Source organism: Mustela putorius, unplaced genomic scaffold (genome assembly GCF_011764305.1).
Source record: "Mustela putorius furo isolate JIRA1106 unplaced genomic scaffold, ASM1176430v1.1 tig00001657_pilon_pilon_pilon, whole genome shotgun sequence".
NCBI classification, from domain to species: Eukaryota; Metazoa; Chordata; class Mammalia; order Carnivora; family Mustelidae; genus Mustela; species Mustela putorius.
In genome coordinates, this window is record NW_025421833.1 from 44,565 (window position 1) to 116,653 (window position 72,089).

The 72,089-nt window shown below is 45.7% G+C and overlaps 1 protein-coding gene across 4 annotated transcripts; it reads right to left on the reverse strand.

Annotated features, from left to right (window-relative positions):
• Positions 1 to 5,639: 5,639 nt before the first annotated feature.
• LOC123394180 (zinc finger protein 37A-like) lies at positions 5,640 to 51,019 on the reverse strand. 4 transcript variants are annotated; one of them, XR_006608944.1, is made up of 7 exons: positions 50,811 to 51,019; positions 46,125 to 46,265; positions 34,157 to 34,216; positions 33,038 to 33,178; positions 7,133 to 7,245; positions 6,885 to 7,011; positions 6,446 to 6,640 (listed from the first exon to the last, which is right to left on the reverse strand). XR_006608944.1 is itself a non-coding variant. In XM_045087939.1 (3 exons), the coding sequence occupies exons 1-3, from the start codon at positions 7,060 to 7,062 to the stop codon at positions 5,684 to 5,686; spliced, it is 315 nt and encodes a 104-aa protein (XP_044943874.1). In that variant the 5' UTR covers positions 7,063 to 7,126; the 3' UTR covers positions 5,640 to 5,683. The 4 variants fall into 4 exon arrangements, 1 of the variants encoding a protein (XP_044943874.1); XR_006608945.1 differs by lacking the exon at positions 46,125 to 46,265; XR_006608946.1 differs by lacking the exons at positions 34,157 to 34,216; positions 46,125 to 46,265; positions 50,811 to 51,019 and adding an exon at positions 34,011 to 34,145.
• Between the last annotated feature and the right edge of the window lie 21,070 nt (positions 51,020 to 72,089).

Here is a 72,089-nt window from a genome sequence, read left to right on the forward strand (position 1 = left end):
GAGTCAGTTGTCTTCTTAAGCTTAAGAAGGTTAGAGTTCTTTTCTTTGACAAGCATAATATTCCTGCCTTGATTTCCTGTGCACTGTAGTACAGTGTGTTCTCAAGACTAATTCTTGGAACAGTCTGGAAGGTTCATGTGGTCCATTAATTTATGGCAAAGGAGCCAAGACTATAAGTGGGGAAAGGATAGTTTTGGAAATAAAAGGTGTTGGGAAACTGGCCAGCCACGTGGAAAAGAATGAAACTAGACCACTGTCTTTCCCCATGTACAAAAAAATTAATTCAAAATAGATTAAAGACTTGAATGTGAGACCTGAAACCATAAACCTCCTAGGAGAAAACATAAGTGATAAGCTGCTTGACATAGGTCTTGGTGATGATTTTTTTTTTTAAATCTGACACCTAAAGCTAAACAACAAAAGCAGACATCAGACATTGGGGAGGATATGTGCTTTGGTGAGTGCTGATACACAGACCTGTACCCCTGGGGATAAAAATACATGTTTATAAGAAAATAAAAATTTTTAAAAGGCACACATCAGTAGGTGGGACTACATCATATTAAAAAGCTTCTTCACAGCAAAGGAAACCATCCAGAAAATGAAAAAAATATATATACCAAATGGGAGAAAATATTTGCAACTCATGTATCTGATAAGGAATTAATGTCCAACATATATAAAGAATGCATACAACTCAATAGCAACATAAAACAATTCGATTTAAAAATAGGTGGAAGATCCCAATAGATGATTTTGCAGAGAACACATACATGAAAAGCTGCTCAACATCATTAATCGCCACGGAAATGCAAATCAAAACCACAATGAGATATCATCTTACACCTGTCAGAATGACTATTATTAAGAAGACAGGAAATAACAAGTTCAAGAGTGGAGGAAAGGGAACCTTTATGCACTGTTGGTGGCAATGTAAATTAGTGCCATGGAGAACAGTTATGGAGGGTCCTCAAAAAATCAAAAATAGAACTACTACCATATGATCCAACAATTCCACTCCTGAGTATCTTCCCAAAGAAAGTGAAAACACTAATTCAAAATAAAATTACATTTCTATATTTATTGCATTGTTATCTATAGTAGCCAAACTATGAAAAGAGCCCAAGTGTCCATGTAGTGATGAATGGATATAGAAGATGTGGTGTATGTATACAATGGATTATTACTCAGCCACTAAAAAGAATGAGATCTTGCCATTTGTGACAACATGGCTGAAACGTGAGGTATTATACAATTTGCATATATACAAATGCAAATTGATTTGCATTTCCGTGGCGATTAATGATGTTGAGCAGCTTTTCATGTATGTGTTCTCTGCAAAATCATCTATTGGCAGAGAAAGACAAGTACTGTATGATCTCTCTTACACGTGGAATATTAAGAGAAAAAAAAAAAGACAAGCTCATAGAGGACAGATTGGTGGCTGCCAGAATCAGGAAGGGGGTGGGGATGTGATAAATATGGGTGAAGGGGATCAAAAGATAAAAAGAAAAAAAAATACAGTTGATGTGAAACAAGCAGAGCAATTTTGAATCACAATCAAAATATTGAATAGATATGTAGAGAAAAGACAATGTGTGTCCTTGAGAGATTTGTTCTGGAAATTTGTACTTACTCTATAATTCTCAAAATATTTTCTTGAAATTTTGGGGAAGATTTTTTTAAGAAAAGTTATTGTCAACTCTCTTAAATAAAACTAGAACAAAGTTTTGGGGGTTTTGTTTGTGTTTTTTTTTTTTGTTGTTGTTGTTTGTTTTTGTTTTTTGGGTTTTTTTTTTTTTTTGAAACTGCATAAACATGGATTTGGGAATTTGGAGCCACCCTGGAAAAATTCTTCAAATTGCTGTTGTAGTCACACATTCTTTTAGATATGCACCTACTTCTCTAGCTATGGTCTGAAACAATTTTTGACTCTTCTCAGACTATTTTCCACTTTCAAAGGAAGATTTGCCATCCTTGTAGATAGTCAAAAGAATGAGCTGTGTTCTCTAAAACCAGTTCCAGGAGGGGACTTTTTCAAAATGGTTAGAATAATAGTAACAACTCTGGTACAACAGGCATCACCTTTGAAAGAGTGCAGTTCTCTGGATATGTTAGTGCTTAGGTATTTGTTGAAAAATATAATAGTTTGGGATGCCTGGGTGGCTCAGTTGATTAAGCCACTGCCTTTGGCTCAGGTTGTGATCCCAGGGTCCTGGGATCGAGTCCCACATCAGGCTCCTTGCTCGGCAGGGAGCCTGCTTCTCTCTTTGCCTCTGCCTGCCACTCTGCCTGCTTGTGTGTTCTCTCTCTCTCTTTCAGATAAATAAATAAAAAAAGAAAAATATATAATAGTTTATAGTTACATGTGTCATAGCGAGCTAGTGGATACCTTGCTTTAGAAATTTTCACTTCCTTGAACCCAAATACAGTTACATGGCCACAGTAGCTTATGAAGTGCTTGCCTTTGATTTCTGGAGGAATATGTGATCTTGACATTTTCAGGAATCATGATAGCATAACCTAGCACATTAGTGCCACAACTACATCTTTTAGTAGTGAAAACACATTAGTAAAGCAAGACTTCACAAAATAGGAAAAAAAATATTACATTTTGAAAACTAGGTGGTTACTTGAAGCATTTTTTTATCACAATACAAATTTTTTTAAAATTAAATTTATTTATTTTCAGCATAAGAGTATTCATTATTTTCTCACCACACTCAGTGCTCCATGCAATCCGTGCCCTCTATCATACCCACCACCTGGTACCCCAACCTCCCACCCCCCCGCCACTTCAAACCCCTCAGATTGTTTTTCAGAGTCCATAGTCTCTCATGATTCACCTCCCCTTCCAATTTCCCCCAACTCCCTTCACCTCTCTAACTCCTCATGTCCTCCATGCTATTTGTTATGCTCCAAAAATAAGTGAAACCATATGATAATTGACTCACTCTGCTTGACTTCTTTCACTCAGCATAATCTCTTCCAGTCTGGTCCATGTTGCTACAAAAGATGGGTATTCATCCTTTCTGATGGAGGCATAATATACTCCATAGTGTATATGGGTCACATTTTCCTTATCCATTCGTCCGTTGAAAGGCATCTTGGTTCATTCCATAGTTTGGCAACCGGGGCCATTGCTGCTATAAACATTGGGGTACAGATGGCCCTTCTTTTCACTCCATCTGTATCTTTGGGGTAAATACCCAGGAGTGCAATTGCAGGGTCAAGGGAAGTTCTATTTTTAAGTTCTTGAGGAATCTCCACACTGTTCTCCAAAGAGGCTGCATCAACCTGCATTCCCACCAAGAGTGTAAGAGGGTTCCCCTTTCTCCACATCCCCTCCAACACATGTTGTTTCCTGTCTTGCTAATTTTTGCCATTCTATCTGGTGTAAGGTGATATCTCAATGTGGTTTTAATTTGAATCTCCCTGAGGGCTAGTGATGATGAACATTTTTTCATGTGTCTGATAACCATTTGTATGTCTTCTTTGGAGAAGTATCTGTTCATATCTTCTGCCCATTTTTTGATATGATTGCCTGTTTTGTGTGTGTTGAGTTTGAGGAGTTCATTATAGATCCTGGATATCAACCTTTTGTCTGTACTGTCATTTGCAAATATCTTCTCCCAAATGGAAGAGTATCTTCTTAACTGGGTGTAATACTCTCAATGCGACACTTTGAGGATTTTGTAGAAATTGCTCTTGCTGACTCTGAGCTACAGATTTTACTAAGGAAAAGTCTGAGGCTATTTGGACTTTCTCTTATATTGGCCGGTTGTCAAAATAACTGTTTTTGAAATCTAGTCGCTTTATCAGAATATATCCTAATGTTGCTAAGGACTGGCTCTTTTACACAGATTCAATCACAAATCTCTCCCCCCACAAAAAGTATTCTTGAAATATTTCAAACATTTGTTCTATTTCTTTTCCTTTCTGTTTTTGGGAAGGAATTCTACATATGGTATGTATGTGAACTCTCTTTTTAATGTAATCTTCTAATTTTATTTCATTTTCTTCTTGCTTACATCTATCCTTTCTTTCTGAACAAATTTTTTTTTAAAGATTTTATTTATTCATTTGAGAGAGAGAGAGAGGCACAGCGAGAAACGAACACAAGCAGGGTGAATTGGAGAGGGAGAAGCAGGCCTCCTGCCAAGCAGGGAGCCCAATGAGGGGCTCAAACCCAGGACCCTGGTATCATGACCTGAGCTTAAGGCAGACACTTAATGACTGAACCACCCGGGCGGGCCCTGAACAGATTTTTGCCAGTATGTTCATCCTTGGGGTTCTTCCAATTTGCTTTATTTACTGTAATTATATTTTCTGTTCTCTTTTCTCAGTTTGACACCCTGCCATGTGTTTGCTATTCCCTTATTAATATCTTTCTTAAATACCTGTACCACAGAGATAATTAATTCAATTAGTTCACCCTTTGGAAACTCATGATTTAATACTTGGTCAAATAATTTACCTATTTTATGACTACTTTGATCAGATGACAATTCTATCACCAACTAGCTTTCTTCACAATACTTTTTCACCCTTTTTTTTTTCTTATAATCATTTTGCATGCATTTGTGCTGGTTCCTTTTCCATTACTTGGGCTAAAAGGATGTGAGCTTTTCAAGGAAGACCACACTGCAAAAGGTTTACTTGGGAGATGGAACAGAGTCATCCCTTAGGCTAGAGGGGTAATTCATTATGAACAAGTGTTCTGCACATGTGCTGGTCTCAGTTTACAGATCAACCAGGATGTGCCTTCCTTCCTCGTTGGAACAGCCTCCACAACAGCTTGCTCTCTTGGTCATCACAGAGTCAATCACTGACTGCAGCTCCAAACTGAGGAAAACCAAGTGTTGGGCTCATTTCACAGAAACAGGCCCAGAGGCCGAACTGGGCCCATGGAGGCTCCGACTTCCCCAGCATCTGCCTAGACCAACTGTCTGATGCAATCCAGGAAAGAAAGGTAGTTAAAACTCTACAGAACAGTTTCATCTGAGAGAGAGGAACAAGACAAAAGATAACATCCTTTTCCCTTCCACCTTTCTGACCAGCTGCTCTGGCACACAGTGGTTCACACTGAGACTCGGAACATATCCTGCTAGTCTGAGCAATCAGATGTGCTAATTACAAAGCTACAGTCAACGAGGTAATCACCCCACCCTGAGCATTACCCTCCTCCTAACCAGCCTTACCGACCCCCTTGCTTCCCTCACTTTTGTAGAAGGTCTGCAAATGCTGATCAACCGTTGCCAAGTAAGTTTTTTGCATCAAATTCTATGTCAGAGGAGTACCTGCTAAGATGGCATGTAAGATTATTTCTGCACATTTAGTGTCTATGAGGTGGTTTTCCCTCATGTACAGTCTCTCTTGCACCATCATGGAAACAGAGGGCTACTGAAAAGTGTGGTTTGTGCTTCTACACTTCAGTATGTCTCCTTTGCAGAATGAAACTGTCTCCAAGGGAGCTCAGCTATCTAGTTCATGGCACCGTTGTTCATGGAAGTTTTAGGTGTGGATGTGCTCTGTTCATGAAAAGCACACTGCCAGACCCCGTGCGCATCAGAAATGCTTTTGTTTTCTACCCACCTGCTAACATACACACATTCCTTGATCCATCATCAGCTCTGATGCAGGTACACTTGTACTGATTTGGGATTTCAGATATCCACTAATGTCATAGAATGAAGCTTGTCTTGCTCACTTCCCTTAGTGCTTCTGGATGGTTTGCAGACAAAGGCAGAAAATGCTGACTTTATACATTCTTCTTCAAGAAGTTCATTTTGTCTTTGAAAACCATCTTAACTCAGCTACAGGACACCATATTCTCTGTTTCGACCTTATCTCCAGACTGTTCCTTCTCTCTTCTTCACTGAGTCCTCTCATTTTCATGACTTCTAAACATTAGTGTCCTAGGGGACAGCTTTCAGACCTCTCAATTTTTGTTTATTCTTACTTCTGAGAGGTGGTTACCTGATCCCTTAGCTTCAAATACTAATTTTAAAACTTTAAATACTACCATAATTTGACAATTTCCAAGTAAGTATCTCCAGCCTGGGGTCTTCCCTACATCACCTCTGCTCATACAACCAAATGCTTATTCTTATTCCCATGTAAACCTGTGCATTTTATAATCATTTCATTCAAGTTGATATCATCCAAATGCCTTCCTGAATAGCTTCCTTTTCTCAAGTATTACATTTCATTATTTCAATTAATAACTTCCTTGCAATTTTGTTGACATACTATGTATATAGTATGTGTATGTGTGTACATATTATGTATATTATGACATATTATGTGTATAGTATGTATATGTGTGTTTATTTCTTTTCTTTCCCTATCAGAATGTAAGCTCCATGAGGTCAGGAGCAAATTCAGTTTGATCATGTGTTTCAGCACTTAAAACTTGAGTGAGGCACAGCAGGTATTCAGTATTTGTTAAATGTGAAAACGAACATATAAGCAAGTACCTGAGAATAAAAACAATTCATACCATGTCACCTAGTGTCCATCTGTTTAATACATACTAACTCACCTGGGTAGCTCTGACTTGGGGACTCTTCCTCTAGCATCCATGGCTGCTCTCCTTGCTCCAACTTCAGGATCACTTCTGGTTTAGGGATGCAACATCCTGTAATTGGGAAATAACATGGGAATTTGGTGAAGTTCATGGGCTTCAGGGCCCTTGAAGAAGACAGAAGACGACGCTTCAGGGGCCAATTACAACACTTCATTCTTTACAGTGATTCAACAATCCTTCTGCTTAATACTTGATATCTCAAACCTAAATATCATTAAACTCAACAAAGCTTCTACAGGTGTCAAGCCAAGAATGAAAGTGCATACTAGGAGTCTGCATGGGAAACAATCCTTACCCACTGAGACAAGGTGGCTATAGTTCTCCAGCATCACCTCCCTGTAGAGGGTCCTCTGAGCAGGGTCCAGATGCTGCCACTCCTCCTGGGTAAAGCCCACAGTCACATTCGCAAATGATAAGGATCCCTGAAACAGCACATTTGTGTTCAAATTTAAGTAATCACAATGGGAAGACATGGAAAAGCTGTCGAAGAACTGTTACGGAGTTCACTATTCACAATTAGAAAATGTGTTCTGGCGTGCCTACCTTTGTACTTGGTTGGAGGAGAAAGCATGGCAGACATTCCTCACCAGTGTGATAAGTTACCGGCGTCCCATCATGTGCCTACATGCCATAAAGAACTCTGCTACCTTGAGAATCTGAAAACCCATAAAACCATGTCACTATTCTCAAGGAGCATATAATCTGACAGACACAAGCATGAAGCATCCAATTACCATGTAGCACGAAATCCTACTACAGTAAAACAGGTGCAAAGTAGAGTGAGATTACAGAGGGGAGAAAAGTTCTATTCCTGCTATTAGGGTGGGTTTCACTGATAACAGAGTATCATTCATGAACCTGGGCCAAGAGCATAACCATGCACACTTCTAAAATATGAGTTAAGTGTTTGACTTTGGCTCCAGTCATGATTTCAGGGTCCTGGGATCGAGCCCCATGTCAGGCTCCCTGCTCAGTGGGGAGTCTGCTTCTCCCTCTCCCCCTGTGTATGTGTGTTCTCTCTCTCTGTCAAAGGAATAGAAATCTTTTTAAAATGTAGTTAAAGGAATCAGTGAACACACAGGAAAGGACTGCTGGGACTATGTTCACATAAAGAGCTACAGTCGTCTTAAGGGAAAATGCTATTTAATAATTCTGAACATAACTCCTGTAGGACGGGGTTCCCAAAATGTTTGGTTACTGTTCCATCTAGGAAACCCTTTTCTTTCTTTCTTTCTTTCTTTCATTCTTTCTTTCTTTTAAGGAAACACTTTTTTATAAACAGTAAACTTACAATGTCAATTTATATATTAAATTGCATTATTGTTATTGTTCCTAAGTCACTTTTATTTTTTCAAATGAATATATTTGGCATGTAACATTGTATAACTCTGATAGGCTTATATACTGTAATGATGCCAATGTAGCTACATTTATCATATTATATAATTACAGCACATTAGTGTGTATATCCATTTCACTGTATACTAGATTTCTTCATTCTTCTTTTTATGGATTACAATAAATCTAGGGAGATACCCAAGTATTTTCTTCCCATAAATGGATTGACTGTCTTATACAGTTCATAGATTTTATACCACCCATTTATAAAATGACCACTGTCGCTCTAGGCCCGCAAGAACGACTCGGAGACTCACGTAGCGGTGAACCTTCTTCTTTAATCACTTTTTCTTCCTCCCCCTTTACCCTCGGCGCATGCGTTTTTATGCAGGCAGTGTTAACCAATCAGAATGCAGTGCTCATGCACCTTCCGCGTGAGTGGACCTAAATGAACAGCCAATCATATTCAGTCCCTTACAGCTCTTAGAGTAGGCCTCCTGTACTGGCTCCCTGACATCCCCCCTTTTTTATTTATTTATAATGGCTGAGATCGTGTCTGTCTTAGGTTGCCAATCCTCAGCACACATGCTTACCCGTCATCGGGTACTCTCCCTGGTCGAAGAGCCTCTGTCTTAGGTTGCTATGGTGTGGGATCAGTCTTACCCGTCTTTGACTACCGATCTACCATACTTAGCCATATCTGGGGGGAGGTACCAGCTTCAAGAGCCATCATGGCTTGAACCATGAGGTGTTATTGTCATTGATTGCGACGGACACGGCCACACACCCAACGTAACATTAGTACGTTAGCTGTGATTAAGAGAACAGCCATGGCACCAAGTCCGGCCCACTGTTTGAGGAACGAAACAGATTGCTGTAACATTTTTTTTCCACTCACTAACAGGTGCAATAGTTACTTTGGTAGACTATATGGATATAATTTGAGCTCATAATTGCCTAGTTAAATTTTGAAATTGACGGTTCCAGGTACCATTAATCATATTTCCTAACTGTCTAGAGAGGTTAGCTGCTAAGGATAAGTTGTTATGAGCTATAGGGGTGATACAAAGTCTGGCCATATTATGTATGCATCCTATCGACACAATTGACTCTAGGATATCAAGTTGTTCCTGTACAAGATCAACCCTTTGATTTACAATAAGGATCCCAGCATGCAAATGTCCGTTAATTTGTTCTTGTGTAGCCAATGTTTCAGCGACCATTCCTGTGACGTTGTTGAGCGTGGCGGCTGTCTGTACCGAGGTTGTCAACGCTACCACGGCAGCAGTAGCAGCGGCGGCGGATGCTGCGATAGCTTCAATAATGGCTGCTGTTATTCCAAAGTCTCGTTTATGTTGAAGCAGCCCCGGCAGGTTGTCGGGGTTCACAAGAGAGACTAGATGACGTCATCCACAGGATCCATGGGCTCCATGGCCACCAATCTCGTGAGCCTCTCTGGCACCCAGATGGGTGATGGCGCATCCTGTGGGAAAACACAAAGAGATCCTCGGTGCCATCGAAGCACCGGGTCTGGGCCTTTCCATAGGCCTGTAAGTATATCTTTCCATTTTACCATTGCTTGCGTATGCTTTTGTTGCCCCCAGTGTCTCTCTGCTGCAGAGAGACCATCTTGATCTAGCGTTAAAAAATTTAAAATAAAATTTACAAGGTTTGTGAGGTCATTAGGTGTTGAGTAGCTCTCCCCTATTCCCCCCTTTTTTATTTTTTGTAGGGTAGTTTTCCATGTTAGGTGTGCTCGTTCTACAATTCCTTGACCTAGGGGATTATATGGTATGCCAGTGCTGTGTTGGATATTATAGCATGCTAGACAATTTTTAAAGGTATTTGAGGTATAGGCCAGGGCATTATCTGTTTTCAGACTTTTAGGTATTCCCCAGCACGCAAAGCTCCGTAGGCAGTGGCTCATTACATTTTTTACATTTTCACCCCTTAAAGGGGTAGCCATGATGATTCCGGAGCAAGTATCGATGGTAAGGTGTAAGTATTGTTGTTGACCAAACGAGGGCACATGAGTTACATCCATTTGCCAAAGATGGTTGGGCATAAGGCCTTTAGGGTTTACACCCAAGGAAGGCGTCGGAAGATGAACACAACAGTTGCCACAGCTTTTTACAATGTCACGGGCCTCTGCTCTTGATATATTGAATCTTGTTTTTAGCGTTAATGTTAATGAATTCACGTGCCATTTCCTGTGATAATCTTTTGCTTCTTCTATTGCTCCACAGAATTCAAACCTTGCATTATTATCAGCTATTCTATTTCCAGATGCTACTGGTCCAGGTAGCTCAGAATGAGCCCTTACATGCCCAATATAAAAGGGGGCTGGCCTTGCCAGCACCATTTCTTGGAGGTTTTTTAGTAGGGAGGCGATAGGTGATTGGCTTGCTGAAAAAATTGCTGTCTCTATCTGCCTAACGGCTAGTACTGCATACTTACTATCTGAATATATATTGATTTTTTGATTGTGAAACTTTGTGTAAACCAGCATAATGATTAATAGTTCTGTTCGCTGTGCCGATTCACCTGGTACTACCGCTGTTATGATTTTTCCCTGAACCACATAAGCGCCTGTTCCTTTCTTACTGGCATCAGTGAATATAGTGATGGCACTGGCCAAGGGCTCTGATTTGCAAATTTTTGGCCAGATAAGATGTGTATCTTTACAGAACTCAATCAATGGATGCGATGGATAATGATTGTCAAACGGTATGGGATAGGATGTCGCCAGGATGGACCACTCATCTATAGTGTTCACACGGGTGGATAGCTGGCTCTTGTCATAGGGGACTATGCATGAGTCGGGTAGCTTCCCGAGAACTCGTATGCCAGTCTTGATAACTTTGCCTGCCGTTATTGCCACAGCAACGGGATAAGGGGTGATGATTCGGGCAAGACTATTATGTAAATACACCCACTGAAGAGGCCCACCTTGCCATAGTACTCCTGTGGGCGAACCTGGGGATGGTACAACAACTGCATAGATTGGTTTGTCTAGATCGCACCTATCTGCTGTAGTCGAAGCCAATCTTTCCTCAACCAATTGTAGTGCCTTTATAGCCTCGGGCGTGAACGCCTGTGGAGAGTCTAATTTGGAGTCTCCTGGCAAAATATCAAATAATGGTTTTAATTCTGCATTTGTCAGTTTCAGATAGGGACGAATCCAATTGATATCCCCCAGGAGTTTTTGGAAATCATTTAAGGTCTTTAAATGATCTCTGCGAATTTGAACCTTTTGAGGCTTTACTGTGGAGTCAGTGAGTTGTAGGCCCAGATAGTCCTTTAAATTTGCTGTTTGTATTTTCTCAGGAGCAACAATTAGCCCCCACATCGCTAACTGTTGCTGCAGAAAGGTGAATGCTGAGGTGAGAACCGATGTATTGCTATGACAGATTAGAATATCATCCATATAATGGTAGCAGCAAACATCTGAGAACTTATTCCGTACTGGCAAAAGAGCCTTGCCCACATAGAGCTGACACATAGTGGGACTATTAGCCATACCCTGAGGGAGCACTGTCCATTCATACCGTTGGTCAGGCTCAGAATGATTAACAGCTGGCAAGGTAAAAGCAAATCTCTTCATGTCGTCCAGATGGATCGGGATAGAGAAAAAGCAATCTTTAATATCCATAACAATAGAAGGCCAATCTCTGGGCAGGGCAGTAACAACGGGAGGCCTAGCTGAACAGGCCCCATTATTTGCATCTGATCATTTATCTGTCTCAGATCATGTAATAATCTCCATTTGCCTGACTTTTTCTTTACCACAAATATAGGGGTGTTCCAAGGGGGTCTTGATTCACGTAAATACCCTGCCTCAACTTGCTCTGTAACTAATTGTCTAGCAGCCCTCAGTTTTTCTGTAGTTAACGGCCACTGAGGCACCCACCGTGGAGTACTTTCCTTCCAATCTATTTTTATTGCCTCAGTGGCCACTGGGAAAAACCCTGACCTCCCATGGGTGTTGGGTTAGGGGTCCCTTGTCCCTTGGGCCCGAGACCTCGGCCTGGAACATATCCCATGGCTTTCATCATGTTTCTTGCATTTTCACTATAATGATTCTCAGTAGTTAATACTATATTCATTTGCTCTAACACATCTCGTCCCCAAAGGGTTACAGGGAGAGAACAAACATATGGCTGAAAGACTCCTTTATGACCCTCATCATCTTCCCAATCTAAAGATGCTGCGCTGACATCTGGGCTGTGAGCAATTCCTAGTCCTCTTAATGTTTTATTGGCCTTGACAAGGGGCCATTGTTTTGGCCAATCAGCTAAATTTATAATACTTTTGTCTGCCCCTGTATCTAACAGCCCCCAGAAGGGTTTTCCTCTTATTTTTAAGACTGTCATGGGCCTGTTGCTCATATCCATAGTCAGACACATCAAATCATTTCCTGTTGATCCAAGCCCTCCATCTCGCAACCTTCCTGTAGACTTATATCTGTCATGGTGGCTGGGCAGAATTAGGAGTTGAGCAATCCTATCCCCAGGGTTGATAATGGTGATGCCTCTTGGAGAGGAAACTAAAATTTTTACTTCCCCTGAAAAATCTGGGTCAATAACCCCTGGGTGGATAACGAGACCTCTAAGAGTGGTGGAACTTCTACCCAGAAGTAATCCCACAGTGCCCTCTGGCGGGCCCCCATGGAAATCCGAGGGCACCGCCTGCACACCCATTTCAGGGATTAAGACCATTCGGGTGGTGGCACGCAGGTTAAGTCCTGCTGAGCCTGTGGTGGCTCTTCTGGGTCCGTAGGGGGAAACATCTGTCTCGCCTTCTGCGGCAGCGCCATGACCGCCCTGTACATTTGATTCGGGCCCCGGGGGGAAAGGCACTGCTTCCCGTTTTTTGAACTCCCCAATTATTTGGTGGCAGCCGATTTCCATCCATATCAGTGACTGAGCGGCAATCGCTAGCCCAGTGATTCCCCTTTCTACATCTGGGGCATAGCTGTGGTTTCAGTCCTCCATAACCTTTATTTGGATGCGCCTCTTCTGCCTTCACAAATTGGACTGGTTGACTCTGTCTTCCTCCTCGTGCCTGGCTGTTCCGCTGTGGGCAGTCCTTTTTCATATGACCTTCTTGCCCACATAAGAAACACCCTTTGGTCCTAGCCCCATTTGCACCTTGCAACGCTTGTGCAAAAGCAGCAGCCATGACCTGGCCCTGAACTAGAGGTCCTGTGATATCCCTGCAGACCTTGATATACGCTGACAAGTCTTTCACTTTCCAGGGTCTAATGGCTTCTCGGCACCATTTATTGGCATTTTCAAAAGTCAATTGTTTAACTAGGGGCATAGCCTGGTCTACGTCCCCAAACATCCTACCAGCTGTTTGTATCAACCTGTCCACAAAATCTGCATAGGGCTCATTCAGCCCTTGTAGCCCTTTGGATAACTGTCCTTGCAAATCTCCAGCACCCCTTAACGTCTTCCATGCCCTCAAAGCTGCGGTTGCTATCTGGTTATATACCCCTGGCGGATAATTACTTTGTGCCTGTGACCCAAAATATTGTCCCGCACCTGTTAACATGTCAAGGTTCCACTGTGGGTTACCTGCTGATGCATTTCTTCGCGCCGTGTCCTGGCAATCGTCCTGATTCTGAATCTTCCATTCTAAATATTGCCCACCAGATAAAACTGCTCTAGCCAAGTTACTCCAGTCTTCAGGAGTGAGGTAAAGGCTACCTAGCGTTTCAACCAAAGAAACCGTAAAAGAAGCCTGAGGCCCATAGGACATAACTGCTTCCTCAGCTGCTTTACGAGTTTAAAGTCTAGGGGCTGATGATATCTTTGCTGATGTTGATCTTCCATGATGGGGAAAAACCCTTTTTCTGGACCTAATATTTCTCTCCAATTCTGTGCGGTGCAGCTCGCACAATAGCAGGCCTTGGTGCAGCAAGGTTTATATGGAGGAGGCCCCTCGTAAGGTGGCGCTGTTGGGCTGGGCGCGTGGGCATAAGATTTAAGTTATCTACCACTTCCTTTGTTTGTAACTGCACCATGGCTCCTTCTTTCACTTTTAATTTCAGCTGCGCCATAACTTCCCCCTGCATTTTGAGCTGTGCCATAGCCTTTTTTAGTTCCTCCTCCTTTTTTGCAAGCTCTCTTTTCATTTCTTCTACTCTCTGATCATTGGAGGGACCCCCTCCCGTCACTTTTCTCTTATCACCCGGACGGGCGTTTTCCTCCTCTGAGCTTTCTTCTGAGCTTTCACTTTCAGAACTGGAATCTCTCCAGGATCCTTTGCAAGACTCCTCTTTTACCTGTTCTAAGATCTCTCCTCCCTGTAGAACCGCCTTGCGTATGGGTTCGTGGGATGATTGTAAGCAGACCTTCACTAAGGACCAAACAGTGAGAGTTCCCGGCATAGTGCGCGGGTCGCGCCTGAGGTCCTCCCCTAGATATTCCCATTGGGGAATATTAAGCAATCCCTCCTCTAAGAACCACAGAGCGGTTTGACCCACTTCTTTTAGAAATAAGCGAGCCTTCTTATTTTTCAAAGGGGTCCCATTTGCTTTAAGAATGTCAGTTAGCGGCCCCAACATTTTATATGCAGCCATCTCGTTTCCCATCCCGGAAAGCTTTACTCTCATCCTTATCCTAGGAACTTTCCCTGTCGCTCACTAGACAGAAATAGGTGCACTCCTTACCTGATCGTCGCCGACTCCATGTGTCTCTCACGATGAGAATCCCGGGTTTTGGCACCACTTGTCGCTCTCGGCCCGCAAGAACGACTCGGAGACTCACGTAGCGGCGAATGTTCTTCTTTAATCGCTTTTTCTTCCTCCCCCTTTACCCTCGGCGCATGCGTTTTTATGCAGGCAGTGTTAACCAATCAGAATGCAGTGCTCATGCACCTCCCGCGTGAGTGGACATAAATGAACAGCCAATCATATTCAGTCCCTTACAGCTCTTAGAGTAGGCCTCCTGTACTGGCTCCCGACAGACCACTGTGGAAAATATAGCAAGAAAGAGAGACATATCATTCCCAGGTTATCAAAACATACAGCTAATCAATGTTCATGTCATACACTAAAAATTGGTTAATAGGAAAAACAAGACTATTTTCCAGAAATGTATAAGGTATTATTGAGAAAACAAACAAACAAACAAAACAAAGAACACCTAAATAAATGAATGCACTATATTCATGTATTCATAGCTTGGACAATTTAATATTACAAAAATATCTCATTTCTCCACAAATTGGCCCCAGACAGGCACTGCCCCCAAATCCATCATGGGAGGAAAGAACACATTCAATGGCATCCATACACATCATTTAGTGCAATTCAGGTGTAAGAAGAAACAAACGTTTCCAAAATTTTACGAAACAGATGGACCCTAGAAACCTAACACGCATTTTGAAAGCAAGCACACAAGGAAAGAGGTACACTACATGATCCCAGGCTTTGAGGACACTCGAGTAGGGACATTCATAGACCCAGAAAGTGAAAGGGACGGTGCAGGGAGGAAAGGGGGAGGACCGGTCATGTCACGGGTACAGAGGTTCCATGAGATAGGATGGCAACGTTTTCCCCGTAGATGGCAGTGCAGTCTACAAAGCATCACGGATGTCAGCAGTGTCACTGAACGGACGCGTACTAACAAGTACAACCGTCCCCAGTACTTGGATACCGTCACCGAAAAACCCACTCCTCCAAGGCACGATAGAGGACTGATAGGGTCACACAGCAGAGGTGCACAGAAGACAGCTGAACAGGCCCCATGACCAGCAGAAGAAGTGGCAAGCTGGCTTGGCTTCACAGTGGGCAGGAGGGCTCAGGGGACTAAGTCCTAAAACCTAGGGTGTCTTGAGTGTTTCCCAGACAGACGCTGATGAGTTCCCACTGATGACATCCCCTCTGTTGGAAAGCCAAGGCCCCATTTCCCCTTTCCATACTGCTCCCCTCCTCTGTGTTTCTGTGTACACCACTGTGTACTGTGTCCACCACTGTGTCCACCACTGTTGACCCACTGGCAAGTTAGGCCTTGCTTGGTCACCATTCATGTCCATTCCCTCTGGCCCTGCATCCACATCCAGCAGACTTAACTCCCCAAGTCATTCCTGAGTAGTGCAGCCAACGTCCTGACAGCTCCTCTCTGTTCTCCTAGACCGGGTGGAGGGCCAGTCCAATGACCTTCCTAGGGGATGGACAAAGGAAGGTCCCCCAGCTCTCCCTGAGGTAAGCTCACCTCTCTTTCTCAGAGACAGAAATGGTGCTTCCTTGATTTCTTCCATCAGTGGAGTTTGATGAGCATCGGGCACTTTACCTCCCAGGAGAAGGGGGCAGCAGCCTCCCCTCGTAGAAGAATGCTGGGTCTGACCTCTTACGCACAGTGGACCCAAAAAGGGTGATGACACAGGACAGCCTCAGTTACAAACTCCATGGGATCCAGGACAGCCTCAGTTACAAACTCCATGGGATCAAACACCTTCTTCAGCAGAAAAGGTTTCTCTTTGAAAGAGAACGTTCTGTCTGTTGATCAGAATGGACTTCGGAGATTGAATGATGCTCCAGCATCATTCAAACGGTCCTCCTGAACTCGGGTGGGGGGACATGGACTCAAACACGGGCCCTCATCCAATTAACTGCCTGAAGTCCTCCCCATACCAAAGAGCTGGCCCAACAGTGGACAGGATGCTAGGATCCTCACTGTGTTTCCTTTTCCCCAATCGCAGGTAGACGCTGGGAGCAAGGACCGCTGTTCGTATTTAAGAGCATCAGGCTCTGGGAGGAAATCTAGAGTACAAAGAAGCCTGCCCCCTGATTCTGGGTTCCAACAAGGAACATGGGTTGGGGGATACTGACTGAGACTGTCCGGTGAGGCATGGTCACCATGTCGAACAGGGTCTGGAAGAACTCGTACATATGGAAGGGGTGATCTGTGTGCACGTGGGATGAAGGCCCTGTGTGCGTGGGTGTGTGTGTGGGTGTGTGTCCCCATGCATTATGCTTGTGAACATGATTGTGTGCCTTTCCCAGGAGATCTTTCTCACACTTCCATCACAATTACAGTGTCCCCCCTCCAAAACACTCTCATCACCCTGGCACACTTTACATACCCCTTCCCCTACTCACCACAGCTGTACCTGGAGTATGTTTCCCTCTGATTTCCTGAGACGGGCATGGTGCGGAGATGAAGGGTCCAAACCCTTGACCTCCTACTTGGAAAGCCAAGATTGTAGCTCAGGTTCCAATCTGAAAGTTGCTCTGGCCTACGCACCCGTGTTAGTCCCTCAGCCAGGGGGTCATGATGTACCATGGGTGCTAGCTAGCAAAGGGCCATCAGCATCTGTGCACACAGCCAAATACCTAGATTCTATGATGGTCCCCCATAGGACCCAACATGACGCAGTGGCTTCCATGGACACAGAAGCCAGGGCAAGGTTAGAAGCCCACGTCAAAGATTACAGCCTGGTCCCTGGAGTCAAATGCACAGAGAAAAGCCACATCCTTGTGCTCAAGCCCACATGGATGGAAAGCGTGTGGACCCGTGGAGGAAAGAACAGGGCAACATCGGTCATAGCGGGTCTCAGTGTGTACACACGACCGAGCAATGGCAGAAAAGCATTACGGAGGGAACTGACTATACTTGATAAGATTTCCCTAAGCCTCAGGAAGGTTCAGATTCTCTAAGCACACACTCAAACACCACTGGCCAGTAAGAAATCAAGGTCAAGCTTGGGTGGAAGCTTTGGACCCACCATCCCCATAGCAAATCTCCTGCAAAGGAGGCCTACAGCCTATCAGCACACACTCCAAGACTCCTCTGTGTAAGCAACTCCCACTGGTCAGAACACCTGGGAGGGTTCGGACAGCCACTGTCTTCAGGGGAAACACGCACACACACACACTCGGGACAGCTCAAGAACAGTGGAAGGAATCTATCACACTCATCGACGGTGCCGGCTGTTTATGGAAGCTCCGATGTCCATGCTCTCCAGTGTTGCACATGGGATTTTCTGAAGACAAAGAAAGGATGAGTGAAGCAAAATACTAGGCTCCTTTCCTGAGGGTTGAATGCAGCCTGGCAAGCGAGGCTGCTTTTTATGCCATGCAAAATCTTACAGAGACGTGATGCATATAGTCGCAGCAGGTGGGGATCCCGGGCCCAGAGCTGATGTCCAAAGCAGCAGCGTGGGACACCTTAGTGGCACGTCAGTCAGGAGAGGTTATGGGACTCGGTCCTCACACAGAAGCCAGCTTAGGCTTTACATGTATTGGACTGGCTATTTGGCTTTGATCGGGCTCGCTTTAGCTAGAAAGACAAGAACCCTCTTCGCGTTTCCTCCCTGCTCCTCTCCCACCCCTTCCCATCTGCACCAAGGACAAGGCCCGGCAGCAGTGCAGCCCGTACCTCCTACACGCCCACATGAACACACTCGCTCACACTCATCCATCCAAACTCCCCGCCTACTTCCTGAACAGCCTCACCAGTGTCCTCACGGTGCCTCTGTATCTTCCTAGCTCCCCGTGATGACCTGATGGAAGAGCTACTACCCACTTTGAGGGCCGAGGAGGAAACTCCGACTCTCCTTCAGGTAAACTCATTGTTCCTCAACTTTTTATTTATTTAAAAGACAGAAAGAGAAGGGGAAAGAGAGACAGACAGACAGAGAGAGCACGAGAGAGCAATCAGGGGGAGTAGCAGAGGGAAAGGAAGAAGCAGGCTCCCCTTTCGAGCAGGGTGCCCAATGTGGGCCTCCATCCCAGGACCCTAGGATCAGGTCCTGAGCTGAAGGCAGAAGCTTCAATGTCTGAGTCGCTCGGTCACCTCGCTAAAGTCATTTTGTGCTTCTGAGGGACAGCCAGTGTTTGATTTCTCTTTCCATGAACATCTGAGCATGGACATGCCAGAGGATAGAGACAATGTCCTTGGTGCTGTGAGCCTGCCGTGAGTTTATACCATTAACGGACAGCGGATTGAGATGGGGGAGTTTTGACATAACAAGCGGGAGCCTTTTTGGGAAGTCATTTCCTCCTCCTCTGGATCATAGACGCAATGACCGCATCCCATCTAGCTTGCTTACAACACACACCAAGGGCACAGAGATGTGTGCACACGGTGTGCATAGGGTGCTGGGATCCTCACTGGGTTTCCATTTCTCCAATTGCAGGAGGCAGTCACCGGATATGGCCCATATGCCTATTCCCCCATCACTCCCTTTAGGGAGACAGATGTAGCTGAAGAACAAGGTAGGGCTTTCTCTCCTTCTTTGGTCTGGAGAGCTTCCCCCCTTCTAAGTTCCTCCCGAAACGGAAGCTGGGGCGGACTGAACAAACGGAGTGTCCTGCAGAAAACCAGGACCCTGTGCTACAGTCCCTGAAAACCAGTAGGTCATTCGGGCGGTGTGCTTGGTGCGACTGAGGGTTGGAGCTTGTTTCCGCGTGGATCGATTCGACGGGACCGGGCATGTCGGTGTGTGGACTGCGTGCGTTTCACCAGAAGACATCTCCCACTGAATGGACTTGAGGGCACGGGTCAACGTTCCAAAGCCAAACCTCCTTCATTCCTGGTGCACACACCCCGTTAGGACACCACATTCCTCACTGACCCCAGCTCCACCTGGAAGGCTGCTCAGGATTCCCTTTCCTCAGACACGGATCGGGAGAAAGAAAGGGGCCCACATCTGTCCTAGCTCGGGGCATTTCTCAGACAGGGTGAAAACACAAAGGAATCAGAAGCTACATTAGTCAATCCAAACATCACCACCAGCCTTACAAAAATGCTCCCATCTTGAACGCACAGAGGGAAGGCTCACTTGCAAATGGCAATAGCCAGGAAAGCTTCATCATTAGCTTGGGGCCCGATCCGACTTCCTGACAATCTGCTACATGGCCAGGTTAGAGAGTGCCCTTCTCTCTCCAGGCCTCCACTCTCTCGTGAACTTGCCGGGTCCTGACTGGGGGAACTGGGTCCTGGGAAACTGGGTCCTGCGGACTCCAAGGACACACCCACAGGCCACAGGAAAGGAAGACTGGGAAGAATCAGCACCTTGTGGATGGGGACTCTGTTGGAATGGTCAGCTGTCAGTACGTAGAAATCCTGGGTCTTTGGTTTTCCTGACCCTGCATGACTCAGGGACAAAGAGAAACCTCTAGGGTACTTGTGCTTGCATTGAATGCAACCCTGCCACACAGCATTCTTCTGCAGAAATACAATCTCCTAGTAGAGGTGAGAGATAGGTGGGAGCGGCCACGAATCAGTCTTGACAATGACCACGACACAGTCGCTGGCTGGAGGAGCTTGCCTGTCTGTGCAACGGACCGTGTGTCTTAGTGTTTACCCTCTTTCGGCTTGAGGAGGTCACCCTGATTCCATTCCCTGTAGCTCGAGTTCAGAGTCAGTATATCTCCCTCCGTTCCTGCTCCTTGCCCTGATCTCTCTCGATGCAGCAGCAGCTTACTCAGTCCATACCCACGCAACCCAATGTCCTCATACACTCCCGGGCACACCCACCCCAAGCGAAACTCCCTGAGCTCTTCCTACCGAGCCCCACCATTGGACTGACCATTCTGTGGATCTCTCCCTAGCTTGGCTGGATGGACAGGCGGGTGAACGTTCAACAGGAATGACAGAGGAAGACGCCCCATTTTACACCAGAGTGGTACGCTGGCCTTTCTTTGGGGGAGACACAAAATTCTCCTGGCTTTTTAAATCAAGGTTACATAAAAAAAAAATCTCAGCATGCACAATTGACAGGGTAGAGAGAAGTTTGAGAGACAATCTGTTACCAAATGCTACCTAACCCCGAAGGCATTGCAGAGGGGCGGGGACAACCACAGCAGGATCACCTACCATCTGGAGGAGAGGGAGCTTTAGTACGGGTAGCAGCTATTCCTCCTTGGCACCTATTTTGTGCAGTGGGACCCGGAACGAGGGACCTCTAGGAAGACTGGGCACATCTGTGGAGAACTCATTTTGCTCTGGTCATACTTTGGGGCTCACAGGCCTCTAGCACACTTCCCCATCTGGCTTCCTCTGGTGCCCCAGGGAACAAAAGAGCCATGCAAACAGGACAAAGCCTGATTTGATGTTCATACTGTTTTCTATTCTGAAATCACAGGTGTCCCTGCTGGAAGGGGATGGCAGTAAGTATTCTGTACTCTAGAGTCACTCACTTGTTTGCAACAACCTGGAAAACGGCCAAGGTCAGGGCTTCTTCGCAGGCACGATGAGAACCACCCTGATTCCAGGTCCGGCGGGACTGAGAAGAAGGGTCAGAGTAACAGAAAGGGATTTTCTGGGGAAAGACCCATGGCTTCATGGCCCTGTCCCCGGAAACTACTGCGCTGCTCTTAGGTGGTGCAGGTTTGGAGGCAGGCAGTAGGCGTGCCTTGGAGATGGACTATTTCACAGCTACTCCAGGCCCTGTAGCTCCAACAGGAGCCAGAGCTTCTATTCACATCCCTGCTCCTCTCCAGGACCTTTCGTCCTCCATCCAGGAAGGGCCCACTGCAGCTCAGTCCATACTGATGAGCTCCCCACCTCCACACACTTGTCCACACGTGCACGCCAAGCAAAGCTCCCCGAGCGATTCCCAAAGAGCCCCATAGGGCTTCCGACATTCTCTGTGTGTATCCACTCAGATCCCCTGGCTAGCCTGTACGATGACCTTGACGTAGACAGCACAGAGGCAGAGGTCCCATTGTTCACCAAGGTGGTAAGTTAGCCTTTCTTCAGGTGAGGTACAGCATCCCTTGATGGCCTGATACTCGCAATCAGATCCAAACACCTCAGCACGTACAATGTCCTTGGTGGGGATATTCTTGAGGGAGCGACTCTTATCCAGGGACACCCCATTCCAAAGACCCTGCAGGAAACAGCAGGTTCAGTTACAGTCCACAGGGTCATGAGCTTTTTCACGGGTGCTACTGAAACCACCATGCCACCTAATGGACCCAGGGCATGCGACCTCTAGGTGGATTTCATATCACTGCCCATGACCCTGCCCATCACCAAGAGACCAAAAGAGCTATGCACACAGGACGAGGCAGGACTTGATGTTCATCATGTTTTCTTTTCTGAAATCGCAGGTGGCCCTGCTGGAAAGGGAGCTTAGTGGTAAGTATGCTGTCCTCTAGAGTCACTCATTGCTTTTGAGCAACCTGGACAATGGGCAAGGTGGGGCTTCCTTGCAGGCTCCATCTTGAGAGCCACCCAGAATCCAGATCCTGTTGCAAAGAGACTAAGGGTCATGTTCTGGACCGAGACCCCAGGCCTCGTGACCCTGGCTCCGGAAGCTACCCTGCTGCTCTTAGGTGCTGTAGGATCGGGTGCTGGGCACAAGGTCTGTTTCCATGGGAATCCATGTGCTGTGATTCTCAGGGTTGGTGTGTGTGTATCAGGTGGGTGAATGCTGCGCTCTCGAACATGTCTGGTCCCCTCAAAATGGCGATTAATGGTGTCCACGTTATCAGAGACATTTCCCATCACTGTCACGTCAGGAACGTCCATTCATGGGAAAACTCTTCAACACCTACAATTGAAAGAGGTGTTCTTTCCTTGCAAATACACATCAATTCCCCCAGAAAACAAATCCCGTTGCTAACTAGGAAGGGCTAGACTGACCCAAAGACACAAGTGTCTCCCTGTTACTGAGTCAGCGTCCATGGGGCTCTCCCGCCAAGCTAGGTCTCGGGCAAGAATGGTCACAGCACCTCCCTCTTGACACTGCACTCACAAACACACATGTCTCTGCATCAGAGGCCCCACGATGCGTCTTCCCAACCTCATCGGAAACACTGAGTGCTGGGACACACTTCCTCCCTTTTGCAGGCGACTTCCGGGGCAGCCGTGTGCAAAAGCCCGTTCGGGGAAGACCCGCACAAAGGGGCAATGGCCAGGGAACAGATGGGGCCAATTCACTCCGTGTTTCTTCATGGAGATCTACCATTTCCCTGCAGATACTGTGTCTAAGAATGCAACTGGCCTTCTCCCAGGGAAATCCCACACCCACCACTGGTCCTTGCCGGGGCTCTTGGAGGTGGGTCCAAAAGGTGTCCTATCCCAGGGGGAATGAGGTGGTCTTCAGGGACTGAGCATCACTGGGGGCATCAGGGCCAGTGAACGAAGGGTGCACTGTGCATCGCAAGGTGGCCAAAGAGAATCTCAAACCTCAACAGGGGTGACAGGACAATCACCGCCCATTTTGCTGGCCATCTGTCCATGCAAGAGGGCCTTGTTAGATTCGGAAGGTTTGGGCCAAGAGACAACTCAAGGGAGTTCAGTGCATGGGAATGGAAACAGAGCCAAATCAGGGTTTCAGGGTTCTTTGGCAGCCAACAAGACTTTCTCTCATGAGAAACATGTATTGGAACAGAATCTGATTTTCCAACATCTCTTTTTCTCACTCGCATGCACAGGATCCACGGGAGTACCTTTTGCTGCTCTCCGAGGACACTCAACAGGCTTTTCCAGGGTAGTTGCACCAGTCTGCATTCCACGAATTGCATACAACGTCTCTAATTTTCTGCCTCCTTCCAACATGGGTCCTGGGTTTGAATTCCTGGTTTGGGTCCTCGCTACCCTAACTGACAATGCCACAGCTCAGCATCCTTTGGATTCGCATTGCCCTCACGATGCCTTATGTTGAGCATCTTTTCGTACAATGTCTGTCTGACTGCCCGAGTCATTCGTTCCCTTTGCAGCACAGGCTATTCCAGTCTTTTTCTCGATCTTTTTTTTTTTTTTTTAAGATTTTATTTATTTATTTGACAGAGAAAGATCACAAGTAGGCAGAGAGGCAGAGAGAGAGAGAGAGGGAAGCAGGCTCCCTGCTGAGCAGAGAGCCCGATGCGGAACTCGATCCCAGGACCCTGAGATCATGACCTGAGCCGAAGGCAGCTGCTTAACCCACTGAGCCACCCAGGCACCCTCGATTCTTTCATTTGGTGAAATCCCGGTCTTCTTTTGTTTGCTTGGTTTTCTTTGTTGTTCTTCCTTTATGTCAGTGAACACACCTTTTCTGAAATAAGGATTGCCAAGGGTGTCTCCAATCTGTGGGCTGCCTTTTCACTCTGTTCACTGTTACAGAAGACGATGCGTTTTCTGGGCAGTACTCTTGGGAAGCATCGTGATGACAACATGAGCGCATTTCCTTGGGTATATCTCTTCCGCTCCCAGGTGCCCCTGCCTCTTTGTATGCCAGCACCCTCCTGTTGGCTCAGGGGAGTCATCCAAGGTATTGGAAGGTCAGCTTCTAGAGACCCACCACCGACTTCTTAATCTTCAGAAACGTCGTGGCTCGTTGTGTTCCTTTATAGTTCCCTTATCTATTCTAGCAGCTTCTCTGACCCGAGAGCAGCACATTGTATGCTTTAGAGCAGTGCTGTACGGAATCCGATCCCCATTTATTCTAGGAACTGGGGCTTCACCTTAATCTCTTCAGGTCCAAAGACCTCCAGCAACGCCTGGTGGGTGTGTGTGAGCCCGGGAACGTCTTCCCTTGATCAACGTCCCTGTCAGGCCATCCACAGATGCCCGAGAAATACGCGGGAGAGCAGGCCTTGTCTCTCGCTCCTGGTTGGTGTCTAGTGCTGAGTGATACAGGAAAGAGTCTGTCTAGTATCCATCGTACACAGTCATTTATTATCTCAGCACAGTACACGGAAATCATCAAAGGAACGAAACGTCCAGTTGCTCACTCCCACTAGCCACATGTCAAGAGTCCCATAACGACTAGAGTTTCCAATGGTTGCGCTGGGAGGGGACAGTGGTCATGGGCATGCAGAAGTGACACTGAGGTGACTGCTGCAGCCTCCTGGTCTCATTAGAAGACATGAAACTCCAATCCCCGTCTCCTCCAAGGGCTCTGGCTCCACCAGCCCCGTGAACCTCTGACAGCACAGCAGAAGGGTCAGGCAGATGCTGCGCGGCCCAGAGACATCTCAACACACATGGGATGAAGGGGTGAGGCGGTTTCTCTCCTAACGGCATTGCTCCTCTTTCAGTTCTTACAGATCTACTGGTAGAGAGCATCGAGGAATACTCTACCAGTGAGGACGAAGTCTCTTCAGGTGGGGAATGGTACCGAGGAGGGGAACACTGGGACAGGGCTCCCGGGAACATGGGGTTGCCCCTGCCGCTCTGGAGAATGAAGAAGGTGGGTCAAAAACCACCAAGGAATGGGATGCTCTGGCACAGGCATGATTTGCTCATGTCATGGTTTCGGGATGAAAAGAACAGACGAGGTGTCCACGGGCCTTTAGAGTAGGCTGGGTTTGTCATCACCACTCGACTCCTTGCGCGGATCCTTGAAGGATCTTTCCCATCAAAGCTGTTTGTGCCTCCCTTAGCCACTGCCACATGTCAAAGCTTGGCCTCTTTGCTCATAGCCTCTCAGGAATGGTGCACAAGAAATTCTGCATCTTTCTTGGCACAGGCCCAGAACTGGTCATGCTCAGGACTTGGCAGCCCCAACCGCACTCTCCTGGGCAAGAGAACCGTGACACTACGCTCTGGTCTGAGCCAGGAGGTGGAAGACAGGTCTAAATTCTCTCCACATAACCTCCACTACCAAACTGTCCCGGTTCTCTCCAAGCTGCTGTACTTCAAGGGGACGCCCAGAGCTGCAGAAGGGAAAGCGTACTTCCCCTAGGTTCACTACATAGGCTCCCGTAAATCGGAGCTTCTGCCAGCCTTCACACCCCAGCTGAGTCTGACCTGTGGACGTGTTCCGAAGGGCAGGATGACCCCATGCAGCTCCCCTGGAGAACAAAAGTCACAGGCCCCGGTCCCCCGGGCCTGTGTGAAGGGGCTGCTTGTCCTGCTTCACACACTTGCTGCCCCGGGTCCACTCTACCTCTCACCAGCTGGCGTCAAGGCATAGCACAGAGCCTCTTGGGAGCAGGGCCAAGGAGTCACGGTTCCTCTCACAAACCCACCTTGCTGGCTCACAGCCCTGCCCATGGTCCCCACTCCCTAGGCATGCCCAAAGGGCAAACGTTCCTCAGGCCTGCCCAGGGCCCTACACATACCCCGACCCCGTCCATTCCCGGCAAGCCTCAGCAGGAGCACTGGCAGGAATCCTGTGTTTCAGTAACCACAAGCTGGATGCTTTCCAGGGCTGCCCTGAACAGCTGAGGGCACCTGAACAATTTCCCATGCTCCCGTCTCCATTCAACCTCTGTAACACTTAGGGAAACAGAGGGCATTGCATTCCCTGAAACACGTCCCTGGGAAGGTCATTCCAGTCCCTGGGCAGACATGGGCTGTGGGGAGGTAGGTGGTGGGCCATCTCTCCCTGCACTTCCCCAGCAATCCCAGACCCATGACAGCTGCTCCCAGCCCAGACGGATCGGGGGATTGATTCTGGGGGACCCAGGATATCTCCTCTCTTTCCTTGGTTGCCCCCTGGAGCTTGGCAGGGGGAAGGACATGGAGCATCTCTAGGGGAGGAGATGGAGGAGGACAAGGAGGAAGAAGGAGAGCAGGGAAGGACAGGAACAAGGACAGAGGAAGACAAAGTCCCACAGAGGCAGTCTAAGGGACAGTGACAGCCTCCAGTGGGGAAAGGATCACACAGCCGGGCTTCCGGGTCTTGGAGAGAATCGGAGGTGGGAAGAGCAGGTGGGCAACCAGAGACCCCCCTGTACCCTGCGGAGATCAAGCGACCAAGGCCAGGGAGGACTCGGAGCTAGGGAAGTACCCCAATGAGGGCAGAGCCCAGCATCCCCAGAGCAGCAGGCCATGGGTCATCAGCTGCACTAACTCCCCTTTGTTCTCTCTCAGAGCCAACCCCAGCATCCTCACTGCTCTCTGATCCGGAGAAGGATTCCACAGAAGACGATTCCGACGGAAGGAGCCACCCTGCGCCTGTAATGCACTTCCACCTCCATCTCTTGGGCTTCCTCTCTCCTCTGTCCATAAGCGCCTCCTCCCAGCTCTTCCCGTTTCCCTGCTGTGACGACGCCCACCCTTGAGGCCATTGTCTCAGGCAGGCCCTCAGGCTTTGCATTGGAACTGCTGCCTGAAATCCCCAGACAGCCCTCCTCACCCGATTCCTACCATCACCCTGACACCTCACTGCTGCACTGGGAAGCAGCCCCGGACAGCAGAGCAGAGAGGAGGGCTGGGAGTCGGCAGGGCACGGCTCACCCGGCTGGAAGGCCCTCAGGAAGGGAGGCTGGGTGTGGGTGTCCCCACTTGGTTCTCTGATGCCAGGGAATCTGTGCTCATACCCACTTCTGCTCTTGCTCTAAGCTCTCAAGAAACTTCCCTTCTGTGGACTTGGCTCAAACAACAAGGGAAACAGAAGAGGAGGACTCGGGAACGGGGTGAGTCAGGCAGGAAAAGGGGCTGGTGAACATGGACACACGTTCTCCCTCCTTGCCCTGTCCCTGTTGTGGGTACCTCGGCAAACCGCACAAAACCTGGGGTGCTGCCCTAGCCTATGACCACAAAGAGGAGAGGAGAGGAAGGTCCCAGTCCCTGCGGCACTAGGGAGCCCTGAGAACATCCCACGGGGATCCTCCACCTGATCCCTGCAACTCCCTGTGGTGGTTGGGCGCTGTCGTCCAGGAGCTGCTGATCTTGGAGGGAGGGCCCTGGCTGCCTGGAGGGACTGGACCCCAGGCAGCCTAGGCACGGTGACCTTCTGGCAAAGCGCTCCATGTCCCCCATTGAGCCCCTCCCTCTGCACGACTCAAGCCTTGCCCTCCCACCCTGCAAAATTCAGCATATGGCTTCCTCCTGGACGACACTAGTCTCGAAGAGACAGTGGTGGGGTGGCCTCATCTCCCACTTCAGGCCCGTGAGAAATGAACAAACAAGACGGGCCCCTGGGCTCACAGGAGCAGGACAGCTCATCCCTCCCAGTGCTGCATCCCTGTGGGCACGGAGTAGGGCCCTGTCTCCAGCTGAGTCATGTCCCCCGGCCACTCCCATATGATCTGACCAACACCTCCAGTCCTCGGAGCCTCCAAGATGCCTCGTGGGAGGTAGTGGGTCCCCTCATGGCACCATTTTGCTTTGTGAGTTTCATACTCTAGAGACTCTCCTCGATCACTCAGTTGGCAGGGGAAAGGCCACCCTGCTTGTTCCCACCTGGCCCAACACCTGCCCACAACCCGTGGAATGTGCAAACTCACTTCCCGTGGGAGTTGGGAGCACGTCCTCTTTGCCATGCCACCTGCAACACTCGTGTGGGCAAAGGCTCCCTCCACAGAGAAGGGCACATCCAGGGCTCTCAGAGAGGCTAAGGAAGGGACAGCCCAACAGGGGGAGGACTCTCCCGTCATGGAGGAGGACGCTCAGGGAAGGGCCTGAGGGACCCTGGCTGTGAAGGCTTCATTCAGCCCAGGGGGCCCACAGGAAATTCCCCTTTCTTCAGGTCATGCATGGGTCCTGCAGGGAAACCTCCACCTCAACACCTCAGAAGACACGTCCCGCAAAACCCCACAGGCATCTGATAAGACCTGGCCCAGGCCAAAGGCCATTCACTATCTCACACCACTCTACCCTTTGTCTCCACAGCTGCGCCACAGGACAGTGTGCTCACCACCCCAAGGCACCAAAGTCTCCTGGGGTGCTCCGACAAAAGGAGCCAGGAGGGCCCTGGGGGCCCACTTGCGGCTTCGATTTGGGCCTGGAGGAGGATTTGGCATGAACACACAGGGAAACACGCCTGCAGGACCGGCTCTCTTACGCCTGACCTCCGTAGGACAAAGAGAAGACTTCTGGGCAGCCCACCAGAGGACGGCACTAGAGCCCCGAGGACGAGATGAAAGGACCCTCTGAGTCGGCTGCCACACCCAGAGGTGGCTGCCCGGGACCTGCCGATGACGGACACTTGGAGCATGAGGCAACCACCTGGGCCCACAACAGTCCATTGTGTGGGGAGACTGGGCCCACCTGGGACTGGGCGGGACAGCATCAGCAGCATTCCCGTCATCTCCCCTGTCTGCTGCAGGGGCTTCTCCTCCACTCGCTGTCCCCTGCAGTCCCCGGCAACCCTGCAGAGCATGACACATGCAGGACGAAGCGGCAATGCCAGGGCCCCTTGACCACCCTGGGATCAACTCGAGGGGCAGCAGCCCTACCCCTGCTGGATTCCCTGAGGGTGCCGCACCAAAAACGCCCCTGTCACTTCGAGGCACAGGACCATGACCAATGCTGGGCTCAACACTGGCAGCAGCCCCACAAAACGGGCCCCGCTCAGCCTGTTTGTTTTGCAGCAGCGAGAGGTTTAGGGAGGAGAGGCTCTCCCCTGCACTCAGCGGCTTCTTCCTTTTACAACTCTGACAGCAGAGGCCTCCCCCAGCTGGGCCTCCCCCACCTGACCAGGAATGACCCACGCGGAGGGACAGCTCTACGCCCCTATTCAGCAGGAAGAAGCTACAGAAGATGAGACCGTCCTCCTTCAACAACCTTAACCACGCAAGGCTCCACACTGGTCAGGGGCACACGAGGAGGGAGGAGAAGGCTAGCTGAGCGTCAAGCAGGAGCTGGCATGCCACACCGCCCCCCCAACCTGGGATACAGGGGACATCCCTCAGACGCTCTGACTGCCCTCAAGCTGAGGAAAGGAAAAAACAGATTCTCCACAGATGGAGATCAAAACCCCGCAAGACTGGAGTCTCCCTCGGTTTGTAAAAGTCCTCGTGATTCTGTAGGAAGAGGCCCGCTTAACGAGAGCCTAGAGACCTGCCAGAGGCCCGATCTCCATTTCCTGAAGCCCTGATATCTCTCTCCCCTCCACGACACTGAGGGAGGCTGAGGCCGAAGGAAATGTCCGTAGGACAGAGTCACTTTTCAAACCTGGGAAAACCTTGGGAAGGACCTGTGAGAGGAGGAAGGTAACATTCCTCCAGGAAGCTCTGCACCATCTTTCAATTCATGCCTTCCTAGCAGGAAAAACCACCTTCCCTTCACAAGAGCAAAGCCAACTGTATCCTGGGTGTCCTCTGTCCACCTGCCTCGTTCTTGCAGAACCTCCCTTTTGCCTGACCTCCTCCAATGCCATCCCAGAAAGTCATCCTCCCCTCACGACCCAAGCAATCAGCCCTTTCTACCCAAGGGTCATATCCCTGTGCTTTAATAAAAATCAACCCCTGCCAGCAAAGCCGTCTCAAGACTTCTTTCTTGACCATCAGCCTTGAATGCTAACCTCTTTCCTACATCAATCCTGTCTCCTGTAGGGCTCCTGTGGAAACAACCCTGCAACATGGGCCTATTTCTGTCAACTCTTCCGACTCCATCCACCTCACCCACTGCACATTCTGTGTCCTCCGAGGACTGGACCCTTCTGTGATTCTTGCACTCAAACCCTCACATGGCCCCTCTCTCGGTCCTCGACGTGGTTGACGTTGCCCTTCTGAAACTCCCCAGCCTCCCATCCTCACTTTCTTTGTCTCGCACGTTTATCTGGTCCATAGATTCTCATCACCAACACCCTATAACCGGTTTCTGCTCCTGAGTAAAGGACTCCATTTCTTTCCTCTGTCATTAAGCTCAAATCTTAACTCTCAGATGTTTGTCTCACAACTTTCAAAATTCTTCTTTCCCCTAATGCCTCTCTACCAGTTTCTCTTCTCCCCTTTTCAAGTCACCCGCCCTCCCTCCCTCCCTTCCTTCCCTGCATGATCTTTTCGTTCTTTGTATTCCTTCCTCCCTCCCCTCTTTCCTTTCCTCCTTCTGTTCTGTTAGTCCCCACACACACTTCAGTACTTTTTCACCTAGTATTCCGGGACTCGTTCTGTGTGTACAAGACCCAGGAGCTCACGGCAATGCATTCCCTATTATAAAGGATGAAGGGAGACCCACACGGGCGCATCTCCGAGGTTTGCTTCTCTGCAAGTCAACGGGAAGCTTCAGGGTCATGAACCCTGGACTTCTACACTAGAGCTGGACATGGGATACGCTAAGCATTCCACACAATCTCCTGTCTGCCAAGACTCTGAGCATATGGGCTGTCCTACCAGAAACCTGAAGATTTTTATTTCTTCAGTTGAAATGGGCCTCGTGTCAAGCCGCCGCCCCAGTGTCTGGAAAAGTCACTGGCTTCAGCTCGACTCACGGGTATATAGTCTTTGAAACGGAAACATCGAAAATTTAATCAGCAGTTGACATGGGTATGAGGCTACCATGTAGAAAGATCTATCTGAATTCCGGAAAGGAACAAGGGACGCGACTACAAGTGGCTTGCAGGGGTAGACGCAGCGACCTTTTCTGAAGGGAGGGGTTGGAACGCGTTCGTTGAGTCAGGAAGGGAGGAACGTGAGGAAGCGATCCTGCCACAGCCCGTCGTGTTCTGGCCATTAGCAGAGGGTTCACACTGCACAAGACCTGGGAGGATTCGCACACAGGAAAATCCTCCTGGTCTGATGAGCAAAGGAGCGGGCTCAGCTATCCCTTCTTCCCTAGCCAGCAATGACACCCTCACACCGAGGAATCACCGATCCCAACGCAACGAGGGGAAATTCTTACCTGGACACACCCATCAGAGAATCACTGGGTAACTACCTCCCAAGGAATTCCTCGGGGTGACTCTGAGATACAAACTCAGACACTGCAAACACATACAGCAGGGCCCCATTCTGAGGGATGCGGAATGCGCTATTCCAGTAACCAATAGCTAGAAATCAAGCACATCTGCTCTGATCCAGGAGTCTTCCATAAAGGCCAGTCTCACCGAACAGGCGGGGTCTCACAACCGTGCACACTGTGCCAAGTAAGAACGGGGGACTTCTCCTTCAGGAGCTCTCACAACAGACACAGGTACTGTCTCTTGGTAGGAAGTGGGATCACGGGAAGTAACACTGCCTGGGATCCATGAGAACATCAAGTCGAGGGTGAACTCAGAGTCTCAGAACAGAAGGTGATCAAAGTATGTTCACGAAAACATGAACCTATTGATGTATATAGATCACAAGGATGAATGGCCACAAGATTCAAAAAACATGTGGTTTGTGATCTACCTCTCATGTGTCCCTAATTCTACTAATATTGTCCTCACAAAGCGCAAAGGATTTACAAATTAATTGCATGCTTAGAAATATATCTATTTACTTCACTTATTGGAGAGCAACAGAGCTAGTGAGGGAGCAAGAACAGCCGGGGTCCGGCAGCGGAGAAGAGAAAGAAAGGTGCCCAATCCAGGGCTTGATCCCCCAGGATCCAGGGATTCTGACCTCAGCCAAGGGTAGATGCTTACCCAATGGCACCACACGGGGGCTGGCAAATTAATTTCATCTTTTACAAAGATGCTCTTCTGGAAGACAGGGCACCAAAACCTCCACAGTTCAGCATCAGGCAGTGAGGGCTTCTTCCCTGTCTATGAGAACATGGAAGCCAAAGGTTTTTCTCCACCACCAAGAAGAGCTACATATCTCTGGGGCTGAGAGGGTATACAACCACTGCAGATGTGGAAATACTCCCCGATTCGGTAGATTTTAGAACATGATGGCATTCTTACGGTCCCTTCCATAAAGACAAAGCCTGTCTAGGAATGCCTGCGAGGTTCTTTCAGTTAAGGGACCAGCTTTTGGCTTTGGCTCAGGTTATGATGTCAGGGTTATGGGACTGAGCCCCGTGTCAGGCTATGGAAGGCATGTGGAGCCTGCTGAAGGGTCTTTCTCATCCCCTGCAACACCCACTGCCCCAAAAAAAAAAAAAAAAAAAAAAAAAAAACAAAAAAACAGGAGAGAGTGAGAGAGGAAGAGAGAGAGAAAGAAGGTGTTTGGAAGTCCACTCAGACATCCATTTGTAAAGATGCCCGGGATTCTTTGCTCTAGATGAATGGCCCAATAAAGCAACTGTGGGCAGAAAGTCGATCATCAAGGGAATGTCTATTTATAAGGTCAGGCTGCAATAACTCAGGACTCTGCTAAAAGGGGCAACCTGGAGTTCAGAAGTCTTGTGTGGGCAGGGACTTGCAGAACCTTCTCCACATGTGCCGCTAAGTCATCTTCCCCAAGCATCCAACTCTAGACATTCTGGTTAAGGGTATATCTCCACGTTAATAGACAAGAAGAGGCTCTTTTTGCCTCCGGAAAAAGACAGAAGCCGGCAAGAAAGACACCCAAGTCAAGGCCTGAACCTCAACCCAGGTGGGAGGTTCATAACCAAGACAACTTACCACTGTGATGCACGTGCACCAGCGAGATGACAGCGGTCACACTCTTGGATGTGCTGCACCTCCATCTTCACTGAAGAGACAGAGGCCAGACACTTTGGATGCTGCCCAGCAGGCCACGTCCCCTGAGCCTCGAAGCACCACCTGTAAAAACAAGGAGAGCATTCACTCGAGGTCTGAGGACCCGCACATGGGGAGACACAGAGTCACCCATGATGGAAGCAGTCCCCTCCATCCCAGCAGGGAGTGCAGGTTCAAGGAGGCCGAAACAACAGGGCCCCGCCATCTGTCAAAGTCTTAGCATTGCTGCTGGAAGGCCTTCCCCTAAAGCATGCTTGGCGAATTGGCTGCCAGGAGTTCCATGAGGCTGAAAAGGGCCTCTGGTCTTTCCTTGCTAAGATATGCCTCTCATGGGCCCTAGTACTCAACAAAAAAAAAAAAAAAAAAAACAACCAACAATGACTACCTTCCTCTTTCACAATACTCTTCCACTTCAGGGTCGTGGCAATGGCAGAGTTCACACTGTGTGCATTTTGCCCTGATAAACACCAACCCTCCAATAAAGCTCAGAGCAGAGATTCAGACTTGAGCACCCCAGCGACTTGGCTGGCTGCCATGGCTGCCTGGGCCCGCCTGCCTCCCTGCCTCCCTGGCTCCAGTCCTTTCCTATAAGCATCTGCCTGGGCCCTGGGACTCTGGCTGTGCCCAGGTGCCACAGGCCCTGGGTACAGGCCATCGAAAGGCAGTTGAGGGGCTGCAGAATCCAGCCGGCCGGCCCTGTGGTCCCCTCAACCCAACCACTGTGGTAACCAACGTGGGCCCAGGTGCCAGATCGAACTGCAGCCCCCGCCTTCCTGCTCAAACACAGGGTCACCTCGGAAGCAAGGCACATCAGCCCCAAATAACCTGCCCCTTAGCCCCCACCCCACCAGCCTGAATATTTCCTGGGGACAGAAGCTCCAGAAGACAACACAACCTCCATTCCAGGCAGCGCATTTCACTCGTCCTCACGTCTTGCACAAGTTGTCTGATGGGTCCAGAAAAATCCGCCTACGTTATGGCCTGCGTGCTGCTATGATGTGAGGAACCCTTCACTTCCCCATACTTGAAAGGTCACATGACCCATTTCGGAGGGCTGTCCCAGTGACCACGCCCACTTCTCCTGCCAGCCTGGGACTCTGCCTGCAGAAAAAGAACAAGAAAGAACAAGAGTTGGTGATAATGTGAAGAAAAAGAAACCTTGTGTACTGATGGTGGGGATGAAAACTGGTGCAGCCATTATGGAAAACAATGTGGGGGTTCCTCAAAAATTTAAAAATAGAACTGTCATATGTTCCAGTAATTCCATTACTGGGTATTTACTCAAAGAAAATGAAAACATTTGAAAAGATACGTTTATATTGCAGCACTATTTACAGTAGGCAAGATATGGAAGAGCCCGTCAATAGATGAGTGGATAAAAATGACGTGGTGTATATAAAGATATATGTAGAGAGATATATATAGATAGCTAAGAGACTAGTACTTGGCCAGAGAAAAGAAAGAAATCTTAGCATTTGCAACAACATGGATAAATCTAGAGGGTATAATACTAAATGAAATAGGACAAAGAAAGAAAAATATCCTATGATTTCAATCATATGTGAAATTTAAGAAACAAAACAAAGCATAAAAGAGACCCCAAAAAAGAGACTCACAAATATAGAAAACAAACTGGTAGATTACTAGAGGGAAGGTGGGTGGAAAGAAGGCATGAGACAACGAGGGTATACCATTGAAAAGGAAAAACAAAACTCTAACTGAAGTCTACATTATTGTCTATGTAGAAAAATCTCAAATATCTTGTAAAAAGAAAAAATAATCTATTGGAAGTAATAAGGAAATACCAAAATATCATAGGATACAAGGTCAATATAAAAAACTCAACTATTTTCCTATATCTGAACAAAGAATTGAATTCCAAATTTTCAAATGAAAAAAATACCATTTACAATACACCCCTAAAAAGGGTACTCAAGTATAAAACCTAACACAATACATATATACAGGAAGACAAAACTGATGGAAGAAATCAAAGATCTAAATAAATGGAGAGAGAGCTCGTATTCATCGGAAGCAAGACTCAATATGGTTAAGACGTCAATTCTTTCCAACTTAATCGATAAATTCAATGAAATCCAAATAAAACCTCACAGTTATTTTGCAGATAATGACAAGAAGATTATGAAGTGTACATAGAAAGGCAAAAGATCTAGAAGAACCAACACACTGGACAGCTGGGTGGCTCAGGTGGTTGAGCATTTGCCTTCAGCTCAGGTCATGATCCCAGAGTCCTGGGATGAAGTCCCGGAGTCAGGCTCCTTGCTCAGAGGGGAGCCTGCTTCTCCCTCTGCTCTCTCTGCCTGTGACATCCCCTGTTTGTTCTCTCTCTTTGACAAATAAATAACATCTTTTAAAATAGTTTAAAAAATAGAATAGCCAACACAATGTGGAAGAAAAATGAGAATTCACCTCACCTGGTCTTGAGACTTACTATAAAGCTACTAGCCACCGAGATAGTGTGTTAGTGCTGAGAGAGACACACAGATCAACAGAACAGATTACAGGGACCATGGATAGATCTACCAAAATAAAGTCAAACATTTTTTTGACAAAGGCACAAAGGGAATAAAAGGAGAAAAGATAGTCTTTCAACAAATGGTGCTCGAACAACCGAACACTCATGCAAAAGAAATGAAACTAGACACAGACCTTACACAAGTATTAACTAAAAATGAATCAGAGATCTAAATGTAAAAATACAAGAATTAAGAATACAGAAGAAAAATCTCTAGGACCCTGGTTTGGGTGATGGGTTTTTAGATTCAACAGCAAAAGCATATTCCACGGGGAAAAGCATGCGTTGGATATTATTAAAAATAAAGTCTTATGCTCTGTGAAAGACATTTTTAAGAAAATGAAAGGATAAGGCACAGACAGGGAGAAAATATTTGGAACACAGATATCTAATAAAGGCTTTGTGTCCAACATCACAAAAGAGCTCTTAAAGCTTCAATAATAATAAAACAAATGACCAAATGAAAAATATGCAAAAGATTTGAACAAACTCTTCACCAAAGATATAAGGATAGCAAATTAATACACGAACAGATAGATGCTCCACATCACCTCAGTGGGAATATGCAGACAACATGACACAGGTATTGAAATGGTTACATCAAAAATAATTACAGTGCCAATTTCAATTCCAGAATAAGAACAACAAGATTCTGATTCATAGTTGGTAGGAACAAAAACTGATACGGCAACTTTGTAGAAATAGTTTGCCAATTTCTTGCGAAGCTAAACATACATACATAACCAACACAGCAATTTCACACCCTATGTTTTTGAAAACTTATGTTTTAAAACCTACATGTGAATATTTCTAGCACCTTAATTCAAATGGTCCCAAACTGGGAGAATCAAGCATCCATGGGTTAACCACTCTGAAATCATGTATGCAACTCTGAAATCATGTATGTGTATTCTGGAATTGAACTATCAAATAAATGAAATTCAGATGTTAGCTGGACTCTCACTGTTAGTGCAGGAGATTACAGACAAGCAAGGAGAGAAGGTTAGAAGGTTCCATCTGGTAATGCTTACAACAGGAGACAAGTGTGAATACTTAGCTTACTATAGATACAGATGGTTACACACTAAAATATTTATAGACATGTGTATATACATGAGTGAGTATACACATATTCCCTGTTCAGTTAGCTGAGAGGGTCTTTGAGCAATGACTTAACAGTCACAACAAAAACACCTAGTCCCCCAATCTTGGTTTCTCATACTATGCTCAAATGAAAAGAACCAGAACTACTTAGGGGGAAAAAATGGCTAATTCTAGGGCAGGAAAGACATAAGATGCACCTGGAAAATCTACTGCCACAGAGTAAGGTAGAAATATTCAAGCAATAACAGGGTATGTCAGGAGCACCTGGGTGGCTCAGTGGGTTAAAGCCTCTGCCTTCGGCTCAGGTCATGATACCAGGGTCCTAGGATCGAGACCCGCATCGGGCTCTCTGCTCAGTGGGGAGCCTGCTTCCTCCTCTCTCCGCCTGCCTCTTTACCTACTTGTGATCTCTGTCTGTTAAATAAATAAAATCTTTAAAAAAAAAACAGGGTATGTCAATAGACACAAGAACCGAGAGAAGGTGCTTTTTAAAAAATTTATTTACTTGTTTTTGAGAAAGTAGGAAAAGGAGAGAAAGCATAAGCAGCAGGGAGGAGCATGGGGAGAGAGAGAGAGAGAGAATATTTATTTATTTATTTATTTGACAGAGCCACCGAGCCACCCAGGCACCCTGAGTGAGAGAATTTCAAGCAGGGCCCACACTCAGCAAAGAGCCCAAGGTGGGGCTGGATCCCAGGACCCTGAGATCATGACCTGAGCTAAAATCAAGAGTCGGACACTCTACCAACTCAGTCACCCAGGTGCCACTAGAAGATCCTTTTACTAACCAACCTGGAACAACTTGAGCAACCAAAGGAACAAGGTATCATTGTTCTAGAACCAAAATATAAAATAACTAGTCATGAATTCATGCTGATATAAATGGATTAGTAAGTAGGAGAGAAAAGAAAAATCTGCTATGCAGAATTCCTGATAATTTATGTACATAATTGTATAGCTACTCCATCAGGAAGGAGGTATAGTGTAAGTGGTAAAGTGTAATTGCCCACTTCTTCCAAGGAGTACAGTATGAGGACAGAGAAAACAAAGTAATAAGTCATGTCCAGAGCACTAACCCTTGATATGGTAAGACCAAAGGACATTTCATCTGTGTGGTCTTCCTCCAAGAAACCCATAACCTCAGTCTAATCATGAAAACAACAGCAGACAATTCCTAATTGAGGGACATTCTACAAAACACCTAACTGTACTCCTCAAAACTGCCCAGGTTATCAAAAACAAGGGAAGTCTGAGAAATTGTCACAGCCAAGGGGAGCATAAAGAAACGACAATGTGAAAGGTGGCATTCTGAAACAGAATACCTGCATGGGGGAGAAAACACCAGGGTCAACTATCAAAAGACAAATCACATCCCATAAAATAATAGTTTACAACCCATATAATGGACAAGCACTAGTATCCCTAATATATAAAGAGCTAGACACTGAAGAAGAAGAAAAAAAAAAAAAGCCACAAACCTAAGAGCAAAATGGGCAAAAGATATGAACAGAGGGTTCACATAAACGTAAATACACCTTTCAGATACATGAAGAAATACTTAACCTCACTCATAGATAAGAAGCTTGCAGAGATAAACTTCATAAAATACCATGTTTCTCTTTCCACTGCCAAAATTCCAGAAGTTGAACCACATGTTCTATGGGAGAAGCTGTGGACAAACAAGCACGGATGTGGTGTCCATGGGAGTGACAGAAAATGGTACCACAATCCTGAATGATCGAGTTATCAATTCGATGCACCCGTTGACCTGGCAGCGCACTTCTAGGAATTTATCAGATAGAAATAACCTATATGTACAAGGCGATTCACTAGAACATGGTTTGTAATAGCAAAAGGTTTGAAATAGTGCATAACTAATAATAACCAGTAAACTAACTATGGAACGTCCAATCTTGAATTACTGTGCAGCTATAACAAAGAAACAATCCATGTTCTGTTTAGATACAGATGTCTGGGACAGGCTTTTAAGAAGTGACAAAAAAGCAAAGAAAGAACAGAAAATCGTGTATAGACTCCTTACTCAAAGTGTGGCTCCCTGAGCAGCAGAGTCCACTTCACCTGGGAGCTTTTTAGAAATGCAAAACTCAGGGCCCCCACCAGATCCACTGAATCAACATCTGCATTTTAACAGGATGCCAGTGGTGTACAGCTGCATCTAAGTTCGGAAAGCCCTAAAGATTATGGATTCCCTTCAAAATAAAAGTAGGGGGCATACAAGAGTATCTTTTACCTGAAAAAAGCAGCACTGGTAGGACAAACAAGACAAACAGAGATCTACAGCAGGAATACCATAACTCCAGTTTGTCTGGGACTGTCCCAATATAGCCAGATGTCCCATCATAACTTTACGGAACCTCTTTCATTCTCACTGGAAGTGTCTCAGTTGAGATGAAAAATGTCACCCTTCCTAGAGGGAACATCACTTAACCTTTAACCATGTTATTACTAATTCAAAAGTATTTTATTAAAAAGACAGAGAGAGAGAGAGAAGACCAGTCAGGAAAAAACACAGACTGAAGAAAAGCAGTGAGCCAAGGATGGTTGGGCAACAAACCCAAAGAGAGGCAACGTCTGGGGCAAAAGGAAAAAACAACTTTGTGAGGAACAGTAAGGAGATGTATCAGAGTTAAGAAAGGAAAGCTAGCAGGCAGGTGTAAGAAACAACAAAGACTGAGGGTTATGCTGCAGGTTATGTCAAGTAAGACAAATCCAAAAACTGGATTTGACTACAATTTGGTAGCCTTTTCCAGAGCTGACTCAGCTGAATGGCAAAGAAGCAAGAATGCATTCATGAAGTTGAAATATGAATGAAAAATGCAGAAACCAAAGCCAGAACAGTTGGCTATTCAAGCTAGAGATGTGAACAAGCGGACACAAACACTTAGGGAGAGTCATCTGGAGGACATGTGGTCCCTCCATTCCACCAGATCTTCAAAGTCCTATTCCTGGATCAAGCAGGACCATGAGAGAGCTGTCCACTCAGACCTCATAGTTCGGTCCCCTGAAAAGCATCCATACACTTCTAGTACAATGCTGTGTCTATCAGAAATGATTATAGGCAATTTCAGTGTTGTTATTAGAAAAATCAAAGGAAGTTTTACAACTTGCACAACTCTGTGAAATTCAGAGTCCTGCTTCTCATTCTACTAACTGTTTTTTGAATTTGCTTGATATACTTCTCTTCAAATAATTCTTGCCTATTTCTATCTTTTCGGTTTTTTTTTTAAGATTTTATTTATTTATTTGACAGACAGAGGTCTCAAGTAGGCAGAGAGGCAGGCACAGAGAGAGAGGGAAGCAGGCTCCCTGCTGAGCAGAGAGTCCGATGTGGGGCTCGATCCCAGGATCCTGGGATCATCACCTGAGCCAAAGGCAGGGGCTGTAACCCACTGAGCCACCCAGGAGCCCCTATATATATATATATTTTTTTTTTTTGTTTTTAAAATATGAATCCTTTCAAATTTTAGAATACTCATTTTAAAACAAAGTGGAAATAAACAAAAAGCTCACCTGGGATCTGTTCATTTTCTGCTCTTAGTGGAGGAGGGACAGCTGAGGAAGAAGGAAGGAAGAAGGAAATTAGAAGAGACTTGGCCTGCCTTGCAGTTCCTGGATTTACCTGCCTACACAGCTCCACATACAAGATACTTACGTGTCCATGTGTGGCTCCGATAGATGTTGGGCTTACACATGATACTTTTCACTGAGTGAATGTAAACATTTGTTTCTTATTGACTTATTACCAATTTAGGTTCTGTGACAGAGAAAAATTAAAAACATGAAAAGATGAGTTGAACATTTAACAGTAACCTAAAGGAGGAAACACATTGGCTTTTTCAGAACTGATGTGGGAAAAATTAAAAATTAAAAATCTCAAGCCACGCTGTTCATCTGTTTTCCTGTGAACACTATTAATCCCCTGAGGTTAGAAAATCCAAGCAACCTCTGGAAAAAAGAGATGCGAGTGTTTAAGGCAAGATAAAAAATAAATGTTTAATATTTGTTTCTTACAACTTTCAAAAGGTCTTTTAATAAGAAACTATCTTTGATTTAATTAATAGTGACAAAATGAGCCGTGGCCTGGGAATTTGCAGACCTGACTTTTAACCATGGTTCTGCCACCAACAAACTGCATGATCTTGGTCAGTCACCTTCTCAGGCTCACGTTTTTTTTTTTTTTTTTTTCTTTTTTTTTTTTTTTTTCATTTTCAAATAAGACCAAAACAGATAACCTTGTGCCTGCACTACCATCCTATAGGTCTATAAGGCCAGGAGAGCAGGAACCTCTGCATCTTTCTAGATGCCATCAACAATGGCAAATGGGGAATGGAAAATATGGGGAGGAGCGGGTGTTCAGGGAGGGGTGATGACAGAATTTCCTTCCCTATGGCTGGTGAGCCTTTCATCCTGACCATGCCCTCACAGACTCTCCAAAGAAGTGACATTTCCTGTGTAGCCTGGGTGCCCACCCCTCTCAGCTCCAGCTCACCTTGCTCTTCTTAAATTTGTCCCAGAACTTCCACCATCACACAGCCTTCGATGCCTTCAGGATACTGTCATGCTTATACATAACAAATAACAAATGAATACATATTAAATAATAACTGAGGGCCTGGGGAATGTCAGAGCCAGGAAAGGGCCTTGGTGCCTAGCTAGTACAGCCTCTTCCCTCTTCCACTGCACAAATGAGTTAACTGAGCAATGAAGGCCCTAGAGAATTGTCAAAGATCCAGCCGCACGTTATTACATACACAACAAATACAAAAGCAGCTAACAAAATGTGAGTTTCAGAATAATCACATTGACTATTCAGGGCTCAGAAAATGCTTCCTGGGACCTTTTGACTTAGAGGGCTCAGGCACAGTCAAACGTGCCATGCTTTAACGTGCTTCCGAAGGAATGTTGGTCCCATTTCGGTATGTCCTAGATGTCAAGCATTGCCATCCCTGAGGCCCAAGTTTTCCCGGAGGTGCACAATGGTGCTTGGGGCCCCAGTTCCTTGGGCGTGGTTCTGGGTGCTCCCGAGTTGGAGTTCAGATGAGGGACAGCTTCTCATCGCTACACCTCTTGCTGCTGCCAAACACACAGGCTGAGCGGGGCCCGTTTTGTGGGGCCGCTGCCAGTGTTGAGCCCAGCATTGGTCACGGTCCTGTGTGTGGAAGCGACGGGGGCAGTTCTGGGGCAGCACCCTCGGGTAACCCAGCAGGGGTAGGGTTGCTGCCCCTCGAGTCGATTCCAGGGTGCTTTCCAAGGACATGTGCCCTGAGTTGGCTATCTCTGGAAAGGAGTGTTCTTTTGAAGAGGAAAAGTTGGTTTTAAGAACCCACATTTGTGCACGTTCCTGTCTAATTTGGGTGGCCTTTCCAAATGTGTTGCTTAAATAAGCTAGACAACTTGAGGTCACCCTCAGAAACATGGCCACAATCGCTCGTGGGTGGGCAGTCCCCTTGCTCCTTATTCTGTAGGCATAACAACGGGAACCCAAGGGCTCAGGGTTCATTCAGCAACTGGACCATGCGATTGATTCCTCCACGACTGTGGAACTCAACTAGCACCTTGACCAGCTGGATGGGGCTGGGATGAGGAACTCTTTCCCTCATGCCAGAGAACACACACTACTCCACAGGGTTCTCTGGAGACTTATGGGGACAATGAAGGACTTCGGTCTCTACCTGGAGTGGAGGGTGCTCTTGGGGTGCCCTTATCTCCTGGACAAGTTTTCTCCCACTCACCGGCGACTCCTACTAATGAGGATCTTCCGGCAGGACCTCCAGGCAAAAGGGCTTCTAGCAATGGTTTCTTCCCTCCCAGTCCTACTGATCCAAGAAGCCACCCCTATTCAGGTACACTGGCAAAACAAAGGCTTTAGCTAAGCATCCAACTGCCCTCATGGGAAAAGGAAACTCCCAATTCATGCAGGGATAGCCCCTGACTCTAAAGGACCTGGCATCAGCTCCAGAGTGTCCCAGAGAACAAAGGCCACCAAACCATGACAGCAGGCCCATGATATTACCAAGTACCACCTTACACTTCCAGATATGCCTGAACTAACACCCGAAACCAGCCCAACTGGAAACCCAGCGATCCTTAGGCCTGGACCCGACTGCTCTACGCCCATGGCTCCTAACTCTGGAAAGGTTCTGAAGTCCACCACACTGCAGATGGCCCTACGAAAATGCGGAGGACAGGTGCTTTAGCAACGGCAACAGTTTCAGGGAAAGGTGGTAAGAAGAACCAGGAGTGCTAACATCAGTCAAACTCGGACTGCTGAGACCAAAGCCTGTCAGCAAACATGTCTGCCTGAAAGCAGAGATCCTAGTGCCCACCTGTTGGTTCTCATTGGCAACAAATCATACAAGCATTTATCCGGACTCCGCAGGCCTTCCTCGTCCTCGTCCCCCCTGAAGCAATTGACAGAAAAGGCTCTTCTTCCCAAGCCAGAACCCGCCAACCCGATATGAGCCTGAAATGCTTGCACTTTCACAGAATGGCCCTCCCAACCCAAGGAGCCCTTGAAAGCCTGACTGCGGTTCAAGGGGACGGGATTCGATAAGGGCCCCTAGCTGGGATGCAATGGCCATGAAGCTCTAACCTGGGCCCATGGCTTCCCCAAGCTCCATAGGCCAGCAGACATTTGGCCTGGGCCAAATGCACGGGCGCATCATGAAAACAATCACTGACCCAGCTGACCTTCCCCATTTTAAGCAACGGTGCACAGGTGCTCTGTTCCACTAACATGGCCACCTAGCATCCATCATTTCCCCTCCTTGGGAATGGAGGATGTCATGGGGCATGGGAAAGTCCTTACTGAGTACACAGTCAAGGCCCACCGTGTCACCCCAAACAGGATTTCTCGGTGAAATATGGGAATGATCCCAACGCATAAAGCAGTTCTACAGAACACAAAGGCTTCAGAGGTGGTTAACTGCTGCACATGGTGGAGCCTGTGCCCATCGAAAGACACAATGCTGTGCATACATTCCCCATGATCTCAAAGAGAACTCTGGGTTCCTAGCAGACACCACTGCTCAAATCCCCACTTCCAAGTATTCCTCTCCTTAAGGACTGGCTCAACTCCTGGACTGGGGTAGGGTTCTCACCCACTATCAGAGGACTCTTCATGGGGATTCTCCGTCTCTTCCTTCTTCTAACCCCGATGTGTTGTTTCCCACCCGCTGCCCCATCTCTGCAGGTGGTGCCAGGAACCCTTCACTGCAGTAACTTCCAGAGGACAGATGGTCCTTTCTGCTCAGGAAGATCTAGTCACAAGTTTTCCCCTGTACTCAGTGGCCTCTTCCTTTTATGACTCTGAAAGCAGAGGACTCCCCCAGCTGGGTCTTCCCCACCTGACCAGCAACGACCCATATGGAGGGACAGCTCTACGCCCCTATTCAGCAGCAAGAAGTTACAGAAGATGACACTGTCTTCCTTCAACAACCTTAACCACGCAAGGCTCTGGAGCTGGCACACCACACCGCCCCCCAACCTGTGATACGGGGGACATCCCTCAGGTGCTCTGACTGCCCTGAAGCTGAGGAAAGGAAAAAACAGATTCTCCACAGATGGAGATCAAAACGCAGCAAGACTGGAGTCTCCCTCATTTTGTAAAAGTCCTCATGATTCTACAGGAAGAGGCTCGTTTAATGAGAGGCTAGCGACCTGCCAGAGGCCTGGATCTCAGTTTCCTGAAGCCCTGATCTCTGTTTCCTGAAGCCCTGACATCTCCCTCCCCTCCATGACACTGAGGGAGGCTGAGGCCGAAGGAAATGTCCATAGGAGAGTTTCTTTTCAAACCTGCAGTCCCTTGAGAAGGACCTGTGAGACGAGGAAGTTAACATTACTCCAGGAAGCTCCCCACCATCTTTCAATTCATGCCTTCCTAGCAGGAAAACCCACCTTCCCTTAACAATAGCAAAGCCTCCCGTGTCCTGGGTGTCCTCTGTCCTCCTGCCAGTTCTTGCAAAACCTCCCTTTTGCTTGACCTCCCCCAATGCCATCCCAGAGAGTCAGCCTCCTGTCACGACCCCAGCAAGCAGCCCTTTCTACCCAAGGGTCGTATCCCTGTGCTTTAATAAAATCACCTCCTGCCAGCAAAGCTATCTCAAGTGCACCCTCGATGTATGTTCAAGAAAACCTTAACCTATCGATGTATGTATATCGTGCAAGGATGAATGGCCACAAGATTCAACAAACACATGGTTTGTGATCTACCTCTCATGTGTCCTTAATTCTACTAATATTGTCCTTACAAAGTACAAAGGATTTACAAATTAATTACATGGTTAGAAATATTTCTATTTACTTCACTTATTGTAGAACGACAGAGCTAGAGAGGGTACAAAACAGTCGGGGTCGGGCAGCGAGGAAAAAGTAGAAGGGTGCCCAATACAGGGCTTGATATCCAGCATTCAGGGATCCTACCTCAGCCAAGGGAAGATGCTTACTCAACTGTGCCACCAGGGGGATGTCAAATTAATTTCATCTTTTACAAAGAAGCTCTTCTGGAAGACCTGTTGGGATCAGGGCAGGAAAACCTCGACAGTTCAGCATCAGGCAGTGAGGGCTTGCTCCCCGACTATGAGAACATGGGAGCCAAGGGCTTTTCTCCACCACCAAGAACAGCTATGTATCTCTGGGCCTGAGAAGGTGTATGACCACTGCAGACATGGAAATACTCCCTGATTCGGTAGATTTTAGAACAGAAGGGGGTTCTTACGGTCCCTTCCATAAACACAAAGACTATCCAGGACTGTCCAAGTTCTTTCAGTTAAGGGACCAACTTTTGGCTTTGGCTCAGGTAATGACATCAGGATTATGGGATTGAGCCCGTGTCAGGCTATGGAAGGCATGTGGAGCCTGCTGAAGTGTCTCGCTCATCCTCTGCAACTCCCACTCCGCCCACAAAAAGAAACCTATAGATAGAGATAGAGATAGAGAGAGAGAGAGAATGTGTGCGGAAGTCCACTCAGACATCCATTTGTAAAGATGCCCGGGATTCTTTGCTCTAGATGTATGGCCCAATGAAGCAAGTGTGGGCAGATAGTTGATCGTCGAGAGAATGTCTATTCAAGGTCAGGTTGCAATAACTCAGGATTCTGCTACCAGAGGCAACCTGGAGCTCAGAAGTATTTTGTGGGGCAGGGACTTGCAGAACCTTCTCCACATGTGCAACTAAGTCATCTTCCACAAGCAGCCAACTCTAAACATTCTGGTTCAGGGTACCTCTCCAAGTTAATCGACAAGGGGTATTTTTCCCTCCAGAAGAGAGACAGAAGCTGGCAAAAAAGATACCCCAGTCAAGGCCTAAACCTCAACCCTGGCAGGAGGTTCAGAACCATGACAACTTACAACTGTGATATACATCCACCAGGGAGATGACAGAGGTCACATTCCTGTATATTTTGCACTTGAATCTGCACTGAAGAGACAGAGGCCAGACGCGTTGGATGCTGCCAACGAGGTCCAGTCACCTTAGTTTCGAAGCACCACCTGTAAAAACAGGGAGAGCTTTTAGTTGAGGTCTCAGGAACTGCACTTGGGAAGACACAATGTCACACAAAACTGAAAGCATGCCCCTCCCTTCCAGCAGAGAGCACAAACTCAAAGAGGCCAAAAACCACAGAATCCCGAAATTTAAAGATTTAGCATTGCTGATGGCAGACCTTCAAATGATACATGCACGGTCAGCTGGCTACTGGGAGTTCCACGATATCTTTGCCAGACCCAAGCAGGAGGATGTGGGCCAGGAAATGGCCCAGAGGTCAATCACCATGTGCAACTAGTGACAGGAGTCTAAATAAAGTTTCTGCTGCTCCCATAAACCGAACAGAAGATCTGCATAAACCCTATTTCAACTGCATTTTGCATGACCGTCCTAGGGTTGCTTACTTCTCCTTGAATCTTCATTCACCTTTGACATGCATTCTCGTTCCTCTACCCTGTAACTTCAATGACACGGAACTCCCATTGGAGATATGCATATACTCTACCTTCTCAATGTCTTTTCTACTCTATGTGAGTGACTCTGTTAGTCTTGCTTTCTTTCTTTCCTCACAACTCTATTTGGCTGAAATGAGCCTCTGGTCTTCCTTTCTAAGACATGCCTCTCATGGACCCTGGAACTCAAAAAAAGAAATAAGAAACCAACAACTAATCACCACCCAATATGAATGTAACCTATACCTTGGAGATCGAAGTTGCTTCACTCCTAACCAGAGACTATGCTACTGACCTAAAGGACAAGCCCTCCAACAACCAGCTTCTAGAGGATTCTGGGATGATTTTGGGTATAGTTCTGATAGGATTTTCCCAATCTGAAAACACTGCCACCCTACAAAGAGGTCCCCAAACCTGATTATCAACTAAACAGATTCAGAGCTTCATGGGACCCATTGTGAGGCACATAAACGCCTGCCTGGCGGTGGTGGCAGCGGGTGCCAGTCCACATGGGTGATGGCTTTCAGTTTAACAGATTTGGGACGGTTTCTTAGATGCAAGGAGGCAGCCGCAAGCACACTTGGTTTCTTAGCATCTATTCTAAGCCTGGCAGGCATAGTGACGGACTGTTCCATACAGATTTTGAAACCCTGCTGTGCTGGAACTTCTCATGAGGAATCTCTAGAGTGAACTTTCAGTAGTGTGTCCAGGCCAAAGCGAAGCGCAATACTCCCATTAGACTTGACTGCAATACCTGTCGACTTGGGTGGATTCCTCTTCTTGAGGTCCCCCAAATATCCTGAGGTTCTTATACCTGCCAACAGGTAACATTCCCTACTCATCTGGCAAGGCTCCTGAGCACTGTGTCATCGAGGTGTGAAGCCGCTATTGACAAGGGGCTCCACAAAGTCACCCTTAATTCCTGAAAATTGTCTGGTCATTATCTGAGTCTATACACATTACTGTCAAATTGGACATTTCACTCAATCCCTTGGTAAAATAACCAATGTTTCTAGCGGTGTCCTGTTACAGGAAAAAGGCACTTGTGCTGAACTTGTGCTAATAATCCTAAGTACCTTGGAAGAAAGAATTCTCCCTGAGAATTTCTGAATGATGGAGGGTTCAGGAAGGGAGAGAAGTTAAATTTTCCCATTTGTTCACACAGAAATACTTCATCACATTTCTGTAGATCATGGATATTTTCAGATAAAGTTTCTCTAAATCTGGAAGAAGAAACACTAAAGAACCAGCAATATTTCAAACAAGAGTCACAAAGGTAGCCTCATGTTCCTCAACTCTCTCAGTTCCCCTTTACTAATTCTTGATTGGCTTGAATGCAGCTATTCCATGAGTTCTGCAAACCTGTACCCAGTTGAGTTTGAGAATTTTCACGATCAGACACTAAGACCCCACAAGACACATCACCGTGTATAGTCACAGGCATTTAATGGAAAAGTAGGGATAAAAGGCCTGTGGACACACACTTAATGAGATATATTTTCACCTAACATAGAAGGCAAGACATCAACATGGAAGCAGAGAGGCCACAAGACCTGCATCCTTGTTGCCAGGGCATGGCGTGTCGATGAGTTTCTGTATCTCCAAGCCAAATACGCTCATGTCTTCTGAGCTAAGGTTTCTGCTTCTAGAATTTTCTCCCAAGGAGAAAATCAGAGAGGTTGTAAAGGATTTGCAACAGCGTTTACGGAGGCTTCCTGGATAATGGCGAAGCCCTGCAGCTCACCGCCTTGCCCAAGGCCCACAAACCTGTTCAGTGCCCCCTTTGCATCCACCATGGTCAGGCAGGTCTAGCCCCTTCTCCCCCTGTTGCACAGCACACCCTCTCCTGGTGTCCACCAGGTCGCTCAGCCTCTGTGTTCCATGTCCTCAATGGATCTCTTTGGAAGAAGGTAACCCGCATAGTGGTGGAAAGAGCAAATATACTCCTTCCCACCCTTTCTCCCTCCTTGCACCTAACCAAAGTTTCTGCAGAGACATGCAGATGGGGTTCTTCTTTTGTGGCGCCTCCAAGAATCCCCTTGCACAAAACCTAAGCCTTAGCACATAGCAGGCTATTTTGGTCTCTACCCCCACCGCCCACCTCAGCCACGGGGCAGCATTCCACCTGCCAGCCACCTCAGAAAGAACTCCCGCACCCTAGTTAGCTGCTCTCTGTCCAACGCCCAGGTGCTGACCTAGACATTTGAAACTCCTTTCAAATGAGGAGGAGGAGGAGGAGGAGACACACCCATGGCACCCAGGTGCCTGAGTGCACGCCACATCACACCATCTACTTCAGGGTTGTGGTGATGGCAGACTTCCCACTGTGTGCTTTTTGCCCTGAGACATGCCAACCCTCCAATGCAGCAGAGAGCACAGAGCCAGGCTTCAGCCCCCCAGTGACCTGGCTGGCTGCCATGGCTGCATGAGCCTGCCTGCCTCCCTCCCTCCCTGGCTCCAGTCCTTTCCTATGAGCATCTTCCTGGGCCCTGGGACTCTGGCTCTGCTCCAGTGCCCCAAGCCCTGGGTGCAGGCTGTCAACAGGCAGTTGAGGAACCACAGACTCTGGCTGCAGGCCCTGTGCTCCCCTCAACCCAACCATCGTGGTAACCAACGTGGGCCCAGGTGCCAGATCAGACTGCAGCCCCCTGCCTTCCTGCTCAAACACAGGGGGCTCTTTGGAAGCACGGCATGTCAGCCCCAAATACCTGCTCCCTAACCCCCTTCCCACCAGCCGAATAACCCCTAGGGACAGATGTACAGAGAAGCCAACATAATCTACACTCCAGGCACTGCATTTCACTCAGCCTCTCATGGTACGCAGGTGGGTCAGAGAAGGATTCAGCATAACAGCACAAATAACGCTTGAGTAGTGAGCAAATGTGTTTCTCCCAGGGCGGCAACATTTCCAGATAGGCCTGGTTGTCAGTCTACCTGTGCTCCAGTAAAAGCCCTGCTCTGACATTGATGTGCAAGCCACAGACCAAGAGTACCTCTGCAGGTAAATGGGCCCAAATGTATCCTGGATCCTTTCATTTTGTTGTTTTGATTTTGCTCCAAAGTCCAGGGAGATAGCTCTGGGACATGGATGGGGCTCTCCGTTCAAGAGCACAGGTGGTAAATGAGCCATATGTTCCCCTCAACACCACTCCTGGGACAGGCCAAGTCAAGCTACCACCCGTGTGCTACCCTGTGGCCTCAGCAGGGCCAAAGCACAGCCTGATCCCTGGATGTGGAGAGAACAGGGATTAGCCACACATTCTGAAGCCAAAACTCTAAGGGAACTATGCATGTGGGCTGGTGGTAGCACAGAAACTGGCAGGTACCACGCTGTCCTGAGAGCCACGCAGGCTCCTGCCAGCCTTAGAGTGGGGGTCCAGTGCCTGCTCTGCATTCCAGATTGCCCCTGCTCTGTCCTGACTCAGACCTAAGCTGGAACCCTTGTGGTCCCTCCAAGTTCAGGTGGCATAAAAAGGGCCTATAGTAGTTGGGGTGCCCCTGGGAAGGGAACCCCCTGAGGCAGATCCAGGGATGAGGCTGGATGGCATATCAGGGGCTCACTGAGATGGGAACCCACAGCAGATTGCTGTGGGAACAGGGAGCCCAGTGTCTGTGGAGGGTGTCCACGTCACTGCCTCAACAGCTGTATCCCTGGCAAATGACCGAATCTGTCTGTGCTTCATGTCTTCTGTAGAACTGGATCTCACAGCACTTTGTCCCCCAGAATTTGGTTGAGGATAAACCAAGACAATGAACAATAAGCACTTCACCAGGGCTTGGAACAGAAGCGCCATCCAGGAAGACACATCTCCCTAGGATTGCTTGGTAGGAAACCTGTTTTGGAACTCCTGGCTCAGCTGATCATGTGGTCTTGAACATCAGAGAAAAATCACCTGGCTTCAGGGAGCCTCCCTCCAACATGGTGACTCAGAGCCACCCTGATCCAGTTACACAACCTCCTCTCCAGGGACATTCCTGCCTATCTGGTAAATATCAGGCTATGTAGATGCACTACCCTGCAAGCCCTGCCCCAGGAAGCCTTGGGCCCAGCTGTCTTCCCACATCACCAGGACAATGGACCTGGGCCTCTGGCCTTACCTCGCTTCTCAGTGGTGATGATAGTGGCCTCTAGGGGCTCCCCCAGCCCTGCCTCATCTTGATCATCAGCCAGAAGATGTATGCTGACTCTGGGTCCAGCTCGGTGGCCATGGATTTCCTCACCATAGCACCCATCTCCACTGTGGTGAACGTGCTGGAGTTGCTGTTGGCCAGGCAGTAGGCAATCTGATACCCTATGGGTGGGACAGGAGGGCCACGGATCAGTCTCATCACCCCGCTCGCACCCCAACTTCCTGCCACCGCCACTCTGCCATGTTTCCACCATGTCCTTCATCCTCTGCCAGCATCTGAGAGGAATGGCACAGGTGCAGTGGCAAATGGAGCCTCTGAGTGCTGGGCCCCCATGACTCTTGTTCCCCTTCATCCATCCCACCACCAAGATATGGAAACAGTTTCATCTCTAGTGATTCAATACTTACATAAAACACCAGTACTCATCATATCAGCCATTTAAAACCTCCCAAAAAACCACGTTCCAGAACCAGATGTCTTTCATGGTAAATTCTACCATTCAGGGAAGGATTCATACCAGTCCTTTGCCCGGTTTTCCAAAAAACAGAAGAGAAAGCTTCTAAACCCACTTGCTGAGGCCAACATTACCCTGATACAAAAATAAACGAGGACACCCCAAGAAAAGAATCTTATAGTCCAATATCCCTGATAAGTATAGATGTAAAAATGTCCAACAAAATACTAAAAACCCATGTTCACCGGAGTCAAGATGGCGGAGAAGTAGCAAGCTGAGACTGCTTCAGCTAGCCGGAGATCAGCTAGATAGCTTATCTAAAGATTGCAAACACCTGAAAATCCATCGGCAGATCAAAGAGAAGAAGAACAGCAATTCTGGAAACAGAAAAAGAACCACTTTCTGAAAGGTAGGACTGGCGGAGAAGTGAATCCAAAGCGACGGGAAGATAGACCCCGGGGGGAGGGGCCGGCTCCCGGCAAGCGGCGGAGCAACCGCGCACAAAATCAGGACTTTTAAAAGTCTGTTCCGCTGAGGGACATCGCTCCAGAGGCTAAACCGGGGCGAAGCCCACGCGGGGTCAGCGTGGCCTCAGGTCCCGCAGGGTCACAGAAGGATCGGGGGTGTCTGAGTGTCGCAGAGCTTGCGGGTATTGGAACGGGAAAGCCGGCTACAGAGACAGAGCCGACAGTAAGCTCGCAGCTCCGTGTTACCTTGAACCGGTCGTAGGCTCGGTGAGCTCGGAGCGCGGCCGGAGGTCAGGCAGACGGGAGTAACTGGGTGCTGTTCTCTGAGCGTGCACTGAGGAGTGCGGCCCTGGGCTCTCGGCTCCTCCGGGCCGGAGACCAGGAGGCCGCCATTTGTATTCCCGTCCTCTGGAACTCTACAGAAAGCGCTCAGGGAACAAAAGCTCCTGAAAGCAAACCCCGGCCCCGGGTAAGGGCGGCGTAATTCCGCCTGGGGCAAAGACACTTGAGAATCACTACAAAAGGCCCCTCCCCCAGAAGATCAACAAGAAATCCAGCCAAGACCAAGTTCACCTACCAAGGAGTGCGTTTTCAATACCAAGGAGAGCAGCAGAATTCCAGAGGAGGAGAAAGCCAAGCACAGAACTCATGGCTTTTTTCCTGTGATTTTTTTTTAGTCTTGCAGTTAATTTAATTTTTTCTTTTTCATTTTTTTCTTTTTCTCGCCTTCGGGTAAAATTTTTTTTTAACTGTTACCTTTTTCTTTTTTAACGATTTTATACTAGTTTATCTAATATATATATTTTTTCTTTTTTACATTTTTCTTAGGTGTATTCTTTTTTTAAAAAATTCTTTTCTTTTCTTTTCTTTTTTTTTTCTTTTCTTTTTTTTTTTTTTTCTTTCTTCCTTTTTGAACCTCTTTTTATCCCCTTTCTCCCCACTCACGATTTTGGATCTCTTCTAATTTGGTTAAAGCATACTTTCCTGGGGTTGTTGCCACCCTTTTAGTATTTTACTTGCCCCTTCATTTAGTCTTATCTGGACAAAATGACAAGACGTAAAAATTCAACACAAAAAAAAGAACAAGAGGCAGTACCGAAGGCTAGGGACCTAATCAATACAGACATCGGTAATATGTCAGATCTAGAGTTCAGAATGACAATTCTCAAGGTTCTAGCCGGGCTCGAAAAAGGCATGGAAGATATTAGAGAAACCCTCTCGAGAGATATAAAAGCCCTTTCTGGAGAAATAAAAGAACTAAAATCTAACCAAGGTGAAATCAAAAAAGCTATTAATGAGGTGCAATCAAAAATGGAGGCTCTCACTGCTAGGATAAATGAGGCAGAAGAAAGAATTAGTGATATAGAAGACCAAATGACAGAGAATAAAGAAGCTGAGCAAAAGAGGGACAAACAGCTACTGGAACACGAGGGGAGAATTCGAGAGATAAGTGACACCATAAGACGAAACAACATTAGAATAATTGGGATTCCAGAAGAAGAAGAAAGTGAGAGGGGAGCAGAAGGTATCCTGGAGAGAATTATTGGGGAGAATTTCCCCAATATGGCAAAGGGAACGAGCATCAAAATTCAGGAGGTTCAGAGAATGCCCCTCAAAATCAATAAGAATAGGCCCACACCCCGTCACCTAATAGTAAAATTTACAAGTCTCAATGACAAAGAGAAAATCCTGAAAGCAGCCCGGGAAAAGAAGTCTGTAACATACAATGGTAAAAATATTAGATTGGCAGCTGACTTATCCACAGAGACCTGGCAGGCCAGAAAGAGCTGGCATGATATTTTCAGAGCACTAAACGAGAAAAACATGCAGACAAGAATACTATATCCAGCTAGGCTATCATTGAAAATAGAAGGAGAGATTAAAAGCTTCCAGGACAAACAACAACTGAAAGAATTTGCAAATACCAAACCAGCTCTACAGGAAATATTGAAAGGGGTCCTCTAAGCAAAGAGAGAGCCTACAAGTGGTAGATCAGAAAGGAACAGAGACCATATACAGTAACAGTCACCTTACAGGCAATACAATGACACTAAATTCATATCTCTCAATAGTTACCCTGAATGTGAATGGGCTAAATGCCCCTGTCAAAAGACACAGGGTATCAGAATGGATAAAAAAACAAAACCCATCTATATGTTGCCTCCAAGAAACACATTTCAAGCCCGAAGACACCTCCAGATTTAAAGTGAGGGGGTGGAAAAGAATTTACCATGCTAATGGACATCAGAAGAAAGCAGGAGTGGCAATCCTTATATCAGATCAATTAGATTTTAAGCCAAAGACTATAATAAGAGATGAGGAAGGACACTATATCATACTCAAAGGGTCTGTCCAACAAGAAGATTTAACAATTTTAAATATCTATGCCCCCAATGTGGGAGCAGCCAACTATATAAACCAATTAATAACAAAATCAAAGAAACACATCAACAATAATACAATAATAGTAGGGGACTTTAACACTCCCCTCACTGAAATGGACAGGTCATCCAAGCAAAAGATCAGCAAGGAAATAAAGGCCTTAAACGACACACTGGACCAGATGGACATCACAGATATATTCAGAATATTTCATCCCAAAGCAACAGAATACACATTCTTCTCTAGTGCACATGGAACATTCTCCAGAATAGATCACATCCTCGGTCCTAAATCAGGGACTCAACCGGTATCAAAAGATTGGGATCATTCCCTGCATATTTTCAGACCACAATGCTCTAAAGCTAGAACTCAACCACAAAAGGAAGTTTGGAAAGAACCCAAATACATGGAGACTAAACAGTATCCTTCTAAAGAATGAATGGGTCAACCGGGAAATTAAAGAAGAATTGAAAAAATCATGGAAACAAATGATAATGAAAATACAACGGTTCAAAATCTGTGGGACACAACAAAGGCAGTCCTGAGAGGAAAATATATAGCGCTACAAGCCTTTCTCAAGAAACAAGAAAGGTCTCAGGTACACAACCTAAACCCTACACCTAAAGGAGCTGGAGAAAGAACAAGAAAGAAACCCTAAGCCCAGCAGGAGAAGAGAAATCATAAAGATCAGAGCAGAAATCAATGAAATAGAAACCAAAAAAACAATAGAACAAATCAACGAAACTAGGAGCTGGTTCTTTGAAAGAATTAATAAAATTGATAAACCCCTGGCCCGACTTATCAAAAAGAAAAGAGAAAGGACCCAAATAAATAAAATCATGAATGAAAGAGGAGAGATCACAACTAACACCAAAGAAATACAAACTATTATAAGAACATACTATGAGCAACTCTACGGCAATAAATTTGACAATCTGGAAGAAATGGATGCATTCCTAGAAACATATAAACTACCACAACTGAGCCAGGAAGAAATAGAAAGCCTGAAGAGACCCATAACCAGTAAGGAGATTGAAACAGTCATTAAAAATCTCCAAACAAACAAAAGCCCAGGGCCAGACGGCTTCCCGGGGGAATTCTACCAAACATTTAAAGAAGAACTAATTCCTATTCTCCTGAAACTGTTCCAAAAAATAGAAATGGAAGGAAAACTTCCACACTCATTTTATGAGGCCAGCATCACCTTGATCCCAAAACCAGACAAGGATCCCACCAAAAAAGAGAGCTATAGACCGATATCCTTGATGAACACAGATGCGAAAATACTCAACAAAATACTAGCCAATAGGATTCAACAGTACATTAAAAGGATTATTCACCACGACCAAGTGGGATTTATTCCAGGGCTGCAAGGTTGGTTCAACATCCGCAAATCAGTCAATGTGATACAACACATCAATAAAAGAAAGAACAAGAACCATATGATACTCTCAATAGATGCTGAAAAAGCATTTGACAAAGTACAACATCCCTTCCTGATCAAAACTCTTCAAAGTGTAGGGATAGAGGGCACATACCTCAATATCATCAAAGCCATCTATGAAAAACCCACCGCAAATATCATTCTCAATGGAGAAAAACTGAAAGCTTTTCCGCTAAGGTCAGGAACACGGCAGGGATGTCCATTATCACCACTGCTATTCAACATCGTACTAGAGGTCCTAGCCTCAGCAATCAGACAACAAAAGGAAATTAAAGGCATCCAAATCGGCAAAGAAGAAGTCAAATTATCACTCTTCGCAGATGATATGATACTATATGTGGAAAACCCAAAAGACTCCACTCCAAAACTGCTAGAACTTATACAGGAATTCAGTAAAGTGTCAGGATATAAAATCAATGCACAGAAATCAGTTGCATTTCTCTACACCAACAGCAAGACAGAAGAAAGAGATATTAAGGAGTCAATCCCATTTACAATTGCATCCAAAACCATAAGATACCTAGGAATAAACCTAACCAAAGAGACACAGAATCTATACTCAGAAAACTATAAAGTACTCATGAAAGAAATTGAGGAAGACACAAAGAAATGGAAAAATGTTCCATGCTCCTGGATTGGAAGAATAAATATTGTGAAAATGTCTATGCTACCTAAAGCAATCTACACATTTAATGCAATTCCTATCAAAGTACCATCCATCTTTTTCAAAGAAATGGAACAAATAATGCTAAAATTTATATGGAACCAGAAAAGATCTCGAATAGCCAAAGGGATATTGAAAAAGAAAGCCAACATTGGTGGCATCACAATTCCGGACTTCAGGCTCTATTACAAAGCTGTCATCATCAAGACAGCATGGTACTGGCACAAAAACAGACACATAGATCAATGGAACAGAATAGAGAGCCCAGAAATAGACCCTCAAATCTATGGTCAACTAATCTTCGACAAAGCAGGAAAGAATGTCCAATGGAAAAAAGACAGCCTTTTCAATAAATGGTGCTGGGAAAATTGGACAGCCACATGCAGAAAAATGAAATTGGACCATTCCCTTACACCACACACAAAAATCGACTCAAAATGGATGAAGGACCTCAATGTACGAAAGGAATCCATCAAAATCCTTGAGGAGAACACGGGCAGCAACCTCTTCGACCTCTGCCGCAGCAACATCTTCCTAGGAACAACGCCAAAGGCAAGGGGAGCAAGGGAAAAAATGAACTACTGGGATTTCATCAAGATCAAAAGCTTTTGCACAGCAAAGGAAACAGTTAACAAAATCAAAAGACAACTGACAGAATGGGAGAAGATATTTGCAAACGACATATCAGATAAAGGACTAGTGTCCAGAATCTATAAAGAACTTAGCAAACTCAACACCCAAAGAACAAATAATCCAATCAAGAAATGGGCAGAGGACATGAACAGACATTTCTGCAAAGAAGACATCCAGATGGCGAACAGACACATGAAAAAGTGCTCCATATCACTCGGCATCAGGGAAATACAAATCAAAACCACAATGAGATATCACCTCACACCAGTCAGAATGGCTAAAATCAACAAGTCAGGAAATGACAGATGCTGGCGAGGATGCGGAGAAAGGGGAACCCTCCTACACTGTTGGTGGGAATGCAAGCTGGTGCAGCCACTCTGGAAAACAGCATGGAGGTTCCTCAAAATGTTGAAAATAGAACTGCCCTATGACCCAGCAATTGCACTATTGGGTATTTACCCTAAAGATACAAATGTAGTGATCCAAAGGGGCACATGCACCCAAATGTTTATAGCAGCAATGTCCACAATAGCCAAACTATGGAAAGAACCTAGATGTCCATCAACAGATGAATGGATCAAGAAGATGTGGTATATATACACAATGGAATACTATGCAGCCATCAAAAGAAATGAAATCTTGCCATTTGCAACAACGTGGATGGAACTAGAGCGTATCATGCTTAGCGAAATAAGTCAAGCAGAGAAAGACAACTATCATATGATCTCCCTGATATGAGGAAGTGGTGATGCAACATGGAGGCTTAAGTGGGTAGAAGAAGAATAAATGAAACAAGATGGGATTGGGAGGGAGACAAACCATAAGTGACTCTTAATCTCACAAAACAAACTGAGGGTTGCCGGGGGGAGGGGCTTTGGGAGAAGGGGGTGGGATTATGGACATTGGGGAGGGTATGTGATTTGGTGAGTGCTGTGAAGTGTGTAAACCTGTTGATTCACAGACCTGTACCCCTGGGGATAAAAATATATGTTTATCAAAAATAAAAAATTAAAAAAAAAAAAACCCATGTTCACCAATATGCTGATATGATCATATACTATGATCAAGTGGGAACTTGCAGGAATGCAACGATGGTTTACAGGAACACATCGATCAAAGTGATATAGGACATTAACAAAATAAAGAATAAAAATGATGTGATCATCTTGAGAAGCAGGGAAGAATTTGACAAACTTTAATATCCGTTTGCAATCAAAATTCTCAACAGAGCATGTAGACCAGGAACATACCTCAACACCAAAAAGGCCATATATGGGCCACCTGGGTGGCTCAGTGGGTTAAAGCCTCTGCCTTAAGCTCAGGTCATTATCCCAGGGTCCTGGGATCGAGCCCTGCATCAAGCTCTCTGCTCAGCAGGGAGCCTGCTTCCCCCTCTCTGCCTCTCTGCCTACTAGTGATCTATCTCTCTCTCTCTCTCTCTCTCAAATAAATAAATAAAATCTTTTTTTTAAAGACCTTATGCGACAACCACACAGATTACATCACATCCCATACTGAAAAGTTTTAGCTATTTCTATTTCCTCTAAGATCGCTGAAGTTAGAAACACTGTCACTTTTTCCTTGCCACTTTTACTGAACACAATATTAAAAATCCAAGGCAGAACAATTATGCAAGAAGATAATCAGAAGGCTTCAAAACTGGAAATAAAAAAGTAAAATGGTCACTATTTGCAGATGATACAGAATATAAGGAAAACCTCAAAGAAGCCAATGAAAACTTGTTCAAACTATGGCTAAATTCAGTAAAGGGACAGGATACAATATTACTACCCCAAAACCTACTGCATTTCTATACACTAATAATGAATCATCAGAAAATAAATTAGGAAGATCATCCCACCTTAAGTTGCATCAAAAAGAATAAAATACCCAGGAATACACTTCACCAAGAGGTAAAATCTTGTATAAATGAAAACTACAAGACAGTAAGGAAAGAAACTGAAGGCAACACACATAAACTGAAAGATATCACATATTCATGGGTGAAAAGTATTAATATTGGTAAAATGTCCATACTTCCCTAAACCATCTACTTTGTAATTCCTATCAAAATTCCAAGGACATTTTTCACAGAAAGAGAACAGAAGGATCTAAAAATTTGTATGATGCCACAAAAGACTCTAAATACCAGAGCAATCTAGAGAAAGAAGAACCACACTAAAGGCATTGTGCTTGCTCTTTTCAGACTAATGACAAAGCTTGAGAATCAAAACAATCTAACATTGTCATAAAAACAGACACACACATCAACAGAAGACAGGAGAGAGCCCAGAAGTGAAACACACATCTATGGTCTGGGACCTTTATGAAAAAGGAGCCAAGAATAAACAAGGGGGAAAAAACAGTCTCTGTCATCAGTGGTGCTGGGAACACTAGAGAGCCACATGCAAAAGAACACAACTGCACCATTTTCGTACACCAGACACAAAATTTAACTCAAAATTTGTCAAATACTTGAATATAAGTCCTGGAACTATAAAACTTGTAGCAGAAAACACAGGATTTGGAAAGGTCCTTGACACAGGTCTTGGTAGTGGTGCTTTTAAGCTGATACCAAAGTAAAAACAAACAAAGAAGCAAAGTGTGGGCCTACATCAAACTATAAAAGGTCCAAACAACAAAGGAAACCATCAACAAAATAAAACGGTAACCTAAGGTAAAACATTTGTAAATTATATATCCAGTAAGTGGTTAATGTTTAAAATATAAAGAACTCATGCAACTCAACAGCAAAACAAAACAAAACACACAAAAACACCAAAAACTCCACAAGTAATCTAATGTAACAGCAGCAGATCCAAATAGACATTTTCCTGAAGAAGAAATACAGATGGTCTACACGAACACGAAAAGATGCTCAACATCATTAATCATCAGGGAAATGCAAATCAAACCAGAATGAGGCACCACTTCACACCTGTCAGAAGGGCCATTACCAAAAACACAAGAAATAGCAAGTTTGGTGAAGATGTGGAGTAGAGGAAAACTCTAGTGCACCATTACTAGGAGTATAAAAGGGTGCAGCCACTATGGAAAACAGTACAGAAGTTCCTCCAAAAAATGATAAACAGAACAACCAAAGGAGCCAGCAATTTCCTTTCTGAGTATTTATCTGAAGGAAATGAAAACACTAACTCACAAAGGTATATTCACCCCTGTGTACACTGCAGGAAAATAACAACAGTGAAAATAAAGAAACAACCTAAATGCCATCAGTGGATGAATGAATAAGGAAACTGTGGTCCATAAACAGTGGAATTCTACTCAGCCATAAAAAAAGGATGAAATCTTTTGATTTACAACATGGTGGCCCTTGAAGGCATTATGCTAAGTAATACAGGCCAGGCAGAAAGACAAATACTAGAAATCATATGTAGAACCTTAAACAAAACAAAAAAAAAATATGAGCTCACAGACAGAACAGATGGAGGGTGGCAGAAGTTTGGGGTTGGAGGTGGGAGGAATGGGTGAAGGGGTCAAAAGGAAAAAAGAAAACAAATCCAAATATAGCATCTTTTTTTTTTTTTTTCAGTTAAGTAATCTGTACCCCCAACATGGCTTAAACTCATAACCCGGAGATCAAGAGTCAGACACTCCACCGACCCAGGCAGCCAGGGTCCTGGAATTGTAGCATCTTTTGATACTCAATGTATGGAGAAAGGGGAAACTAATTTAATCTATGGTATTTTGAGGGCTACGTATTTTTTGGTAAATGTAAAAAGTAAAGAACACATTCTTCAGGGTCACACACTCAGGACTATATCTAGTTCTAACATTTATCATGACACTGAGCAAATAACTTACCTTTTTAATTTAATTATTTATTTGAGAGTCAGGGGGGACATAAACAGGGGGAGACATAAGCAGGGGGAGGGACAGAGGGAGAAGACGACTCCCCACTGAGCAGGGAGCCTGACCTGGGGTTCGATCCCAGGAACCTGGGATTATGTCCTGAGCCAAAGGCAGAAGCTTCAATGACTGAACCACCCCAGTGCCCCTACTTAACCTCTTTTCTGCCTGTTTGCCCACCTCGGAGTATATTATGAATATTTGCTTTTAGAATAGCTTCTATTTAAATTTAAAAATAGTTTTTAGAATTGAGTGAAATGGAGATCACTTAGAATAGTACCTATGAGAGTAAGCCCTCAAAAAATGTTGTAAAAAATCTTATTCTGGGGGTACCTGGGTGGCACAATCAGTTAGGCAGCTGACTCTTGATTTTGGCTCAAATCAAGAACCCAAGCTCCTGGGAGAGAGCCCGGCACCAGGCTCCACACTCAGCGGGGATGCTGCTGGAGGATACCCTCTCTCCCTCTGACCCTTCCTTCTCTAGCATATGCTTGTGCACTCTCTTTCTGTCTCTACAATAAATACATATGTCTTTAAAAATCTTATCCTGAACATTTGGTGGTTGCGCAATCATTTTCATAATTGGGCAGTATCTCCTAGTTTATAAAGCACTTTTATACATATTCTCGTATTGGGAGTCAGGATATGGTCATTGGAGAAGAATTTATTGTGTTTATTTACAGAGGAAAAAAAAAGAAAACCAGACTTAGAGCAGGGGTGTGCTTTGTTCATGGCTGCAGAACTAACAGATGATCTTCTTATTTTCAGTTCCAATGGAGTAGAACAAGAAAAAAAATCCAAACACTGTAACAAGAGCCAATGAAGGGCACTACAACTGATAATGGTATTAATGCAGTAAAATGATGCAACATTTATAAATATTTACCCACCCAGCATGGAGCAACTAAATATGTAGAGCATATATGAACAAACCTAAGAGAAGCAATCAGCACCAATATCATAGGGAACTTTAATACCTCACACTTCCCTCAATGATCCCCCATCCAGACAGAAGATCACAAAGGAAACATCACCCTCAGACAACCCCTTACTTGGATGGACTTGACAGATACACACAGAACTCTCCATCCAAAAGCAGCAAAAGGAATATACTCCTCTCAAGTGCCCCTAGAACGTTCTCCAACTTAGGTCATATGTAAGGCCACAAGACAAGTCAATAAATTCCAGAAGCCTAGATTTTTCCCAAATGAGGACTGAAATCAAATCAACCATCTTTTCCAACCACAGTGGTATAGAACTAGAAATCAATTACAAGAAGTAAACTGTAAATTCATAAACACAGAGACTAAACAACATTCTACTGAACAACCAATTGGGTTCGTGGGCAAACCAAAATAGGAACACAGAAATACTTTGAGGTAAATGAAAAAATAATACAATGAAACAAAATTCACAGAATGCAGTAAAACAGGTTCTAAAATGGGGCACCCGATTAGTTGATTAGTCTAGTCGATTAGTCAGTGGAGCTCTGTGACTCCTGATCTTGTGGTTTTGAGTTTCAACCCCACACTGGGCATAGAGCTCACTTTATTTTTTTAAAGATGTCATTTATTTATTTGACACAGAGCTGGAGAGAGAGACAAACTGACAGACTGAGCAAAGTGGAAGGAGCAGCAGGCAGTAGAAGAGGGAGAAAGGGGCTCCCCGTGCTGACCAGGGACCTCATGCAGGACTCAATTCCAGGACCCTAAATTCATGACTTGAGCCAAAGGCCAACACATAACACACCAAGCCACACAGGCAGCCCTTAGAGCCAACTTTAAAAAAAAGAAAAAGAGTTCTAAGAAGAAAGTTTATAGTGATACAGGCCTAACTCAAGAAACAAGAAACATCTCAAATAAGCAACCTAACTTGATACCTCAAGGAAACAGAAAAGAACAAATAAAGTCCAAAGTTAGTAGAAGGAACACATCAGAACTTAAATAAATTAAATACAAACTAAAAAGACAACAGAAAGATATATATTAAAAATAAAAACACCAACAAGAATAACAGATCAACAAAGAGCTGGTTCTTTGAAAAGAACAAAGCTGACAGAGTCTCAGCCAGATTCAAAGAAAGAGGACTCATCATCAGAAATGAGAGAGATGTTCCCTGAAACCATTGATATGCAAAGGCTCTTAAGAATGTACTATGAACAATTACACCCCAACAAGCTGGATAATCCAAAAGAAAAGGGTACATTTCCAGAAACATACAACCTACTAAGATTGAATCCTAAAGAAAAAGACATCTGAACAGACTAATGACCAGTAGAGAGATTAAATAAGAAATCAAAAACTTCCAACAAGCAAAAGTCCAGGACCCCATGGTTTCACCTGTGAATTCTACGAATCATCCACAGAAAAAAAATGAATACCAATCCTTCTCCAACTCTGCCAGAAAAACAAGAGGAAGGAACGCTCCCCACCTCATTTTATGAGGCCAGCACGGCCCTTATCGAGACATCCCAAGTATCTATGATGAACACAAACATAAAAATGCTCACCCAAATATCTGCAAACCAAATTCTACAATACGGGAAGAGGTATGATCCAGTAAGATGTATTTCAGGGATGCAATGGTGGTTCAACATCCACAAATCAAACTAATGTGCCGCATTCACAAAACAAAGGATCAACATCATAGGACCATCTCAACAGATGCAGAAAAAGCATTTGATAGCGCTGCTACCAAATCACTGCCACCCCGACCTGTGCTTCTGCCGCCTGGCTGGTCCCCACACCCTGTGCCATCCCCCACTGCCACCCTGCTGCACCCCACACACCCACCGCTGTCCCTTCCACCCCCCCATTCCTGATATGCTGCTGCCACCAGCACTGCCACCCTCCACCCTGCTACTCCACAGCAGTGCCCCTTTGTTCCACAATGGCTAACCCTCACCACAGCTGCCCTGCTGCCCTGCCTGTTGCAACTGATGCCCAGCTGTGCCACCCCCAGTGCCCTTACCACTCCCTTGTGCACCCCACAGGACTCTGCCACCCTGCTGCTCCACCCTCCAGTGCTTCTACTGCCCTGGTCACTGTGTTTCCAACAGCACCACCACTGCTACCGTGGTCACCCTGCTCCTGCCCATCTCTACTGCCCCACCCAGCCCCCAAGCCATGCTGTGCCATTGCCATGTGGCTGCTGCGCCACTGGTCCCTCCCAACCACATCCAGGCCAATCCCTCCCCGCTTCGCCTTCCTGCTTTGTCTCCCCATCTGCTGCCATCTCAAGTCACTGCCTTCCTCTAATCACTGCTGCCTCACTTCCCTCCCCCCACCATTTCTTCACTGCATACTCTCCCCTTGCTGCCGCGACTGTGCAGAGCCCCTGCCCTGCCCACACAGCTATTAACCTGATGCTCTTGCCCTGCTGGTCCCACCAAACACCCCCTAACTTCTCCCGCCTGTCGGCCCCCAAACCCTGCTCCAGTGCCTCCAGATTCCCTCCCCGTTGACCTGCTGCTGCCACCCCACGCATCCCAGCCTTCTCCCAATGCAGCTACTTCCTGGGTGCCCCCACCTTGTGACCCTGCCATCGCAGCACCCCCCTCATACTATCCACCCTATCACCACTGCTGCAGCTAAGCTGCTGCCCTATGCCCAAGGCCACTGCTGACCTTCACTGTCCAGCCCCATTGACAGGCACTAAGGCCCTACCCTGCCCTTCGTGCCCTACCTGTGCAGTTGCTGTGCCGCTGCCTCCCAGATGGTTCTGTCCCCCCTTCTCTGCATGCCACCACCAACCGCCTGCCACCCCACATGCACCCGTGCAGCCGTGCTGTCCCACCCCGCCCACCACCATGCTCATTCTTGTCCTGATGCCCCACTACATTGCTGATACCACCCCAATCTGCTCTCCCCACACCCCCACTACCAATCCCCTGACCCTTGCCGTCACTACCCCCTTACCGCTACCCTACTTCTGATCTGCTGCCACCCTGGGTCCCACTCTTACCCTATGTCCTGCTGCTTCCCTGTGTTCTGCAGCTGCTGGTCTTCATAGCCCTGCCCTGTGACTTGCATGACTGCCCCACCTGCCACGCTGCCCCTCTGCTGTTCCTGCCCACCCCTCCCTGCAGCTACCACCTAGATGCTACCCCTGTCCCCCACTCTGGAGCCTTCCCGATTCCCTACCCCTGTTGCCGTGCTGCTGTCACCCCATGAGTCCTACTCCACCTTCCCCGTACTGGTACCACCAGGGTGCCCCCACAACGTGAGCCGCTCCCACCATGCTGCACGACTGTCCACAGCGCCCCCACTTACAACCACCATTGCCTCTCCACTGCTACTCTGGGTCTACGCTGCTGCTGCTAACAGTGGTCCCACCCTGTAGACATGTACCAAGCCCAGCAAAGCCAGGCCCTTTGCTTTGCTGCCTGACTCACCACACCATGACATTGAGACCCCACTCATACCCGGCTAGCTTATGTAAGTGCTGCAGCAGGCCAGCTGGAAGGTGCCACGCAGCTCCCACCCCTCCCTGTACGACTACTGCCTGCCCCCTTCCCCGCCTCTGGTGACCCCTGCTCCCTCCTCCGTGATCCCGTACCCCTACCTCAGTGTTCTCTCCCGGCTGCAAACCCCTCAGGCTCATGCAGCCCAGCCCACCACGCCCTGACGTTGACGACCCGCTAATGCCTGGCTTGTCCCGCCCCCCAACCCCCCACTACTGCCTGATGGTTTCCCCCTCCCCCCTGCTCCTTTGCCTCCCTGCTGCCAGTCATGTTACCGCTACTTCCGCCCTGAATATCCACCCCCCTCCCAGCGCTTCCTCCACATTGCTACAGCCCACATGCACCCTGACACCCTGCTGTGCCCCTCACCCTGCCCCCCTTTCCTTAGCTGCCGCGGATCGGATGCGGCCCTGTGCCCCAGGCCTCTGGGGCGCTTCTGCCCTGCCCCCTTAGCGCCCACGATGGTCCCGCCCACCACGCCCGCCCCCGGCTGTTGCTGCACTGCTGCCTGGGGCTCCTCCCATCCCCATGGAAGCAAACGAATGTTACAAATTAAGCCTACTTTTTGTTGTTCTGAACAATCAACAGATAAACATTTTCTATCACACCACTCTTCATAATAGTGAATTCTATACAATTCTGTTATTGAAATGGCTAAAAGTATAAAATTATGTTTTAAATGTCATGTAAGTGGACTTCAGAGTGAGATATGAAAAAGTCAAAGAAATAACAATCCTTGAAAGAAAGTGATGAAAATGGAAGAATTATTATTTTCTACCAGAGGATATTCTCTTAAGTAGAGGAAGAATTTTGATATATAAGGCATATGAAATGCGCCGTTGTAGTAAATTTTGTATTGTATGTATGTAAATTGACACAAAATAACTAGAAGTAACATACCATAAATAGATAAATTCTGTTCCAGGAACACAGGGCATTCTTGTTCCCCAAAAAAATATATAAATCTACTCTTATTCATCAATTGGTGAAGTATGAAAATAACAATTATTTCAATAGATGAAGATAAAGCATTTGGTTAAAAGTGTTAGTAATTAGATACAATGGATAATGGCATATGCAAGCTACATATAGAAAAACTCTAATTCCTTTTACATAAGTAAATTATAGTTACAAAATGTAATCATTACATATGACCAACAAAAAATGCTTGATTTTATAAATACAAACATAAATCTGAAATATGCTGCAAATATTAACCAGATAACATACTGTGAGTTATTTTTATTTACTCCTTAGAATTTTTTCTATGTTCAAAATTTCTCTACAGTGAAACATCAAGACTACATAGATTATGAAAAGGAACATAGAGACCAGACCTCATTCACAACAGCAACAAAAACTTGAAAAATATCCAAGAGTAGCTTTATTTTTTTAAAGATTTGTTTATTTTAGAAAGAAAAAGTGTGTGTGTGTGTGTGTGTGTGTGTGTGTGAGAGAGAGAGAAAGAGACAGAGAGAGAAAGAGAGAAAGGGGGGATGGGCAGAGGCAGAGAATTTTCAAGCAGACTCCCTGCTGGGCACAGAGCCCAATTCTGGGCTGGATCCCAGGAATGAAAAGATCATGACCTGAGCTGAAACTCAACAACTGAGCCACCTAGATGCCCCTTCAATAGTAGCTTTAAATTAGAAGAAATTAAAATTAGATCAATCTTAAATATGTAAGAATAAAAAGGAAGAGTAGGAGAAGGAAGAGAAAGAAGAAAGACAAGAGCAGAAGAAGAGTAGTCAAGGAGTGGTATGAATTTTACTAAAGCTGGCATGGGAAAAAACTGGAAAGAAAGAAATAACTTCATTAGTAGTATCTTTGTGGTATGACCAAATGTAGTTTGTTTTTATTCTATATGCTTGAAAAAATATCTTCCTATTTTTTATTTAATTTTTAACTTTAATATTTAACATTCAAAGAAATATTTTGGGACTCCAGGCAGGAATATTCCTCAACCACATATGATTCCCCACCATATCTTAGGTCTTGGAGATGATCATTATTTTCTCTAACATGAACCAGTAATAATAGACAATCCTGCATCATGTTTGTTTCTTTTATTGTCCTTACCACAATGAGACCTTATTAGTTATGTACATGTTAAATGTCTCTTGATCTCTCACTTATCATTAACTCCAAAAGGGCAGTCAGCTTTTGTTTTCTTCACCACTATATAATCAATCGCCTAACCCATGACACATTAGGTAGGAACTCAATAAACACATTTGGATGAATAAACAATGTAAATGAGGAAAGTGAAATTGTAACAGAGTTTGGAAATTTAACTGAAAAGCTATAAGTACAAAATAAAAATTGATTTGCTGGACAAATGGTTGCAAATTTGTCATGACAAAACTGGCCATCTGTGTCCAGATTTCGTTTTCTGTAAACATATTCTGTAAGTCTGTAAGTGAGTGAGTGACTCCTTATCTTTTGCACCTTCGGGAACAAAGATGTCTCCTTCTGATATCTCTGTTAATTTATCTATTATTTTTTATATCCATAAACTTATCTTTGAAATAGAAAAGAGGTCATCTCCAGGCTATTTCATCTTCCCAACTACCGGTTCCTGAACGCCTTTCCTTTCATAAAAAGAGTATTATCTGTGTTCGGACTTTGTTCCTCTCCTTTAATATGATGTTGACTATTGTTGGTCTTCTTCTTTCAAGTAAATTTAGAATCAGTTTGCTGATATCCATAAATTAACTTGATGGTATTTTGACTGGGATTGTCTTGAATCTACAGACCACTTTGTGAAGAACCTGCATCTTGACCATATTGAATCTTTTTATGTATGAATAAGGAGACTTTCTCCCGTTCTTTTGCTCATCGTTACTTTCCATCAGCATCTTGAGTTGTTCTTATATAGATAAATGGTTATGTTTCCCTTTCTCCTGATAGAGGCATGAGGAAAATTTTCTCCACTATTAACTATGAGGACCTGGTAGAACCCCTGGAGGTAAAACTCACAAATGTATAGAGGCCCCCTAAGGCTGGGTCCCCTTGGAATTTGTTTTTATTTTGCGGGGCTTGTCCCCACTTAGAGTTCTTATCAGAGTCATATCCACACTGACCCTCCAAGCAATTCACTAATTACAGCTCAGGTTTCCCAACCCCAGGACTGGTTTCTGTGGAGGTTTCTGCTCTGGAAAGTTGTAATTCTCTGTATCTGCCTGTCTGTCTCTCCAGTTTTAGAAGCAGTGGTTGTCCATGAACTCACTCTGAAATATCTAAGGAGAATTGCTTATTTTTCAGTTTATTCAGCTTTTTAGTTGTTGGGATGGAGTGACAATTTCTAAGCTCCTTATTTCTCAGACAAAATCAGTTGTGCTTATTTTCTTTTAAGATTTATTTATTTATTTGAGAGAATGAGAGAGAGAAAGAGGTGGGGGGGGCAGAAAGAGAGGGAGAGGAAGAAAAAGTCCTAAGCAGACACCCACTGAGTGTGGAGCCTGACACAAGGCTCCATCTCATGACCCTGAGATCATGACCTCAGCCAAAACCAAGACATCACCACCCAGGGACCCCCAATTTTGCTTATTTTTTAATCAACATCTTCAGGTCTTGCAAACCCTTATCTCTCTTTTCTAACCTGCCTTTCCAATGATTGCCAATTAAGTCACTCACTGAACAAAAGTTACAAAGTACCTGCTAAATTTAGTAAGACCTCTGCAAACTGAAGGGAATTATAATATAATCTGTAACCAATATGTACCTGCTTTTATGATTTTATAACCCAGAGGAATAAACCTCAGTGAATTTTTTCCATTTCTATTACCTGACTTTTCGATCTAGTTAATAAACCATTTGGCCTCAGGATTATACCTTTTCCATGTAGATTATGATTTCATATAAGAACATTTTTAAATGTTTAATGAAATTTATTTTCAGTAATAAATGAAGCAAACACAAAGTTAAAATTGTTGCGGTCCCTGAAAGTAATTTCAGTCATGAACTGCAAAAGTTCATCAATAGTTACAAGTGGGAAATACATTAGAAATAGAAAGACAATGCACTGGGGAGAGATGATTAAAGAAAATTGGATTTTAGTACTGGTAAAATGTATTTTCTTTTAAATGGAAAGTCACTACTTCAAGTTACCTCTAAGTTTTAGGCAAAACAGTCTATGAGGGGCGCCTGGGTGGCTCAGTGGGTTAAAGCCTCTGCATTCGGCTCAGGTCATGATCCCAGGGTCCTGGGATTGAGCCCTGCATCGGGCTCTGTGCACAGTGGGGAGCCTGCTTCCCTTACTCTCTCTCTCTGCCTGCCTCTCTGCCTACTTGTGATCTCTCTGTCAAGTGAATAAATAAAATCTTAAAAAAAAAACAGTCTATGATTTTTTTTTTATTTATGTACTGTGATTTAGGTAGAACAAAAAGTAATTTGAGATTTTGCTCTGGTAACAAATGTGAAATTGCCAAAGTAGTAGGATGACACACTCAGTAAAAAGCAGTCTCTATGTTTGCCAAGAGGATCTGCACTGCAACACACTTCAAGGATTTTAAATAAGTCTACCTAACCAAATGGGAAGTTTGCAAGGAGGAAAGCACTTGTCGCCTTTCCAGAAATATAATCTTACCTTGTTTTACCTATTTTCCAAGTAAACACATTCCATAATTCTTTAGGAATATTGTAAATTTGTTCTAACAAAAACCTAGGTGGTAAAAATATTCATCATGTGATTTAAATAAATACTTCTCAAGGAAGCAAAAGCAAAAATGAATTTTGGGGACATCACCAAGATCAAAATCTTCTGTACAGTAAAGGAAATAGTCAACAGAACAAAGAGGCAATCCACAGAATGGGAGAAGATATTAGCAAATGACAATACAGACAAAGGGCTGATATCCAGGATCTATAAGGTACTCCTCAAACTCAACACACACAAAACAGATAATCATGTCAAAAAATGGGCAGAAGACGTGAACAGACATTTCTCCAATGAAGACATACAAATGGCTAACAGACACATGAAAAAATGTTCATCATCACTAGTGATCAGAGCTATTCAAATCAAAACCACATTGAGATACCACCTGACACCAGTTAGAAGGGCCAAAATGAACAAGACAGTAAAAACAACATGTGTTGGAGAGGATGTGGAGAAAGGGGAACCCTCTTACACTCTTGGTGGGAATGCAAGCTGGTGCACACACTTTGGAAAACAGTGTGGAGATTCCTTAAGAAATTAAAAATAGAGCTTCTCTATGACCTTGCAAATTGCACTACTGGGTATTTACCCCAAATATACAGATGCAGTGAAATGAAGGGCCATCCATACCCCAGTGTTCATAGTAGCAATGGCCACAGTCACCAAATTGTGGAAAGATCCAAGATGCCCTTCAATGGACGAATGGATGAAGAAGATGTGGTCCATAGACACTGTAGAGTATTATGCCTCCCTCAGAAAGAATGAATAACCAACTTTTGTATCAACATGGACAGGACTGGAAGAGATTATGCTGAGTGAAATAAGCCAAGCAGAGAGAGTCAATCATCATATGGTTTCACTTATTTGTGGAGCATAACAAATAGCATGGAGGACAAGGGGAGAAGGAGAGGAGAAGGGAGTTTAGGGAAATTGGGAGGGGAGGTGAACCATGAGAGACTATGGACTCTGAAAAACAATCTGAGGGTTTTGAAGGGGTCGGGGGTGGGAGGTTGGGGGAACCAGGTGGTGGGTATTATAGAGAGCATGGATTGCATGGAGCACTGGGTATGGTGCAAAAACAATGAATACTGTTATGCTGAAAATAAATTTAAAAAAATGATTTTTTTCAAACAACAAGACCCATGGGCAGAAAGAGCTCTCGCACTTGGCTTGTGGGGGTGGTTGATTATAGACTGTGATGTTGGGGAGGTAAGGAAAAGGGAAGTTTCAAAAGAACTTTCATACGCTAAAGAGGACTGTAAGATATCAGAGGCCCTGCCATTGTCAGGTTAAGGTGTTTTTCCTTTTAGTATGACATTAACAGTAAAAGAGTTGGGAGCTTCCTGGAAGAATGGCACATTCCTGCTGTCACACATTCTTATCAATGAGCTTTAGGTTTAGAAGAAATTTAACTTTATTTACATTTCCCTCCTCTGCCTTAGCCTCCCTCAATTTTAGGGAGGGAAAGATAGTGTTAGGGATTCAAGAACTGAGTTATGTGTCTTTGGAAGTTAAGCTATTGATAAGAATTCTTCCTTGTAAATCATTAGGACATTTGTACACTGAGGGAGACTCAGGTCTGGTAGAATTGTGATCTCTACCAGTTAGCTATTTGTTTTTCCTTTAGGGTAGCAGGAATGCCTGAGGACTGTCACATATTCCAAGACGGGGGCTATTAAAGGCTGCCGGCTTCTGAATTGACCTCAAACTGCCTTCTGTGCTCTCATCAGATGGGGGCCTCTGAAGGTGGGGTGGGTTCAGGTGGGCCCGCAAATTTCTCCTGCTCTGAATCCTTTCCATGGGTCCAAATGCCACAGTTTCTTTCTGGGTGCCAGGCAGAGTCCTCTGGTATTTTTCAGATATGGCTTCCAGGTCTCTGGGTACCAAAGCCTCATAGTCCAACCAAGGGTTAGGGCTAAGGCCTAGGGGCATAGCATATTCAATCAGCCAGAGCTGAGGTGAACTTCCTGGGGGCTGAGTTGAGGGCTTGGGTCAGGGAGAGTGGCCAGTTCCTGGTTCAAGTGCAGAGGGACACTGAACATGGAGGTGGTCTCAGGTTGGTCTCAGCAGTTCATTCAACTGCTCTGAATCCTTTCCAGATTTCCAAATGGCATGGTTTCTATGTGGGTGGCAGGCAGAGTCCTGTAGTATTGCCCAGGTATCCCCAAAGTGTACAGCTGACTGCCAGGCTTCTGTCCCCAGAAGGTTAAAGG

Coding starts and splice junctions, on each gene's coding strand:
- LOC123394180 (XM_045087939.1), bottom strand. CDS start 7,062: ATGTCTTCCCATTGTGATTACTTAAATTTGAACACAAATGTGCTGTTT. Junction 6,641..6,884: donor TAGCCACCTTGTCTCAGTGG/GTAAGGATTGTT, acceptor TCCCAATTACAG/GATGTTGCATCCCTAAACCA. Junction 5,725..6,544: donor CCCAAGTCAGAGCTACCCAG/GTGAGTTAGTAT, acceptor CAAACCATCCAG/AAGCACTAAGGGAAGTGAGC.